Here is a 72,089-nt window from a genome sequence, read left to right as displayed (position 1 = left end):
GAAATTTATTGCTTTCCCATGGAACCACTAGTGTGAGGTGGATATCTGAGGTTGTTAGATGCTCTGCTCCAGTCATTCAGGGCCTCAAGGACTCGGCCTCATCCACATGGTCAAGGCTGGGCAGACACATGGAAGAGGCACATCCAGCGTCTTAGCCAGTAGACCCCGAAGTGGCCCATCTGGTGTTCACTCACATTCCATTGGCAAGAACTTAGTCACGTGACCACATCTACCTGCAGGCAGCCTGGAAATAGAGGGTGGTTGAGTCGTCCCTGCCCAGCTGCCACGTTAATGACCATGGGAGCAGAGAGAAGTGGCCTGGCAAGAGAGAGGCTGACTTGGCTACAGCACTGGAGACTGGAAACGCTTCAGAAATCCAGCTTCACAGGCATCTTAGGAAGTATTATTATTATTTTCACTGGACAGTTGGGGACACGTGAACTCCAAGTGGTAAGTAATTAATTAGTCCGAATAATGATGAAACTAGAACAGGAATGTGAAGCCAGGGCTATGGGATTTTAAAGCTTCTTTTCATTTTTCTTTGTTTTCCCCCCAGCTTTATTGAGGTATAATTAAATAAAACTGTAAGATCTTTAAACCACAAAGCATGCGGAAGGACTCCCTCCCTCAAGGTAATTAACACACCACCCCACATAGCTACCTTTTTTTTTTCTTTTGGTGAGAACATTTAACTTCTCAGCAAATTTCAGTTATACACTAGTCTTACCAACTATAGTCACCATGTTTTACATTCGATCCTCACGCCTTGCTCATCTCACAACTGAAAGTTTGAACCCTTCGACCAACCTTTCCCTGTCTCCCCCAGCCCCCAGCAACCACCTTTCTGTTTCTGAGGTAATTTTAATCTTTCTTTCTCTCTCTCTCTCTTTCTTTCTTTCTTCTTTCTTTCTTTCTTCTTTCTCTTTCTTCCTTTCTTTTCTTTTCTTTTCTTTCTTTCTTTCTTTCTTTTTCTTTTCCTTTCTTTCTTTCTTTCTTTCTTTCTTTCTTTCTTTCTTTCTTTCTTTCTTTCTTTCTTTTTCTTTCCTTCCTTCCTTCCTTCCTTCCTTCCTTCCTTCCTTCCTTCCTTCCTTCCTTCCTTCTTTCCTTCTTTCCTCCTTTCCTCCTTTCTCTCTTTCTCTCTTTCTTTCTTTCTTTCTTCTCCTTTCTCTTTCTTTCTTGGGACCCCACATGTAAGTGATACCATGAGGTATATTTCTCTCTGTGTCTGGCTTATTTCACTTAGCCCTCCAGGTTCATCCATATTGTCCCAAGTTTTAGGATTTCCTTCTTTTTCTTAAATATTTAGTATACTTGGCATTTCTTTCTCTTCTTACTAACATTCTTCAGTTAATATTTCTTGACTCCATTAGTCTGGAGTGAAGTTTTTATTTTACTCTCCCTTTTTTTTCTTAAACCTATAATTTGCAAAATGTGTCTATATTGATTTTTTTTTCCGGCTCACATATGTCTTATTTGGTTTCCCTCATGTTTATTATTCTTGCATTTGGTCATCCTTCTTTCATTATCTAAATTATAATTCAAATATTGTTCAATTCACTATATCATTTTTTTGTTGCTTTTTCTTACCTTATCTTTTTTCTAACAATCTATTCCTGAGGAAATAGGCTAACTCAGACCAAAGATAGTCCTATCTTGATTGCAATCAATCAGTAAAACCCATGAAATGTTACCTTAAGTTTCCAAAATGTTTGTATATTAAATATCAAGCCATTTTATTAAATAAACTGGAATTAGCATCAATTCTTTTAGTTCAATGTACAAAACAAAATGTCCTTTACTGGGGTCATTGAAATCACATAGTGGGTTCCTGGAAACAGGTAAATTCTAAGCAATGACATCATTGTTCTTAAGAAAGAAAGGTAAACGTAAAAGTGTAGGGGACCAACTTGACAAACAGCAAGAACTTGATCTCCTGGTTTTCATTAGGTAGCCTCTCAATATACTTGGGCTTTAGTCTGGGGCAATGCTTATATAAGTTAATCAGATTAATAAAGGGAAAATCAATTGGATTTCTAACTTACTAAATTTCAAGAGAATACTTCACCTGGCAAGAAAAAATTTATCTTCCTTTTACAAGTAGATCTATGCAGACATTGTCCTAAAACTTCAGTAGCTTATGTAGTCGAAAAGAAAGTTGAATACTATTTCATTTCCCCAATATAATAAATACCCTCTTGTGTGTTCTAGTAGTCATAGGATATGGATTATGCTTTTATGTGTAAAAAATAAAGAGAAGTAGTAGGGCATCTGGGTGGCTCAGTGGGTTAAGCGTCTACCTTCTGCTCAGGTCATGATCCCAGGGTTCTGGGATCGAATCTTGCATCAGGCGCTCTGCTCAGCGGGGAGCCTGCTTCTCCCTCTGCCCCTCCCCACCCCACCACACCACTCATGCTGGCGCCTTCTGTCGCTCTCTCTCTGAAATAAATTAATAAAATCTTTTTAAAAATAAAATAAAGAAAAAATAAAGAAAATAACAAGAGTAACAATACCAGATTAATGATACTCCTCTAAGTATCAATTAGGAAGTACGTATGGAGGAGCCCTGGGGCCACAGGCAGGATGAAATCCAGATGTACCCATCAGGGGATGTTAACTACTGTGACAGTCAGTGCTTGGCACAAAAAAGTTTCCACTCATGAAAATGCCATGTTCCTGGCCAGGCAGCCCTATTATGTGACTCTCTTCCAAGCAATTACTCAAGACCCAGGCTCCTTCAACCTTGTGTCTTCGCCATCCCCTGGGGCAGTAGAGTCCTCTGATTCCTAACTTCATAGATGGCAAGACACCAAGAGAGCGGAGGATTGTGCGGGAGGGTAGTTACTGGACCATATCCAAGGGTGCGCCTGGGTAGCATAGCCTGGCTCTGTACCCAAAGGAAAAGGAAGTAGTCTGTGAACACACGGCCGTCACTACCACTAGAGCCTAAATAAATAGCAATTCACTTTCCAAGTGTTCCTATCTACACCTACTTTCACAGGGGAGCAACCTGGAAAAGCAATTGTTGACAAAATACACTAGGGTGTTCGTTAGTGGTCAGTGTTATTTGCACATCAGGAGTTTTAAAAAGTGCCAAATTAAAACCAGCTCTATCAACAAGTCCCAAATTTTCATGCATGAATGCTGGTGTCTGGGAAGAGAAAAACATTTAGCAGAGGTAAACAGAGGCATCCAAGGATAGCTCCTGAGAGGTTAGCTTCCCTTTTTGAGGATACCTATGATGGGCAAAATTTTAAGATCGTCTCCAAGATTGCCACTCCATAAGATATCATTCTTGTGATTAGATCATTTTATATGGCACAGGAAAAGGGACTTTACAGCTGTAACTAAGGTCCCTAATCAGTTGATTCTGAGTTATTCAAACAGGAGATGTCCTGAGTGGGCCTGACCTAACCAGGTGAAGCCATGGAAAAATAAGTCGAGGTCAGAAACCAAAATCAGAGGGATTCAAAGCAGCAAACTCTCCTGTCTGCCTTGAAGAACTAAACTGCCAGTTGTTTTGACAAACTCCAAGCCCATTATAAATGTAGATAATGCCTATACCATTTACAAACAAAAATGTGGTTTTTCAGTTTAACTATTTTATGCAGAGAGATGGATCAACAAGTAATTTTATACTGTACAGGTCACTGCATATATTATCTATATCTGGACATGTGTCCATGTGGGGGCTCCATTGTCCCCTATGGCTTTCTCTAAGAGTTTTCAGACCAACATTGCTACCTAGCAAAAAAATTCCACAATTAGACTTCTGCAGTCTGCCAGTATGGATACCATTCCTTCCACAAAGTATTCCCAAGCATGCAGAAGCCACTTAAGGTCAAACCTTTGGAAATACTGAAACCACAGCAATCTTCTAAATTCGCAAATCTGATCATGTCACTTGCGTGCTTAAAATTACCAGTGACGTACCGTTGTCTACAACATGAAATCCAATCAGTGCTCTGACAGCCTCGCTCACTGTCTCCCTATTTAGCTCCATCTCTGGCCCCTCTCCATGTACAGGCTTTCCAGTCTTCCTGTTCTGAATGCAAGTGCTTATTCCTTGCCTGTATGCCTCAGCCGTTTGGGCCTTTCTCCTTCATCTTTGGGCTAACATCTATTTATCCTTAAGGTTATTTCAACTGCCATCTCCTGTTGCATTTGTTATATGCTTCAGGCTCTTACACAAGGATCACGTCTTCTCCAAAGACTCAGTTTCTGATGTCGAATGGTGAGAGCTTACGCAGCTCCGTTAGGTAACAATGAATATCATATCATCTAACTATATTTCATTCCTGAGTTTCAACTAGCCCGCAGTAAGAGTATGGTCAGTGAAGGCTCTGAGCGGTATGTACAGATAGATTAATACACACACGCGCTCCCCTAACCAGTTTCTGATGTTGGGTAGCAAGAATTTCGAAAGTGAAGGCAACTTGACTACAGTTCTGTTTCATAACTTACTTCTTATGTGCATATGTGGAACATGCGATGCAGTCTATAGGGTTAATGGCATGGGGTCTACAGCGAAACTGCTTGGGTTGAAATCCCAGCTTATCAACTAACTCTCTTCCTCACCTCCATAGCTGTATGACACGGATAATAATAGTGCCAGTATCATTACATTATGGGGATTCAGTGACTTTTGTTTGCTCCAAAAAGGATATAAGGCGCTTGGTGTGTGTGTGCGCGTGTGTGTGCGCACGCTCGTGAGCATGAACGCACTTTTCTCTTCAATTTGCCTGTGTGCTCCCTGGGGACACAGCCGTGCTCTGTATCTGTTTGTGTATTTCTCTAATGTCTAGCAGAGTGCCAACTATATGGTGAGCACTTATTAAATATTAATCACTCCCCCTTTGTCCCAAGAATACACACCATGCCAGTACCTCCATCTATACCCATGATGCTGAGCACTGTGCTTGGCCCAGTGGCAAACATGTGTGGGTCGGTTGGTTGAACTATAATTGATTGCTGCCGGCCGTCTCATCCTACGGAAGTGCCTCCGCCTAGGATGGATAGTCACTGACGCCTAGACAGGGCTTCAACCCTCCTGGTCGCCATCTTGTTTGCTGTTCAGATGAGTAGTGATAATGGGCTCTGACAAGACAGGAAAGACCAGTCTCATAAGAACAACATAAAATCACCCACGCTTCTCAAAGGCAAAAGGCTGGAATTACAGTGAAATACAATGCTTATGAAGAAAACTGTGACTGACCTCCATTTGAAAATGTGTCTTACGTTTAAAAATATGTGAAGAGCAATGAGCCTGAATGAATGCAGTGATTTCAGAATGATCTAAGCAGTCCCTGCTGCCAGAAAAGAGAGAGCTGCTCCGAAAAGACCCTCTGTTCTACCCTTTCTTGAAGTATCTCCCATGGAAGCTTCATGATGAATGAAAGCCTTTTAGCAAGCTGATTAAGGGATTCAGGTATGGGAGGAGGGTTGTTTCAAGCCAGGCAGGATGTGTGGTTGTTCTCCGTGACCTTCACTTGTAACCTCCAAAAGCATGTTATCTACACCATCTCCTGGGTCCACAAGAACTTCTTTGTCCCTCACGGACCGCCCCCCACCCCCCACCCCACAGCCCCAGGAAGCCAGGTCCTGCTGGGAGAAGGATTTTTGCACAAGGGCAAATGTGGTGAGATCACGTAGGTAGGGAAAACTATTTGTCAGGTTGAACTAAAACAAAACAAAACAAAAATCTGCACGAATGCTCATGCATTTAAACGCTAATATAAACTCTACAGCTTTACGGGGCTCTTTGATGTGTCCACCATGCCTTACATACCCAAATTACCTGTTTGCATTTATTTTCCTTTGAAAGAGAAAAACAGTAACTTCAATCCCTCTGCCGCTTCACATCTAGATGGATCTTAAGGTGATGAGATTTTGCTCCTCCCCACAAGTTTGTGGTGGCTCAGGAGGAGAATAAGCATGAAAGGGGAGACAAAGGCAAATAAGGGTATAAAAATAAGTGACCTGCTTTGTACTGTGTCCCCTTTCTTAGTGGAATCTGAAAACTCCTTTGTAGGTCCTTTTATGGCTGCTTCAAAGCTGTCGAAGCTGAGACACAGGTAAAGAGCAGAAAGGGGCTGGGCTGGAAACCACAGCAATTTCCTGGGGAGAGAGTGCCCCTGGGTGGTCCATTGATCTTCATTGTTTCCTACTAGACACATAAGACTTCTCAACCTCAAATAAAACTTAGCGCCACAAAGGTCTGTTTGGGAGGATGCTTTGTATGTATTTCTTTATTCTTTTTCAATATTATCTGCAGTTTTTGAGCATATGGGCCAAGATTTTGCAAACACAGAGAAAGAGCATTCTGGCTCTTCACCCTCAAGGTCCTGGAAGAAAAATCTGAGAAACACAAAACATGTTTGCATATAGCTGAACAGCACAGAGTAGCTAAACTGGTTGAGTTTCTACATACTTTGTAAAGGGCAGCGTTACTAATTTGACTTAAATACTCAGCATGATAAATTTAAACCAAATTCTTTTGCACAGAGTACACTCTCAACAATCAATTAAGCATGGGAAAATTCAGAATTCTTACCTCTGTGACTGCAGCAATACTGCATGGCTAGCAAAAACTAGGACTGTACACAAAGAAATCACAAAGTTGATCATCTAAAAGTCACGGAACAAAAGTGGTCTGGGAGTTCATAGTCTAGCATTGTAGCCCATTCTGTTAGTGAGTTGATTGGTTTGTCCCTACATACCGCTGGACTGATTTATCTCTGGTTCTGTTCTCTGTTGGAAATAACCCCATGGGAAGACACTGCTAGTCCCTGTCTTGAAGTGAGAAATAGCCGATCTGTGGGGCTTGGAGCTAAGCGAGGGTGGGGTTAGCTTCTAGAATCATCCTCGCAGCTTTTGTGACAGGTTCTACCTTCAAGCTGACAAAAAAGTCCTTGGGGGGAAAAATTGTTGGTGAATTTTGACCATTTGATCATTTTAAAATAACACTTTTTTATTAGAAAAGTACTACAGCTTCATTATAGAAAAATTGGAAAATACAAATGAAAATAAAGTAAGAGCTTTTTTTACTTTATTTATTTATGTATTTTTTTATTTGATTAACATATACTGTATTATTTGTTTCAGAGGTACAGGTCTGCGATTCATCAGTCTTATGAGTAAGAGCTTTTTTAATAATCCTATTATCAAAAATCATGCTTCGGGCTCCTGGGTGGTTCAGTCGTTAAGCGTCTGCCTTCGGCTCAGGTCATGATCCCAGGGTCCTGGGATGGAGCCCCGCCTCGGGCTCCCTGCTCCGCGGGAAGCCTGCTTCTCCCTCTCCCACTCCCCCTGCTTGTGTTCCCTCTCTCGCTGTCTCTCTGTCTCTCTCTGTCAAAATAAATAAATAAAATCTTTAAAAAAAAAAATCATGCTGTCAACTTTCTCATATACAAGATATCCATTTAAATCTTTTTTTAAATGTAAATATGCTGACTAGCAAGTGATTCAAGGTTTAACTTTAAGTCAGTTTAAAGGAGGGAAAAACTTGCAAATTATCCCTGAGCTGCCCTCAAATCACTCATAAATTAGAGTGTACACGGTTTTATGTTTACAAGCCTGGAAAATGCTTCTTAGGCATACTGAAGTCAGAGAATGGCTCAGCTAGACTAAAGGAAGAAAGAAAAGCAGTATCTTAAAATAACCTGGAGAGGGGGGTGGAGAATTCTAAAGTTGTCCTTACTGGAAGTTTCTGCTCTGTTTTAATATTAAGCAACTGTAACCTTGATACATATTAATAGATTGGCTATTATATAGATTAAACATGATAATGGAGCCACACCTTCCTGGAGATTAAATTCTAAACTTAGTGCCCAAAATGCACGTATAATGCAACGCCTCCGACTCTCTCTGTATATGAGAAAACTCAGATCATACGTACTGTTTTGGAGCCCACTTCTTCTGTTTAGCAAGATATTTTAAGCATTTTCCCAAGATAAATATTCTAAAACACATTTCCTATTTATAGTTATTGTTCAAGGCTTGTTTTACTATAATTATATTTCTGTTGCTTGTTATGGAGAGGTGTAACCTATCTATTTGAACTTTGCAAATAATTGGCACCAGAAATTATTGGTGTGGGCTTTCTTTGTACCTGGAAATCCAAAGGAACTCTATGCTGCTCTGACAGGGGGCTAAATATCTGAGGTTGAAGGACCTCTGTGTTTCAAGATAGAGCTCTCAGGAGTAAACAAGGGGACATCTCCACACCAGCATTAGGATGAATATTTCTGTTATTAATTTCTTACCACCCCCTAAGACATTCCATCTTCTAGCCATTTATTTATTATGCTATTTCTCCCTGAAAGCAATTTTGCAGTGTTTTAGGTATTGAGCAACAGCTAGATAAACAACAAGCTACAAGAAGGTGGACTAGAAAGAGAAAAACTGAAGGCAGAGAAACAAGGCAGTGATGGAAATTTCCAGAATGGCATGCAAGACATTAGCTTTGACATTAAAGAAGAGACTATGTGAAAGTGGCAAATTTGAAGACCGTAGAGAAGAATAATTAGTAGGAATTGGTGATTAACTAGAGGTTAATGTAACTCAGACGTCAGTCATGAGATCTAATTGTTGGGATTGCCCCGCCCCTTAAATCCGGAGCCTGTGAGGCCCAAAGCTCTTACCGTGATTTCTGCTTATTCTGGAAGTCTGCATTCTCCCGACCTTTCTTGCTTTGTGACCTCTGACTTTCCATGACTGCTTCTGTTCACACCGGATCAATTCCCAGGATGAAACTCATTGCCCTCTTGCATTTCCCAAACTGCTCGCACACAGCCAATCTTTATGAGTTCAATAGAGGAGGCAGATCATGGAGGCTGGCTGACCCAGCACCATGCCTTCCCCCTTGCCTGCCTCTGCTAAAGAGGATATAAAGGCTAATTATTTCCTTTCAACCCTTGAGCTCAGGGAGACCACGTATAAGTTGAAACTTGCTGGGAGGGTTTCCAGGAAAGATTTCACTTTCTTAAAAGAAGAACATGGCCATCACTGGTAGCTTTTCCCTCTTTTTCCTTCTTCCTGCCTTAAATACCAACCCAGTGTGTGAGCCCACAGCAGCTCCATGAGACCATACGTGTTAAGCATGAGCAAAAAGCCAACAGAATAAGGATGATAACATGGGAATATAGAGAGTGCATGGATCCCTGATGGTATCACTGAGCAGCTGAAGCCATGCCAACAACTGTGTATCTATGATTTTAAATGAACTCCCATTTATTTAAGCCACCAGGAGTCTGGTACTCTGCTACTTGGTGCCTCATGTACCCCTAACAAGAGAGAAGATTTTTACTTGGGGGGACTTGGGCGGGTGAAAATTATACAACCTTTTCCGTACTTGCTTATCCCTCTGCCTCTCTCTATTTCTCCCTTCCCCTGTCCTTTTTATTTTACTGTCTCCTCCAAAAGGCAGAGCAGAATCATCTCTTTGTTTCACAGAAAGCATTGGTAAACATGATGTCCCTTTTCACTTAAAATGCAACTTCGACATCTCTTCCTTCATTCCACGTATTCATCAAATGTTTTTTTCTTCCAACAACATCAACTCTCCCTAAAAGGAATTCTGACGCCAAATACTCAGATAAAAATATCCTCCACTTGCATACATAAAACATAATGCATTTCTTAAAAGGATACCAATGCTTACAGCCCTAGAGATTGAGAAGAGAACATTGCCAGTATTGATGAGGTAATTCTGCCTAGCAACGAGAATCGAGCACAGTGTTGACTCCATTTGACTGGAGAGCACCGTCCATCAAAGGCTGAATAATTTGGTTTGCTCTCTCTACACAGGGAAGGTCACTTCCGTGGGGCTTAGTCACCTGAGCATGTTCCCCATATCTTGCACAGTCACTTTATTTTATTTATTTATTACTTTTTAAGGAATCTCTGCGCCCAACGTGGGGCTCGAACTCACGACCCCAAGACCAAGAGTCACATGTTCTACTGACTGAGCCAGCCAGGCACCCCTTGCTCATCCACTTGGAGATGACTTTGTAAACACTGGGGAGAGGCCATCTGCCCCAACCAGCTTCACCTTTGACCCTGCCCTGAGGTTGATAAGTCATGAAATGCTTATCACATAAAAATGTGAGAGTCTGTACCAGACTAGGCCCAGAAGGTTCCTGCACTCAGCCAGCAGAGTTCAGCTGCCAAGAACATGCAAACCTTGGTTTGGAAAGCTCAGGACAGCTGGTGGCTTTTTCCAGAAATAATATTTTGTGTGTTTTCTACCAGAATGAATCAAGATTTCTAGGAATAAATGAGAATATACTTCCTTGAATAAATGTTTTCAACTTTCTTTTTTTCCTTTCTCTCTGAACTAACCTCCTACTCTACCCCCACTTATTTGATACTTTGTTAAACCTATTCAGGACTTCAAAAAAATTTGTTTAAATTAGTGGTTCTCAGGAGGAGTGATTTTTGCCCTCCAGAGGACATTTGGCAAGGTCTGCAGAAATTTTGGGTTGTCATACTGGGGGCTGGGGCGGAACGCTACCATAGGTAAAGGACAGAGATTCTGCTAAGCAGCTACAATGGCACGAGACAGCCTCAAATATCCAGGAATTATCCTGCCCTAAATCTCAATAGCGCTGAGGCTGAGAAACCCCAGTCAAATCCAAGGACTAGTAAAAATTAAAAGAGAGAGAGAGTTGAATTCTTAGATGTATTGATGCATTTTTAATTTTTTTGTTTTGTTATATGCTGTCAATGGCCTCTGGTTATACCTATTGTATCCTAATATATTTTTATAATCTAGTGACATTAACTGGATATTTAGAATCACTTGCCAATATTGATTTTCTTGCCTACCTTCTTTTGTATTATATTTTTGCTTTTTAGTCCTGAAGCAAAACGATCCCTTAACGTCCTTTCTAAAGTGGAATCATTCATCCAGGCTTTTTTCCTTCCATCACGACCTGAGCATTTCACCTAGGGAAGCCTACAGACATGACAACTGGTGCATGCAATTGCTTGGCCTGCAACAGAGGGCCCACCATTTGCTGCCACAAGTAAAGCTGTTCCCATGGGGCTATTTACCAATTCCATGTTTGACAGAGAAATCAAACTGGGGGGAGGGGGGTAAGTAACAATTCCCCAGGATCCTTCCCTCACATCATTTCTCCCCTGACCCTTGTTATTTCAAATTCTACCACTCTCATCTCCTTTTCCTTTCTAGAAGCTTCTCTGAATTGTCTTTAATCAGCTCTCCTTCAGAATTCTAAATGTATATTCTCTCTTCCACTCGAATCGTACTTAACAGATGTTCCTTGTGATGGATGCCATATTTTGGTCTGTAGAGTTATTCAACATTTGTTTTCTCTCCAACTACAGAAGCTTTTTTTGCGGGGGGCGGGGGGGAGCCATGTCTCACTTTTTATTAAATCCCTGAAGTACCAGGCTATTATAGAGCCTGAACAAAAGAACATCCAATAAACAGTGAATTCATGAATAAAATATAGATCACAGATGTATATGGTTACCACAATATGGATATCCTATTTTATGTCCTCAGACTCTTACAAGTTTTGGCCATAATGAGGTGAAAGAAAAGCATCTTGTCTCCCTGAGAACATTTTTCCTACAATAAAAGTCATAGGTAGGGGCACCTGGGTGGCTCAGTCAGTTGAGCATCTGACTTCGGCTCAGGTCATGATCTTGGGGTCCTGGGATGGAGCCCCAAGTTTGCTTCTCCCTCTCCCTCTGCCCCTCCCCTCACTGGTGCATGCTCTCTCTCTCAAATAAATTAATAAAATCTTAAAAAAAAAAAGTCATAGGTAAACTTGGCCAAAGTTCACGTGACTAAGTCATGACCAAAAAGAAACTTGATCTGTGACCTTCAGTGAAATGCTTGAAGTAGAAAATGCAAATGGGCTTAATGATTAGTGATGTTTGTTAAAAATTAAGACTTTAAAAAATCTATTTATCCCAATTTTAAGGCTGCACATAGGTGATTCCCTTCTGACCAAATTTCTGTTTCTCATATGTTTCTTCTAACAGCCTTCAAAGCAAATAGAACAACTTAGCCAATCAGAAAAGCGATAGGAACATATTTTCCATATACCTATTGTCTAATTTCCTTTTAGATGAATCCTTGGTCCTCAGACAAAAGTTTTGTCCCAAAATAACTCGATTTAAAATACCTCATTTCCCGGGGTGCCCGGGTGGCTCAGTCATTAAGCGTCTGCCTTCGGCTCAGGTCATGATCCCAGGATCCTGGGCAAGCCCTGCATCGGGCTCCTTCCTCCCTGGGAAGCCTGCTTCTCCCTCTCCCACTCCCCCTGCTTGTGTTTCCTCTCTCGCTGTGTCTCTCTGTCAAATAAATAAATAAAATCTTTAAGAAAATAATACCTCATTTCCCGAAGCTCCAAAATAAAACTATGTCTACTAGTCATATGGTCTGAGTGTTTATAACTTCCTTAAAAAGTTTCTCTTTTGCCAGTAAATGTATATCCTATTATTATGCACTATTTGTCTCTAAAATATTTTTCTGAACCCAAAATGGAAAAAACAAAACAAAACATCATATGAAACAGTACACCATTAAGGGAAGAAGTACAACAGACTAGAGTACATCCCTGCTGCAGTCAGTGGGAGCCACAGTCCTACCTACATTGAGATGTTCTCCAGTACGTATTGTTCCTCTCTTGTGCCCTCTCTTTTTTTATCCATTGGCTAACAGAACTTGAGCAGCTGATAGTGCTGGACCTGCAGGAAAAGGAAGCCCATCAGACTGAATGTTAAAAATGCAGATTTTAGGGGCACCTGGGTGGCTCAGTCTTTAAGCGTCTGCCTTTGGCTCAGGTCATGGTCCCAGGGTCCTGGGATCGAGCCCCACATCCGGCTCCCTGCTCAGTGGGGAGCTGGCTACTCCCTCTCCCTCTGCCCCTTCCTAATGCCCCCTGCTCCTACTCGCCCTCTCTCTCAAATACATAAATAAAATAAAATCTTTTTTTTTTTAATGCAGATTTTAGTACAGCAAAAGAGCTAACAAGGAAAAGGTCCAGGAAATGTAGGATGAGGAGTAGCCGGCACTTAGGCATTGGCGAATAAGCTCCATAGCCTGGCGAGGCTGACCTATGCCAGAGGACACAGTGGCCACAGGCACGGAGTGACCACAAGACAGGAGAGCAATCACCAACGCATGATGAAGGACAGATCTCAAGGACCGGAACGCCATGGGCTCATGAACAACTGAACGCCCCTTTCTGTTAGAGCCTTCACATCCGGCGGGGTGGTTCATTGTCCCCAAAGCAAATTAAGAATATGAAAGCATGATACATTTTTCTTTAAATTTAAATGTAAGCATCTTTGGGGCACCTGGGTGGCTCAGTCACTTGAGCATCTGACTCTTGATTTTGGCTGGGGTCCCAATCTCAGGGTTGTGAGATCGAGCCCCACATGGGGCTCCGCGCTGGGCGTGGAGTCTGCTTGGGATTCTCTCTCTCCCTCTCCCTCTGCCCCTCCCCTGCCACTTGCATTCTTTCTCTCTCTCTCAAAAAAAAATATTAAATAAATAAATGCAAGCATCTTTGTTCTCCATATTCATGTGTTGAACTAACATCTATTAAGTGTCCTTCACTGAGCACTGAGGATGCAGAGGCAATAAGACAGATTTCTCATAAGAAGCTTACAGTCTTACAGAGGCAGGTACTGACTATTCTCCTTTGCGCCTGGAGAGCCACCCTCCACCCTACCTGGTGTCCCTGCCGGCTGACTTTTATGGACTTTTTTATGACGAGGCTCCTTTGCTCCTGGCTTCTGATAGGCTCGGTTAATGGGAGGCACAGCAGGAGAAGGGTAGGGGAGAGAATAGTGAAGTTTTGTATTGGCCCTGGCTCTGTAGGCCCTACCGTGGCTTGCTGGTGGCCGGATCCCCTCCCAGCCACAGCTAGAGAGGAGCAGGCTTCTCCCAGAGGCACAGCTGGGGCCAGATGCCAGGAACCAGTCCGTCCCGTGGGCTCTTGCAGGCCCAGCGCCGACAGTTGCCTTCCCCTCGATGCAGAGTGGGAGCGTCTCATTACCCTCTTGGGTTCTCCTTGACCTGTAAACATCCTGCCTAAACTCTCTGTCATCTGTTGCCCGTAGGCTGATACAACATGCAAGATGGACAACAAGAAAAATGTCATCAAGCGTCAAACGCGTGGTGAGGGCTCAAAGGAAGAAGTCCTCAGTCCTGACGAGGAGATCAGGTGAGGCTGTGGGTTATAAAATCCTCCTCCTATTTGGTGTTTCAATTGCCCATTGATGTTTCCCCGGGAGGATGGTATCAGCCACATTATTTTCCAGCAGCTGTGGTGGAAAAATGTAATGACAACACCAGGAAAAATGTTCAATGGTCATGTGATTGATTACATAATGAAATTCCATTTATCCAAAGATGGTACTTAATTACATTGGTATGTCTTAAGGTTATGTGAGTTGCCCTATGAGTTACACACCTAGGGCGAGCGAAATTACATTTAAAATCCATTCCATTTTCTAGTTGGCTAATAACAAAAATGGCTAACAGTTATTCTCATTAATTACTATGCTAATTAATATAATGCAGTATAATATAGTAATTACACATGGCATTACATGTATAAATATTACCCATAGTAATTCCTTACCACATAGGGATAGGATTATTATTATGCCCATTTTACAGCAGACGAAACTGAGCGTTAGTGACTCACTCAAAAGTCAGACAGTCTGTAAGCGGCCAAGTGGGATTCCAAGCCCATCTACCTCCATTTTTTTTTTTAAAGATTTTATTCATTCATTTGACAGAAAGCAAGAGACAAAGAGCCTGCCGCGGGGCTCAATTTCAGGACCCCGGGATCACGACCTGAGCCAAAGGCAGAAGGCAGATGCTTAGCCAACTGAGCCACCCAGGCACCCCCATCTACCTCCATTCTTAATCACTATCCTCCCAAATAAAAAATTCTCTTAGGTTATGTATTAGTTAATGTAGCATTGAATGCTATAACAAACTCCCAAATCTCAGTGACTATCCATAAGAGTTTAGCTCTCACTTGTCTCAAATCCAGTTAGCAGAGGTTTGTGTGAGAAGGGTCTGCTCCACATAGTCAGTTAAGGAGGCATGAAAACGGAGACTCTGACATCTTCAATATCGACTCCTAGAGTTGCCCCAAATGTTAAAGTCCAGTCAGCAGAAAGGGGAAGAGAAAGAGAAGGAAGTTTTTCTGGCCAGGCCCGGAAAAGCCAGATATAAATTCCATCCATATTCCATTTGCCAGCAATCCATTGCATGGTTGGGAAATGGAGCCTGGCTGAGCGTCTAGGAGGAAAGAGAAAGGACTTGATGAATGGCTAGGCACCCTGTGCTTCAGGTTATAACTCCCCATTTGAATCCAGTGTTCTCGGGGGAAAGGAAGCTCTGTCTGAGTCTGATGACTTTAGAATTCACCTGAAGATCAAGTGAATTCCACAATATTTCGTTCTCTCTATGAATATCAGATCAGGCAGGATCCTGTCAGAACAGAAAACACTTTAGGGCTTTCAAGCAATGAGAATCTCAAACAATGAATTTGTAAAAAGGACTTGAGAAGCCAAATAGGGACAGTGAGACCACCCAGATATTAGAGATATGGGAAGTCACTCCCACCCCCAGGACAAGAGGGTCAGTAGGATGAAATGGTGTCATCAGAGCACCAAAGCTGCCTTCCAGTGGGAGATGCCCCGAAGGAGAGAGCGGGGCAGGAGGGCGAGAGGTGAAGACACAGCTGCCATCAGAGACTTCAGCAGAGAGAAACATGGTGGCAGGGAGGGAGAGAGGGAGGGAGGGAGAAAGAGAAGGAGGAAGAGAGGGAGAAAGAGAGAAGTGGGGGGGGGGAGGACTGGAGGGAGGGAGGCACAGACGCACAGAGAGAAAGACTCTGGCTTCTCTCCTCTTCCTGGCCCTAAATCTGCCTTTAGTGCCTCCCTTTAGCTGGACTTATCAAGAAGCCAGTTGACAAGGGAGCCTGAGAAATGCAGGTCCCTGTAATAGAGAGCAGCTAGGGGGGAGGCAGAGAATGAATCTAGGAGCAAACAGGCGAGTGATCGGCAATAATATCTAACCCCCACCAAATAGACCCTTTAAACCGGAAAGCAGACAGATGTACTGAAATTGTTTAGCTTTTATCTATACCAATAAAGCAATGTGAGTACCTAGTTAATGAAGCAAAAATCTAATAAGGCTGGGTTTTTTGGTCCTTGTGGCTCTCTTGTATCCTACCTCAAAGTCCTGTAGAAAATCAGATTCAGTCATTATCAGGGCAGATATTAAGCACAACTTTCTGTCTTTTTTTTTTTTAATAAATCAGAAATATAGAAAACTCTGCAGAAGGAAAAAACCTATTCGACATTCATTCACTTACGTATCAAAGCGCTGCGCTGTCTGCTGCGAGCTGGGACAGGTCTACCCCACCGAGCGCCACCTCTGCGCCGTTCCTGGCATTCCACAGTCCGCATTTCCTTCCGGTTGGCTTTGATGTACAACTGCGTGGTATCCGTGCCTGGAAATCTCGTATGCCCCTCCTTTTAATTTTAACCTCTCATGTCCTACTCTCTGACAGTGTCCTATCTTTCCAGCATTCTCATTCCTGACATTCAAAAATCCTCAAAATCTCCGGTCCCACTATCTCCCTTTTCTCCAAATTTTTCAACTACCACCTTTCCCCACATCTTTTCCTCTCATCCCAGAACCAATGGTCCAATACTCAACCACTCTTTTACAACAGTGAATGACAGGGCTGTGTTGTTTCTTTGTTTTCCTGTTCAGTGTCTAAACCCCCTTCCTAATGGGGGGGAAGCCCCACGGTGAGAGTCTGCCAGGGGGTAGAGACTTCTTTTCAGAATGGAAGCTGATGGGGCCAGATACTTCTCCCTTCCTCCTAGAAGTAGAGATTGGACACATGACCAAGTGTTAGCCGGTTGGATCCTCCCACCTGAGGTCAACTCTTGACTACGGAGGACAAATGGCTAGCGTAGTATGTGTTCATGGCTGCAGAATCTGGGCAAGGTGGGTCCAGACGCAGGGGAGGGAGGCCCCAAGGTGCAGCGGGGCCACCTTGGCAACAGTGGTAGCCATCCCAGCAGGGTGCCCTGCTCATTCGTTCCTGTGTGTGCTGGCTCATCTCCCTTGGTTCCACCTGTTCTTTAAGCCTGATTCTCTAACCTTCCCTTTGACTTATGGGCTGTTCTTTATTTACTCAAGTTAATGTTTCACTTCCGTTACTTTCAAGGAAATGACCAAGTATTTACCATATTTACAGATACTTCAACTCACATGTTCCATTGTCATTCTTTTCATTTCTCTGCAAACTCGTAACTTTTGTTTATTGATTCTGTCCGCATCTTTTGCTCCCACGTCCTGACTTTGGATCACGGCCAGGAAACAAAAAATCACTCTTCACACTGCAACAAAGTCATGATCTGTAACTTCAGCCATCATCCTTCCAAGAATGCTGGTTCTTTATCCCATGCCCCAAAGCAGCTACTTCAATTCTTAGGCAGCCTTCTCTGGTTTCCGCCTCCCTCATCTCCTGCCCTCCTCATCCCCAAGTGCTTTCGACCAACAACTCAGTCATCTGATTCACAGAGGAAACAGAGACCATGAGACATAAACTCAACTGAATAATCATCACATGAATGGCTTCAGCTGCACTCAGTATATAATTACTATCTGGCGCTTCTCCTTTTCACCTTAAGATTATTTTCATAAAAACAATTCCAAATACTTACACAGACCACATTAACTTTTGCTGCCTAGAGAATATGGCAATGGATGTATAGTATGTATGTATATTAAGTACACACATACATATATATGTACACACATACATATGCATATACGTGTGTATGCATGTCCCATATTCTTTCCTTCTTTCCCTTTCTATTTACTTTGTACTATAAACGGAGAAGCTATATTTGTGCTTCTACCACTAATGTTTTTTCCTCTAAGTATACTTCCTTCGGATATATTTCCAAAATAAAATTAATGGGTTAAAGGGTATGAATACTTTTTAAAGAGCCTGCTACATATTGGAAACTTATTCCCCAGAAAGATGTAACTCTTCTGCCGTGAGAAAGCACATTTTGTTTCTTCATGGTGACCTAGTAGCCCAGGCTCCATTGAACATTATTATTTTTATTAATTTTTGCGACCTTGATTTGTATTCCTTCTTTCTATTGGCTCGTAGACACTTTTCCATGAGACAATGCACTGTCTCTTGTCCTGGATCACCTTCAGTGCCTACTAGATGAACTCTTGTTGATTTTTGCATGGATGTCCTTGCTGTATTTGAACAATAAAGCTGTTATCAGATGTTTGTTTCCTCTATCCTGTTGGTTTCTTTCAGTATTCATTTCAGGACAGTTAGTGTGCGCACAAATTTTTAGTCTGACTTCCCTTATTTGATCATAGGCATTGCATCGCTGGTCTTAGCCAATACTTCTGAAGCATCAAAGATTTATCTCTCCTCCGCAGCTGGGCTAAATTTTGCATTCCATTTTTCCAAGGACTTTTTTTGTCTTAAATAGATTGGTATTAAATATTGAACTTCTTGGTCCCCCTGAAGTTTACTTCAGTAAATAATATTAAGTACGGATCCAAGTAAATTTTTCTCCCTACTGTTCTGCTTGCCTGACAGCATTTATGAAACAGTGATTTATCCCCCATCATCATTTTTTTAAACTCCTGACAATGATTTTCAATCCAATTATTTTTTTTTAGTGGGTTCCAAGCCAAACGTGGGGCTTGAACTCACCCCTAGATCAACAGTTGCAGGCTCTACCGACCAAGCCAGCCAGGCACCCCTCCATCCAAAATTTTTCATTATGCATTTAGAGGAGTGAATTATTGTAGGAAGCTAATGTAGATCATTCAGACCTGAAAACCCTCTGAGAAGAAGGAATCTGAGGCTTCAAAAGAACCAGCTGGTGAGCACATGGAAAGTTAGGGCTAAAAGGAATTTTTAAACTAGTTGGTTCAATTTCTTCTTCCTCATACAAATAAGGAAACTGAGGCACCAATGAATTAAATATAATGTAAATCACTGATACAGACTGTGGGAAAATAGAGAATTAAAGCACATAACTAGTAATTAAGGAGATGGATTTCAGATGAAAAATGCACATAAGCATTAAAAATACCACTAATAGGGGCACCTGGGTGGCTCAGTTGGTTAAGCAACCGCCTCCGGCTCAGGTCATGATCCTGGAGTCACGGGATCGAGTCCCACCTCGGGCTCCCTGCTCAGCAGGGAGTCTGCTTCTCCCGCTGACCCTCTTCCCTCCTGTGCTCTCTATCTCCCATTCTCTCTCTCTCAAATAAATAATAAAATAAAATCTTAAAAAAAATACCACTAATAAAAAACATACAGCTAATAATAACACACATACATATATAGCTAATAATAAGTACACAGCTAATAAAAACATATAGCTAGTAATAAGGGCAGCTTCTATTAATTGAAGATCTATTGTGTTCCAAGCACTACACATCTTTTAAGCCCCAGGACAACCCTCCAGGGTATATATTATTATTCCCATTTAAACCCCCAGTAATATGCCCATGATCTGCCACCCAGTGGTGAAAGCCTGCTCCCTGCTCTGTCTCTCTGGCCTGGAAGCTCTTTCCCACTATACAACACTGCCTCCCAGCTACCCAGGGATAGAAGACTGGGCGTGCCAAGTGCCCACTAAGTAACATATTCCATTAAGATAAAAACCAATCTGCTACTTACGTCCATTTGAAATTGGTTAAAAGAGTTATCTCAATTACTAAAATTGTGTGATCTGGGACCAATCACATGAACACATTAGAACTCTGTTTACCCAGATGAGGGCAATCGTCCTAGGTGGGTGCAACAGACAAAATAATCTCTCAAATCTATACAATTCTAATTTCTGTTGTCTACTTTTCATTCTTCCATACGTAATAAAAATAGTACACATTTTCAAAACAGTGCAACCCATTTTTTTACTCAGCATGTTTTGCTATAAAACAATTTTACAGCCAATAAAACCCTTCATAGAAATTTGGTTTATGATAGCCATGAAAGAAAGGAAAGATAATAAATTAAGAAATATTTTGCAATGTTTTCAAACTAACATATAATGTTAAAAAAAGGAATTTTTAAAAAAGATCATTTTTCATACAATAATGGTCTAGGATGATCTGGGAGAATAAATACTATGTTTGATTTAAGGTTAAGATGACAATCGTCATAAATAAGTGCTTATTGGTGAGTTAACAAAGGAACAAATATAACTAAATTGTAGTGGCTGGGTCAAAAAACGGATTTATCAGTTCCAAGTAACTAATGCTACAACTTCAACTGTATTTTTAGTAGTTATTAACTAAATGGTAATTTTTGTTCCGATCCTTTTCAGAAACTGTAGTGTAGTGTTATATATTAAATGAAGGCCTACGCTAGATATTTAGGCAAACCAGGGCAGTCCCCACAAGATTTTAGACCTGAATAGGTTTTTCCTCTTTGAATAGAATTCTGAAATACTTGCGGGAATATATAAGCTGCTGCCAACGACAAGAAGCCCCGTCTTTCCCACCTACTGGTGTGATTACAGACCAACGGAGGCATCTCATGCTAAGCAGTTCTGTAGCTGTACCTTAAATCTTCCAAGAAAGGGGTCTGATAAGAAATAGAAATTAGGATATAAAAGAAATGAGGATTTGAAAATCTAAACCAAGTCATATTATTAAGTGAAAATAGGAAAAAATGCTTCCCTAGAAAATTCTAAAAATAAACAACTTCAGACTGGCTAAGAATAGGCATAAAACAACTCACAAAGTACCTCTTAGTCATGTCATTTTATGAGTTCCTGGTATTTTTAAAAGTCTCTAATAAAAGTTTTCTAGGAGAAATCTTTCACAACATTAGACATATCGCCAGAGGAGGGCACCCTTGCCCACAAAACCAAAATTTGTTTGCTACCTCCCTAATACGCAAGCAAATCTGTGGACTAAAGCACTATATTAACTTCAAATTATCAGGAGCGATGCTTTTTTAAAAATTATATTTCTAGTAAAGTATATATATTATTTATATATATATACAGTTTAAAGTGTGAGAAGGAAAGGAACTCCTGTGTGCCCAGCACAAGAATCTAGGAAATAGAAAAATTCCAGTAACTTGGAAGCTCCCGTCTGCTTTTCTCTGCTTCTCCCAACACAGCCTCATCTCTCTTTGTCCCAAGAGAGCCACTTTCTTCAATTATGTGTTAATAATTTCCTTGACTGTCTATATAGTTTAATCACCTATGTATTACTTAATTTTGCCCCCCCTTTCTTTTACCCTTAATGTAACTATCATACTGCATGAATTCTTTTGTGACTTGCTTTCTTGATCAATATTAAGTGTTGGGGATCTATTTATAAGATACATGTAAATGTATTTCATGCATTTGCAGTGCTATGAAGAGTTCCATCCTATGACTATGCCATAAACTAGTGTTCGTTGTCTATGCGTCTTTGGTATACTTTTAATTTTATTGTTATTACAGGGCAATGCTGCTGAAGCCTTCTAGCAAGAGTCTGTCTTATTTTTAAATTGTATTTAAATTCAATTAATTAACATATAATGTATTATTAGTTTCAGAGGTAGAGGTCAGTGATTCATCACTTATATAATACCCAGTGCTCATTACATCATGTGCCCTCCTTAATGTCCACCGTCCAGTTACCCCATCTCCCCACCCCACGCCCCTCCAGCAACCCTCAGTTTGTTTCCTATGATTAAGAGTCTCTTATGCTTGGGGCGCGTGGGCGGCTCAGTTGGTTAAGCACCTATCTGCCTTTGGCTCACGTCATGATCCCAGGGTCCTGGGATCGAGCCCCACATCAGGGAGCCTGCTTCTCCCTCTCCCTCTGCTGCTCCCCCTGCTTGTGCTCTCTCGCTCTCTCTAACAAATAAATAAGATCTTAAAAAAAAAAAAAAAGAGTCTCCTATGGTTTTTCTCCCTCTCTGATTTCGTTTTATTTTTCCCTCTCTCCCTCTATGATCCTCTGTTTTGTTTCTTAAATTCCACATATGAGTGAAATCATATGCTAATTGGCTTTCTCTGGTTGACTTATTTTGCTTAGCATAATCCCCTCTAGTTCCACGCACATCGTTAGCAAGAGCCTCTCACAGCCTGGGTACAACAGTTCCTCTAGGAAAGTCTGCTGCCTGTTTTCATATGGCCCGTTAAGGTGGGAATCGTTTTTACACTTTAAATAGCTGAAAAAAGAAAGAAGGAGGAAAATAATTTGTGACATGTGAAAACTATATGAAAGTCAAATTTCAGTGTCTACAAACAAAGTTTTATTGGAACATAAGCACACCGTTCAGTTCCGTGTTGTCTACAGCTGCTTTCAACTACAAGAGCCGAGCTGGAGAGCTGTGGCAGAGACCTTGTGACCCACAAAGCCCCAGATATTTACTACATGGGTCTTCACAGGAAAAGTCTACAGACCTTTGCTCTAGGTTATATACCTAAGTTGGAAGTGCTGAAGCAGAGAGTACTTACACTTGTTTTCCAAGGTGGCTCTGTCAATATACCAACTTATATTCCCGCTGCCAGTGCATGAGCTTCTCAAGGTTGTCATGGTGGGGGCAGGAAAGCTAGATAGGCTAGACAGGTACAGATGCTCTGTTTCTATGGATATATGAGTTGTGGTAGTCCTTTTAAGACTTCTTATACAATAAACTATTTCAATAAGCTATTAATAATTATTTTGACTGTCTGTTGGCTAACCTTGGATAAATTTTCTTAGTTTAAGTGTGTCAGTAGACAAGATCCTGGAAGGTTGCTATTTTCTAGACCACATCCTAAACTACCATACTTTGACCCAAGACCATGCCCTGGGGTTCCCAGCTCCTTCATCTAGAGGGATTTCATCTAGCTAAGACCATTCGTGGACCTCCTACAAAACCAGGAGGGTACAACATGAATTGAGGGCAGTTGACACAACTGCCATGTGCCTGTGCATATCCTGCAATCTTCTGCTTGTGAGATCTAGAATAAGCTCTAGAGTGCTCAGGACCAGGCAGTCCTCATTATAACTGGTGTGTCTTCACGCAGCAAGTATGTTAACTTGTGGCTACTACGGAGCACTTGAAATGAGTCTAGTCCAAACTGAGACATAATCTAGTGTAATATACTCATCAGATTTCAAGGAGTTCATATAATAAAGAGAATGTAAAATATTTGTTGTTTTTAGCGGCTAAACTTGGATAATTCATTATCCATTGATAGAAAACTAATGCAGTAGAAAAAGAGAAAAATGAGATATTTCAAGATACTCATAAATTATTTTATTAATTTTCCCTTAATATTTGTATTGGTTTTAATTAGCTTGGTCAACACTGATTTGTTTTTTAAGATTCTATTCTATTTATTTATTTATTTGAGAGAAAGAGCGAGAGCAGGGGGGAGGAGCAAGGGGAGGAGAAGGAAGGAGAAAGAATCCCAAGCAGACTCTACACTGAGTGTGGAGCCCAACTTGGGGCTTGATCTGATGACCATGAGATCATGAACTGAGCCAAAACCAAGAGTCAGACACTTAACCACCCGGGCACCCTCCCAACACTGAATTTTTTAATGGATATTAAACATATAAAACAACTATCTTCAGACATTTTTAAATGAGTTGTTTAAGTTCTGGAGATGGATGGTGATCACAGTAGGTGATAATAGGAATGTACTTAATACCAAGGAACCATACACTTAAAGATGGTTAAAATGGCAAATAAAGTTATATATATTTTACCGCAACAAAAAAGAGTTGTTTTTAATAGTTATTTTCACTTTCAGAGAATAGTATTATAAAGTTGTATTATAGAAATAGATAACCATTAATGCAAGAAAAAAAACTTTTTTAAGATTTTATTAATTTGTTTGACAGAGAGACACAGCGAGACAGTGAACACAAGTAGGGGGAGTGGGAGAGGGAGAAGCAGGCTTCCCACCGAGCAGGGAGCCTGATGCAGGGCTCGATCCCAGGACCCGGGTATCATGACCTGAGCCAAAGGCAGACGCTTAACGACTGAGCCACCCAGGCACCCAAAAATTATTTATTTTTACTGTTATAGGAAGTCTTTGTGCCTTAAAAGATGGCTGCAAAGGGGCACCGGGCTAGCTCAGTGGGTAGAGTATGTGACTTTTTAAAAAAATTTTTAAAGATTTATTTATTTATTTATTTATTTGAGAAAGGGAGAGAGCTGGGGGTGAGGGGCAAAGGGAGAGAGAGTCCCAAGCAGATTCCATGCTGAGCGTGGAGCCAAACTGAGCCACCAGGAGCCCCAAGTATGCAACTCTTGATCTCGAGGTCATGAGTTTAAGTCCCACACTCGGAAGAGTTTACTTAAAAAAAAAATAAACAGAGGACTGGTGACTCAGTCAGTTAAGCGACTGACTCTGGTTTCGGCTCAGGTCATGACTTCATGGGTCGTGAGACTGAGCCCTGCATCGTCCTGCTCCATGCTCAGCAGGGAGTCTGCTTGAAGGTTCTCTCCCTCTGCCCTTCCCCCACTCATTTACTCTCTTTCTCTCCCTCTCAAATAAATAAATAAAATTTTTTTAAAGATTTTATTTATTTATTTGACAGAGAGAGACACAGCAAGAGAGGGAACACAAGCAGGGGAAGTGGGAGAGGGAGAAGCAGGCTTCCTGCCGAGCAGGGAGCCCGATGTGGGACTCGATCCCAGGACCCTGGGACCATGACCTGAGCCGAAGGCAGACCCTAACAACTGAGCCACCCAGGTGCCCCAGTAAATAAATCTTTAAAAAAAAAAATATGACTGCAGGATTAATAACTGAGTTATAAACTGCTTTGTTGGGGCGCCTGGGTGGCTCAGTCCTTAAACGTCTGCCTTCCGCTTGTGTACTCATCTCAGGGTCCTGGGATTGAACCCGGTGTCCAGCTCCCTGCTCGATGGGGAGTCTGCTTTTCCCTCTCCCTCTGCCTCTCCCACTGCTCCTGCTTTATTTAAGATTTTATTTATTTGTTTGAGAGAGAGAAACTGTTTTGTTTGCTGTTTACATTGTTCTTTGGAAAAGCTATTGAAAGAGCAGTTTTGCCTCTTGTTCTCAATGCTTAACATTTTTATTAAAAAGAAACAAACTGGGGCGCCTGGGGTCGGTTAAGCTTCTGCCTTCAGCTCAGGTCATGATTCCAGGGTCCTGAGATCGAGCCCATATCGGGCTCCCTGCTCAGCGGGAAGCCTGCTTCTCCCTCTCCCACTCTCCCTGCTTGTGTTCCTTCTCTCGCTTTGTCTCTCTCTGCCAAATAAATAAATAAAATCTTTAAAAAGAAAAAAACAAACTGGAGTGCCCCACTGGCTCAGTTGGTGGAGCATGTGAGTCTTGATCTGGGGGTTTTAAGTTTGGACCCCACCTTGGGTGTAGAGATTACTTAAAAGTAAGATCTGTAAAAAAATAAAAAAATAAATAAAAATAAAAAAAGAAAAGAAACAGTCTTCAATGTCTGAATGACAAGTGCGATTACGCATAAGAATAGACATCACCTATAATGATGTGAAATTCTGGAAGAAAAATCCCTTACAAAGTGCAGTCCGTTGATTTTCTTTAAGGCAAAATGAACATTTTAAAACAGGATACTGAAAAACATACTAGATAAGAAGCCAATATTTAACACAAGCTTCAGATATGTGAATTATTGCTGAGAACAAATACCTGAAGTTTGAGGAGGAGCAGGATTTGTGGGTGTAGCCAATGCCCACTGATCGGCTGTTGTTCTGGATACAGTCTAGCCAGGCCTATGTTCCCCAAGCCTTGCTGACCACCTGAGTCGGAACTCCGACTTCTTGACATGCGCAGTCCTAAGCCCCGCCCCGTAAAACCCAATAGTCTGACTATAGTTGGAGTTTTGAGTGTGTTTGTCTGTTCATGTGTGTGAGTGTAAATGCCTGAGAATGAAGGAGGTTTTTTTTAAGGTTCCCAGGTAATTTTGGTTTGGGAATCACTGAGCTAAGAGGCTAAGTGTTTCTTTCTGTCAGGTGGACATCTCAAGCAAATACCTGCAAATTGTGTATTCCTTATTCCAGGGGTAACTTCTGAACTTTCCTTCTTTCCTCGCAGCTGCATTTCAGCGTTTCCCCACCTGAAACTCTTCCCTCGCTCACCTTCATGGATGCCACGCGCCCTGGTGTTCCAGCTGCATCTTCTGAGGATTGGGGAGCCCAGAGCTTACTCCTCAAAAGAAAACCAAGGGGGCCAAATTCACACACGGCCTATTTGGTTTCACCTTAAAGCCTCTTCTTTGATGCGGATTTTTTGGTTTATTTAATATTTTTAATTTATTTTTTTAAGTAGGCTCCATGCCTCACGACCCTGAGATCAAGAGTTGCATGCTCTGCCAGGTGCCCCCAGTATATTTTTTAAAGATTTATTTATTTATTTATTTATTTAATTTATTTATTTAGGGAGCTGGAGGAGGAGGGAGGGGCAGAGGGAGAGGGAGAGAATCCTCAAGCAGACTCTCTGCTAAGCACAGAGCTCAATCCCAGGACCCTGAGATCACAACCTGAGCCGAGATCAAGAGTGAGACACCCAACAGCTTGAACTACCCAGGCACCTTCATGCCCCCAGTATTTTTTATCAACGTTACATAGACCTATAGTTTAAAGACTTGTCCATAATTCTAAAAGGCTTGTTAGGAAAAACAGCAGTCTCTACAACCACCACCATTTCCAAAATGCAACTGTATCTAACTCTTTAACCAGTTGTTTTGTATTTTCCTCCATAATTCTATATAATGCACTAATCTAAATACACCTTGGTGTTTTGTGTGTGTGTGTGTGTTTTTTTTTTTTTTTTTACTTTAAACATTACTTACTGATTTTTCCACACAGGAGATGAAGATTTTGCATTTTCTGCCACACACATGCACACTGCTCTCAGTATCTCATCCTCCCAATGTGTTGTTAAGTTTGGTTAAATAAATGTCAGTTTCCATTTTATGGCCGTGTAAAATGTAAACGCTGTTTACAGCTAATTCATGTTATTAATTTTTCTTTCCTGCCCAACTTATCTCTTGAGAGTTTTAAGTGCTTTTTAACATTTGTTTAAATTTCTAATACTGCTAATTTATCCCTAATCACTCCTCCCATTGAGTAAATCTCCCGGCACTTCCAAATATATCAGGTACTTTATCACTTCCCTTTTTTTTTTTTTACTTTAGTTTTTTAGAGCAGTTTTAGGTTTTAGGTTTACAACAACATGGGGGGGGCAGTACACGGATTTCCCATATACCCCTGGCCCCATATATTTTCAACCTTTGGAAGCCATCTCTCTTGCCGCATTCTGACCTGCTCTAGATTGTATGGATTGACATCTAGACCAGCTGCACAGAGGACATTCAGACAGTTCCCTTCAATATCACCTCAGAGACACCTTTCATCTTATTCTGATAGTTACCTTTTTCTCAGATCTCATGTCTTCCTTTCATTTTGGTTCACTCCCCGATTTGGACAGTGTTCTGAAATTTCACTATCTTGTGTCTCAATGTGGGTCTTTCTAGATGTACTTTATCAGGTACTCAGTGGGCCCTTCAGTCTGGAACCTCATGTTTGGGAAATTTTCTTGAGTTATTTCTTTGATGATTTCCTTCCCTCCATTTTCTCTACTCTCCTTTTATGGAATTCCTAAAATACTCTAATTTCTTTCTTTACATTTTTCCCCTTCCCTTTGTTCTACCTTTTGGAAGATTTCCTTAACTTTTTCTTCCAACATTTTTGGGGATTTCTACTATTATGTTTTTAATTTCCATATCTGTTTTCTAGTCCCTAAATCCTTTTATTTTTAATCATTCTGTTATTACTTAATCATTCTGCTATCTCCTCATTCTTAAAAGTAGAGCACAGCGGCACCTGGCTGGCTTAGTCAGTGGGGTGTGCAACTCTTGATCTTGGGGTTGTGAATTCAAGCACGATGTTGGCTACGGAGATTACTTAAAAATAAAATCTTAAAAAATAAAATAATAATAATATTTTTTAAAGAGTAGAACACAAAAGTATTGATTAGAAGTCTGATGTGCTATATGGCTTCAGTGTAATGTAACTTACCTGCCCATTCCATTGGGCTTCTTTCTTCTTGGGCTGGGTATACTCTCTAGACAAGGCTCTACCCCATTCTGGGAAGATAGATAGGCAAGAAGCCTGGGGTGGTATCAATATTCAGCATATAAAGTTTTACTTATTCCTCCTATCATCACTTGGGTAACCTTATCTTAACCCATATCTGGGGTTCCTCCGTCATGACTCCCTCATTTTAAACACCAGAATATAAACCTGCAGTCCCCTGCTGGTGTGTTCAGCTAAGGAGCAATCGTCATTGGCCTGAGGGCAACAAGTCTAGAGATCTGTCTTTTTTTTTTTTTTTTTAAGTAGTCCTCAGACCCAGCCCAATGCGGGGCTTGAACTCATGACCCTGAGATCAAGACCTAAGCTGAAATAAAGTATCAGACTTTTAACTGAACCACTCAGTGTCCCAATCTAACTACTTTTTTTTTTAAGATTTTATTTATTTATTTGACACAGAGAGAGAGCACAAGCAGGAGCAGCCGCAGGCAGAGGGAAAAGCAGGCTCCTGGCTGAGCAGGGAGCCCGATGCGAGGCTGGATCCCAGGACCCTGGGATCATGACATGAGCCAAAGACAGATGCTTAACTAACTGAACCACCCAGGCGCCCTTCTAACTGCTTCTTAAACAGACTTTCGACCAATCTTTCTCATCTTACTTTTACTTCCGGAAGTACCTGGGTCTACCAGTTCCTGAGTTTTGGGTTCTGCCTTTGAACTGCATTGTTCCTGGTTTTCTCTGCCTGTTTAGTATTCAGTGCTCTCAAGGCTGCTATGTCAGTTACATTCTTCCAGTTGTTTCCCAGCCTCCAAAACTTGGCTGCTGTGTCCCACCTCTTTCCATTCTCTTTGTTCACGTGGTTTTATGTCTTCCAAAAATGTCCCTTCATTTCGCTCCACTAAATCCTAGTGTGGTTTTAGAGGAAGTGAAAGCAAATATATGTGGCCAACCTGCTATTTTTGGTGTAAAGTCTCAATGCAGATCTTGCCATTAATAAAACTGATATTTTAATGTGTTTTGAGGTTGTTTATTTACCACTGTGAGCCTTTTTTTAATCTGTTTTTCTTGTTCACCATGATAGCTCCTACATCTCGCCTAGATATAAGTCATCAATGTCACATAAAAATCAAACCATTCAATTTTTTAGCACATTCTTGTGAAAAATAGTAACATTTTTAAATGTAATTTTAAAGTTGAGCATGGAACTTTTCCTCCATTACTAAAACAAAATATACACACATACATACATACATAAAATGTAATGACTATTAAGAAATGAAGCTAAGCAATGGGCCTTTGACATTCAGAAAAGATAAAATTCACTGAAAACCTTTAACTATTTAGATGTCCAAGTATATAATTATCTAAGCCTTTAATTTGAGAAGGAACCTGTCTAGAGCAAATTACAGTTGTCAAACCACACTTTAATAAGATTTCATCAAGTCAAACTATGCCACAGTATTTTTCAGAATGTGATAATTACCAAAGAACTGTGGAAAATTTTCATTTGTGCTTTTTGCAGAAGTCTCTCTGTATGCTAGTCAGAGGCCATTTGGAAAAGCAAAACATGAAAAATTTAATAGTAAAAACTTTTCAATTATTTAAGGTACATGGTGCCTGGAGTTGGTTGAGAAACAATTGGGTTTTTTGGGTTTTGTTTTTTTTATGATTGGGTTTTTTGTTTGTTTGTTTTTGCCATTGAGAGGAGGCTGAAATCCCTGACTGTCCCTCATTAAGCAGGTGACCCAGAGGGAAAGGTCAAATATGATCTGGAAACTTGTACTGAATTCTTTTATCTTCATATGCTATGGGAAAACTTAGAAGGGCTGACTTTTAAAATCCAACATTCCTTTATTCTATCAGGTAAAGGCCATTCCAGGATAGGTCAATCAGGTTTGCTGCAATCACGAACGATCCCATAAACCCTAGCATTTTATAATAGCAAATATGTCTCTCTTGACCCCATTACATGGCTGTGGCTCTGGGTCGGAGGCAGACAACTCACTGCTTGTGACTTCTCATGCCCAGATGGAAGCTGAAGGAGAAGCACCATCTGGGACGTGTTGCTTGGTGACAGAGGGAAGAAGCGCCTGAAAATGTGCCTCTTCAAATTTTTGTTCACATGTGACCCTTGTCTCATGTCCTCACATTCCACTGAGCAAAGCAGGTCACACAGCCAAGGCCAGCATTGATGGGGAGGGGAAGTTTCTCCTCCAACAGGAAATCCCTGCATGGTAGAGGGTAGATGTATAATCCTCTAATAAGGAAGGGGATGATGCATGAGTCATCGCAAATGATAATATAATCTCTACAGGTAGAAAGGGCAAAGGGGGGGGGCTTAAATCATTTAAGAAAGAAAATGGGGGGGCGCCTGGGTGGCTCAGATGGTTAAGCGTCTGCCTTCAGCTCAGGTCATGATCCCAGGGTCCTGGGATTGAGCCCCACATCGGGCTCCTGGCTCAGCGGGAAGCCTGCTTCTCCCTCTCCCTCTGCCTCTCCCCCTGTTCCTGCTCTCTCTCTCTCTGTATCTCTGTGTCTCAAATGAATAAATAAAATCTTTAGAAAAAAAAAAGAAAGAAAGAAAATGGGATTTGAGAAAAGTTGAATAGTGATGAGTATAGGAAAGTTTACAGGGTTTAAAATGTTTTTTCTTGAGTTAAACACAATGGCACTTTAAAGAATTTAAGCCTGGATTATCCATCTTAAATAATGATTTGTCAATTATCCTTGCAATGTAATTTTATTGGAGACCAGTATTTCTTTTAGCAATATGCTTTTGGACTCCTTTCTAATACTGTTCGCCTCAAGAAGTACCAGCTAAATTCCACTTTAATGCAGGTAGGCTTAACAGACTGAGTTGAGAAGATAGTAGATCAGAATAGTTTGGATGAAAATGCAAAATGCAGCCAGTTTCACCTGGAGCATAATCATTTACCTAGTGGCTACCCAAACAAGAAACTGTAGGTCCTCTGGGTTCTGCCTTAAAAAGTAAGACTCATTATTCATTTGACAAAACAGTGATGTCTCAGAAACACCAAGAATTATGTGGTGCTCAGGAAAAAAAGAAAAAAGAAAGAAAAAAAGGAAAAAAAAAATTCCCTTCCTACTAAGTTTCTTAAATTCAACACTTTGTAGGAATGCATTTTTTAGTATAAGGCCTAGTCCTCAGTTGAGATGAGTATACTAACACTTTAGTGTTCATGTTTAAAGGGTGTTGAGTTTTCAAACATGAACCTCCTAGAGAGTATTACCCTCACATACTCTGACAGTTGATCAGGGCATATCTTTATCTGACCGAAGCAGAAACCAAGATGCACAGCAGTTCAGAGAATGAATGACTCTTTCCCTGAGATCTATCTAGTTGTGATAGGTTGGGGTGATGGGTAGGGGAAGGTGTGCTAGACTGGGCACCATGAGAAGGAAAAAGAGATGTGGAAATTTTTAAAGCAGGAGCCCGGGTAAGGGACCACAAACCAGGCCTGGTGTTAAATTTCTAATGATCAGAAGGCCTAGTAGGAATTCAAACTCAAAGAATTATTAAAATAAGAAATGAGAGAAAACTAAGCAATTTCATGAATTTACTTAATGAAAATAGGCATAAATAATAGATATTTAAATCTTTTCACAGAGAAAGACCATCAAACTCCAGCCGGTCTGCAGAAACGATTGCTGTTGGTGTAGTTTGGGTTTATGGCCAGTAATGAATATACTGATAAAGTCTACTGACACTTTTTTTAAGATTTTATTTGACAGAGAGCAAGAGAACACAAGCAGGGGAACAGCAGAGGGAGAGGGAGAAACAGGTTTCCTGCTGAGCAGGAAGCCGGATGCAGGGCTGGATCCCAGGACCCTGGGATCATGACCTGAGCTGAAGGCAGATGCTTAATGGACTGAGCCATCCAGGCACCCCCACTGATACATTATTATTCATTCTTTCATCAGCCGTGAAGTTGGGGCATTAGAGAATAGTGACAAGCATTTCATTTTTCTTGGTTAAATTCAGAAGTACTAGCTTATTTTAGAGAAAAGGTTTGTATAGGTGGATCTTATTATATTCCACCTTTCTTTTTTCTTCATGAATATAAAGGGACCCAATGATTCATTTTTCAACAAATACTTATTGGACATCTATTATGAACCAAGCACTGTTCTAGGTGCTGTGGACTCAGACAAAAAAGGATTTACATTATAGCAGGGTAGACAGACAATATTAAAATCCAATTTATAATATCATGGCAGGTATCGATAAACACTTTGAAGAAAAATAAAGTAGGGTAAGAGGGTGGTGGTGAAGTTCCCATTTAAGGAGAGGCAATGGTGTATTGGTGACAGCTCATACCACTTTCATCAGAGCTGACCACTACATTTTTAGGAATTTTGCTAGTCAGATATTAAACAACCATTATTATAAATTAAATTATATAACCTAATGAGTAAACATTATAATAAAAGCAAAGGTAATAAATATGCGAAACATGTCACCATTTATATTTATTTTTCTACTTGTTACTACCATCTCTGCTTTTTATTTACATCTATTATATCTGCATGTTGGAAATTTCACGTAACGGTGTACTGCGCATGTCTTCCCGACTCCGTGTTGAATGAGGTCACATTGATAGCTTGCAAACGGCCATGGTGGTTGTATTTACACCATAGAAATTGGCAAATAATGCAAACCAGGTTTTTGTTTTTGTTTTTGTTTTATTTTATTCCAGAGAGCTCATTAAACATTTACCAGCACTTTCTAGAGAAGAGCCTTTCCGATGAGGAGATACTTGAGCAGAGGCCCGAGGTAGATGTGGGCATTGTCATCAGGATATCTGGGGGAGAACAATACAAACACAGGCCTCAGACCAGCCCCTGCTTGACATGGTTGAGGATCAGCCCAGAGAACAGAATGGCTGTTGATTGCAGTCAGTGAAACGCCGCAGGAAATCAGGGCCAGGGACAGATTCAATAGAACTTTGAAGCCCGTGGTAAAAGACATTTTTTTTATAAGTACCTTGTGAAGCCACGGAAGGATTGAAAACAGGAGAGGGTCATGATCTGATCTCTATCACAAAGCATCACTCTATTGCACGGAGGAAAATAGATTGTTCCATCAAGTGATTTGTTCTAAATTTCAACTGAGTGGTATCTAAGAATTACCCCTTGCTTGTTGGAAATGTACCAGAAACGCTGACATGTGCGATCATCCTGACAGTGAATCACAGGCAACACAGGGTTGCCTATCCACTTCTCTTCTCCTTCCTGGGCACGTGGGTGGTCTACACTTCCCAACATTCCTGCAATTATGTGGGTTCATGTGATGAGTTTTAGCTAATGAAATGTGAGTGGGAGTGACATGGGCCACGACCAGGCAGAGGCATTTAAAAGCCACTGGGGGACCTCTATACTTTCCTCTTGTCTTCCATGGCGACTGCAGAGGCCACATATTAAGATGGAAGAACCACAGATGAAAGCCTCCTGGTCCCCGAGTGACTGTGTGGAGTATACCAGCCACATACTTACCCTGGACATGTAACATGAGCAAGGAAAAAAAAAAAACACAAAAAACTTCGTTTCACTAAGTCCTGAGATTCAGGATTAATTTCTTACTTCAGCTTGACCTAGCCTATCGTGACTAATGCAGAATTTCAAGCTAGCAGTATTTTCATAACAATAGCTAACATTTATTGAGTGCTTTTCCTAGGCTGGACCCTAAACCAAGCATTTTACACATATTTCCTCATTTAAGACCCACATCACCCCAGTGAGGTGGACACTATTATTGCTTCATTTTAGAAATGAGGAACGAGGCCAAGAGGGGTTAAGTGGCTTCTCCAGGGTCCCCCACAGAACAAAGGGTAAAGCAAGATCCAGTCCTGACTCTAGTACCTTCCCTCTTCCTAATCAAGAAAGAACACACAGCCTCCTGACTTCATTCATTCCTTCACCTGTTTATCAGGCACTTACAGTGGTAGGCTCTTGGTAGGCAAAGATAAATAAAACACCTCAAGGAGCTCACACAGTCAGGTGAGGGAGAGATTGTGGAGAGTTGATTATAATGAAATGAATTTATAGGAAATACAGCAGACAGAGGAACTGGACAGAGACTCGGGTCAGCAAAAGCCAGATTGTAGGAAATCCAACAGAACAGATAACCTGGTTTCTTCAACAAATAAATTGCAAGGAAGTTGAGGCAGAACCTACAGATTAAGAGAGATACAAAAGACTTATCAACCAATGGTAAGATATTCTGGCTCCTGGTTCAAGCAAACTGTGAACAAACAAACAAACAAAAAATGAAGACTCTTACTAGATATTTGAAAATTTGAACACTAAGTGGACATTTAATGATATTAAGAAATTTTTAACTTTAAAAAAGTTTGGATGAGATAATGGTTTTGAAGTTATTTTGAATGTGTCCTTACCTTTCAGAGATATATGCTAAAATATTTATAGATGAAAGGACATGATGTCTGGAAACTTCTTCAACGTATACAGGAGGCAGAAGTGGATAGACGGAACAAGACCGGCCAAGGATGATCATCGTTGGCCTGGGTGATAGTTCCATGGGGATCAATTTTAGTAAATATTCAGAACTTCCCAAAATAAAAAGTTTTAGAATAACTATTCCTGGGCTGGAAACAAAGAAACTGGTAGAATCGCTGACAAGGTGTTTGGGGAAGTTGGGAAACCTTCCAAGGAAAATGGGACCTCCATGTGAGAAACAGTTCTTAAGCAGCAAAGGAGCACGCACAAACAAATGAAATTATTTTGAGCATCACCCAACATTTTCGACATCAGAGATGGTTAATATTTGTTTTTCAACCACAGCTGGCTGCTATCACATGGAAACAGGTTACCAGAATTCATGAAGTTTCCTTCTGTGGGCATGCATAGAAATGGGCTGAGAGAAAAGGAGACTGAACATTGGATTAGAAAGTCAGGAGACCAGGCAGGAGAAGCCTGGCTCTGTCACTGACCAGCTGCTTGTCTTGGAGAAGGACTCTTACATTTTGTGTCGCCCCGTTCCCTCGTCTGCAAAACAAAGAACCCTTCCTGCTCCCATTATTCTACAAAGGCTTCCACAGACATGAGATGTGATTTGGGGTCATGTGTGGGAATTAGCAGCTTCAGGTCACTATAGCATCATTATCAGAACCAGAGAGACACCCAGGCACGCATCTTTGTTACAAGAGACCCTGGGAAAGTTCCCCGCACAAAGAGACACCCCACCCCCCATGCAACCTTGGACTGTTTTCTACTTCACATGGGAAGCAGATGGGAGTATTGCCGTGAGAGTCTTGTTCGTTGTCTTCAGCACAGTACCCCAGACCTTGGTGCCCTTTGCAGGTGAAGGGAGGAGAATTTACTTACAATTTGGCAACTTCCTTGTTAAAAACTCCTCTCAGCTTAAAAATCCTATTGCTTTCTTTCTTTGAATGTTGAATATTGAGAAAACTGCCCCCTTGGTGTCCCAAATAGAGGTTAAAATAGCACTGACTGAATCATACGATGGACCCGTAATTCTGTGCTGAGGAAAATAATAAGTGTCAATGAATCCCCTGACCACCCCGCTCCCCGCACCTTCTGAACTGCAACAGAAACTCACCTGCAGTCATTATCATGGAGGAAGTGATAGGACCTGGGGTCCAGAACCCCGCCACCTTCCCATCCCATCCACCCCTACCTGGCAGGAGCTGGAAGCCACACAGACTGGTCTGGAAGAGTTCTAGCATGTGAGAGGGAAACAAAGGGCAAGTGAGACCTGCCTGGTCTCTGACTTTCTGGGTCCTGCAATTTCTGTCCTAGTATGATTGCAAAGAAAGTTGGTCTGGTTGACAGAACGAGACAGCCCCAAGTGGGGCTGATCTGCAGACAACCTGACAGAACAATTCCCTCACTCCCAAAATTCCCTTGAATCCTTTGTAATCAGAACAGCTCCCTCACCCCCCAAACTCCCTTGAATCCTTTGGAATCAATCCCTCTCCCCATCCCCAGGTCTTGGGACCCACTGATCTGTTGTCTTTCCCTATAGTTTTACCTATTGTAGAATGTCATATATATGGAATGGTCCAATATTTGGGGTGTAGGGGGGTGGGGGGAAAGTCTAGCTTCTTTCACTCAATCTAATGTTTGTAAGATTTATCAGTGATGTATGAAACAATCATTTTCATTGCTATATGAATATACCATAATTTATTTACATCATTGTATGAACATACCACAGTATTAGCCATTGTATTGTTGATGGACATAAAGTTGTTTCCAATTGGGGCTATTATAGACGATGCTGCTAGAAATATTCTTGCACACACCCTTTTATGCTCACCGCATGCATTTTCTTTATGGTTTAGCGATCCCAAGGTCATGAAGACATACTCCTACCTTAGTTCCTAGAATTTTCATTCTATCTTTCACACTTGATCTACAATTGACCTGGAATGCTTATTAGTATGTGATATGAGGTGGGGGCTCAGGTTTCTTTTCCCTTTTTGCTACTTGGATATCCAGTTGACCCACCACCATTAATCCAAAAAAAAGTCCTTTCACCCTGCTCTACAGTGTCTCCTCTGAAATAAGCTGTCCATACACCTATAATTGTTTCCAGGATCTCTATTCTATTCTACCGTCTATTTATCTTAATCCTCCCATTTTGTTCTTTTTCAAGATTTTTCTTATTCATGACCCTCAGGATTTCTACATAGAGTGGCTGGGTGGCTCAGTTGTTAAGCTTCTGCCTTGGGCTCAGGTCATGATCCCAGGGTCCTGGGATCGAGCCCCGCATCGGGCTCCCTGCTCAGCGGGAAGCCTGCTTCTCCCTCTCCCATTCCCCCTGCTTGTGTTCCCTCTCTTGCAGTGTCGCTCTGTCAAATAAACAAATAAAATTTAAAAAATAATTTCTACATAATTTTCAGGCTTCTACTTGAGTTTACTCATCATTGGCCCCAGCACTGACAAGGTGCCTGGCACAATGAATAGCTGTTGTGTGGGTAGATGTGACCTGGGACCTTTCAGAGATGATGGAAAGGACTTTCTCAGCAACAGCCTCCCCACCTCCACTACACCGGCCCGCCTCTCGCCCCCCCCCCCCCGCTCCCCTGCCCCAGCCCCTTCCTCCACCCCCTCCACTGACCCAGGCCTCCGTCCCCCTAGAGGCACTCGGGTAAACTGCAAGGAGGCGGAGCTCGTCGCTTTCCTCCGGGACGCGGCCTTCCGCGTGGCCGGTTCTCCCCGCCCCCGCCTCTCCATGCCCCGCCCCCGCCTCTCCATGCCCCGCCCCCGCCTCTCCCTTCCCGGCCGGAAGGGCAGTCCCCGGGCCTCCCCAGCTTGGCTCCCGGCAGCGCGGGGATGGCAGCGGCGGCGACCGCGGCTCCGGGAGCCCCAGGCATGGACACCCGGCTGGACCAGGAGACGGCGCGGTGGCTGCGATGGGACAGGGTGAGGGGCACCAGGGGATGGGAGCGTCCGGGGGAGGCGTGGGATCTTCTGCACCCCGCAGGCGCCCCCCTGCCTTTCCTGCGGGGAGTGCGGATGCCTGCGCTTCTTTCCCTCCCGCCGCTCGCACCCGGCTGCTGTAAAGTACTTACGAATATGCAGATTACGAGCTGCTGGACGGGGAAACGCGAGCCGCCCCCGCGAGGCCATAGCTCGTCCCCTTAGCAGCCGGCTCCCGCTGTGGGGAAGTGGGACCCACCCGGGCAATTTGATGCCAGGCGCGGTTTCCGCGCATCCACACAGAGGAAGTAGAGTCACAAGCTGTATTACGGATCCAAGAGTGGGGAGTGGGTGCAGAGAGCCGGGGCAAGGTCAGCCCTCCGTCCCTGGTCACCGGGGAGCCGCAGAGAGAGCCGGGTAGCAAGCACCCGGTGTAAGGTGGTTGGGGGGCGGTCGCTAACTTTTTCTCCGGGCTGAACTCTAAGTGGTTATTTAAAAGGTGCCCCGGGGAAAGCAAAGCGAGAGCTTAGGGCGGGAATCCCTCTGGATGTGAGCAGGGTTGTAAGGTTGTAAAGTGGCTCGGGAGCAACTCAGAAAAACAAAGTTGTTTTTCTCATCAAACTCGGTAAGGCGGCGGCGGAGGGAGCAGGGGTGGCCAGTCCTCCTTGCTTTTGGCCCTGCCTGTGGCAGATCCGAAGTTTGACCGGGAAAAGGTGTCCCGGGACAAAACCAGCATCTGGCCGTCTGGGGCTGCAAGTTGGGGGAGTGGGAGAGCGAGCCGGAGCTGATCTCGACTTGGCCGGGCCCAAGGGTCATGTCCAGTTGGGGCGTGCGCGCGTTCGTGTCACTCAGACCGCTGGCTCAGCCCTCCTTCCGCAACGCGCGGTGCGTCCTCAGAGACCCAGAATCCTTCCGTCCATTCTATGCCTTTTGCTCCTGGGAACTTTGCAGAGCAGTATTCCCATCCACCTCTCCCAGGTGCTCGGTTGTGAACACGGGTCCTCCTGATGGGGCCCGCCTGACTTCAGGCATCTTCCTCCCGTCTCTGGCTTTGCTGGAAAGATAGAAGGGGACTCCTTCAACACAGCACCGCTAGCTTTTCCCCTCTTCACTCTCTTAGGTGCCAGAGCAGAGAGAATCAGGGACCCAACTCCAGACAGCACCCCCTCTCTTGTCTGACTCTCCTGCTTGCTCTTTGGGCATGCACTTTGTTTTCCCAGAATGTTCCTTGGCTCCTCTGCTGAACTTGTTTCTCGTGCTGTCATTCCTGTTTTGGGTCTGAACTTAAATGTGTTTTCTGTAGACAGGCCTTCCCTGACAACCAGTGGTAAATTATGTCTCCCTAATACTATCTCTAGATTGGTCAAAAAACAAAACAGAACAGAACAGAACAGAACAAAACCTTGTTTGTAGGTGTATTTGTTTAATGTCTGGCCCCAGGGCTGACTTGAAAGGCAGGACTCCTGTTGGTAGCACAGCTCCTGCTCCAGGAGGGCCCAGCACTTGGTTTAATCCTTGGCTGTCCTGTCTTGAAATTCTTAAAACTTGTCAAACAAGGAGTCCCACGCTGTCATTTTGCCCTGGGCCCCGACAAGTTAAAACAGCAGTTCCTCTCCACTTGCTCATTAATTTCCATGGTCACTAGGGCCTGACATGGTGCATGGCTCATACTTGCAGTGTGAAGGGAAGGGAGTTGCAAGCTCTCTTGGCTGGGGCCAGGTCTTCCTGTTCACTTCTGGCCCCTGAATGAGAAATGAGAGCACATCCCCCACAGGATGCTATTGGCAACTTCTTGGGTGGTTTTTCTTTTCATGGAAAGACAGTCTTGTAATTCTTTAGAGATGGAAAATGTTTCCATTTCTGATAATTTAGTAACTTGAGGTGGGTAGAATCCTTTTTTTTTTTTTTTAGAGGGGAGGGGCAGAGGGAGAGGGAGAGAGAATCTTAAGCCAGCTCCACGCTCAACATGGAGCCCAGTGTGGGGCTCGACCTCACAACCCTGAGATCCTGACCTGAGCTGAAATCAAGAGTCAGGCGCTTAACCGACTGAGCCACACAGGGGCCCCTAGAATCCTTTTAAAGTCATAATTGATAATGTGTTTTTCAATGAGACTTTCCCTTTGAAGAAATAAAAACCTAATTTCCACAAAATGTTGTATCTGCATATGGAGAGAGAGTACCTCCCTGGGTAGAGATGAAAGGATATTATCCTTTTTATTTATTTTTTTAAAGATTTTATTTATTTTTAGAGAGAGATAGAGAGCACAAGCTGGGGGAGAGACAGAATCCCAAGCAGATTCCGCACTGAACACAGAGCCTGTTGCAGTACCCAATCCCAGGACCCCGAGAGATCATGAACCCAGTGGAAATCAAGTGAGACATTCAACTGACTGAACCACCCAGGCACCCCTCCTTTGTATTGTTAATTTCTACCACTTCTCTTGTTCTTTCCTATCTTTCTTCCTCAGTTTGAGACAGGCGCCAAGTGGGGAACATCCTGCCAACCAAAAGCATTGCGGTGGTCTGGTCTGATTTCCCCCAGGGCCGCAAGGCAGGTGCCTTCTGCATTCCCACTCTGCCTTAGCCCCACCTTTTCATCCCTGGTGTCTCTGCTGTCCGCTTTGGTTACTCTCCTGGCTGATTCTGATCTCTGCCGCCGTCCTGACTTTGCAGTTCTAATCTCTCTGTCTCCTTTGGTTTCTCTCAGGCTATTTGGTCTTTAATGGCAATCAAAGGCCAGTTGGCATTTTTCCACATCTACCCCGTGTACAGGAAACTCACTAGATATTGGGTGTGGCCTTGAAGTCTGTGTTTCCTCTTTCACTCAGCAAATATTTATTAAACCTCTTTTGTGTTCCAGATCTAAAGCCTTCCTTGAAGGCACCTGCTCTGTGATCAGTGGTTATTGCTTTTAACCCAAAAGGTGGGGTTTTACCTGACCCCAAGGTGGGACAATCTGGAAATGTGGGATTACTTCCAGAAAGCCAATGTTTTATTGCAATAGCATTTCAAAGTTTAATTACGTGGCATATCTTGGCTGCATGTTCTGTAGTTGGATGATGACTATAAGAAAAAGTGCTTACTCTCTGGTTCCTCTGAACTCTTAATTTAAAAGCCTGATGTGGCATTAATGTGATTGTCATTTTCCTCCATTCTTAACATTTTCTGCAACTCTTGTACAAAGAAAATCAGGCAATGTAAAATGAACTTAAATGATTCATAGGAGTGGCTATTTGAAACAGCTAATGTAATAGAGAAAGCACTAGATTAATGTTTAAGCAAGTCACTTAATTTCTGAGGCTTCTGCTCTGTAAATTGGGGTTTTTGTTATTTGTCTGCTTCTTGTGGTCATTGCAAGTTTCACATTTGACCAGGTATGTGAAAGAATTGTACAAATTAGAAGACACTACAACAGTAAGGTTTTGATTTAAACTGTATAATCTCATAACTCTGTGGGAAAATTTGAAGATACTAGGGAAGAAAATGAACATTTGATTACAACTAAGTGCCAGGCAGAGAAAGGTGTTTTACATTAATTTAATGCAAACCACCTCAGAACCACCTTGTAAAGGAGGTTCTAGACTGTTCCCAATTTACAGATGAAGAAACTGAGAATTCAAGAAGCAAAATAGCCGGGGCCCCTGGGTGGCTCAGTCGTTAAGTGTCTGCCTTCAGCTCAGGTCACCGTCCCAGGGTCCTGGGATCGAGCCCCGCATCACGCTCCCTGCTCAATGGAAAGCCTGCTTCTCCCTCTCCCACTCCTCCTGCTCGTGTTCCCTCTCTCACTGTGTCTCCCTCTGTCAAATAAACAAATAAAATCTTAAAAAAAAAAAAAAAGAAGCAAAATAATCTACCCAAGTGCATCTAGTCGTTAGGTGACGGTGTGGCTGGCATTCTATTCTGGATGTTAGACCCCAGAACCTAGGTGTTCATTCCATTTCTCCAAAAGCACTTGCCTTGGTGGGAAAGAAAATAACACATTATAAAGGAGAAAACTACTTCCTTCTAGTCACAACACTTCTGACACCAAATGTACAGGTTTTCCACACCGAGTTATTTTCTATGGATACTGACTGGGCATCCCACAATTTCACTCAATTCTGACACTCACCACCTGGACCCAGCACAGATCCCACCCTCAGCTTAGGGGCTCAGCCCCACAAAACTACCCCCACCTCAGATGCCAGTCAAAAGCCCCATGTTGTCACCTGTGCTTCTGACCAGCCAGTGATACATCAGGGGTACCCTTGGCGCCCTTCTCAGGCTTGATAATTTGCTAGTACAGTTCACTGAGCTCAGGGAAGCATTTTACTTATGATTACCAGTTTTCTTGGAAAGGATACAGCTCAGGAACAGCCAAATGAAAGAGCTGCATAGGGCAAGGTGTGTGGGAAGGGGTGCTGAGCTTCCATGCTCTCCCAGCACCCCAAGTGTTCACCAGCTCCGAAGGTCTCTGACACCAGTTGTTGAGGGTTTTGGGAGGAGGTTCTGTTACCCTGGGCAGGATTGAGTCTTTGGCCACTGGTGAGGGAACCCAGCCTCCAGCCCTCTAATCACTAGTTGGTTTCCCTGGCAACCAGGCCACTCCCTGGGCATAAACTCGGGTTTGGCGAAAGGGGTTTATTATGAATAATAATAACAAGTTGTTCTTACCCCTACCACCCTGGAAATTACAACGGTTTTAGTTAGAAGCTCTATTCCAGGAACCAGGAACAAAAACAAAATATATATTTCATATTGTATCACAATATCACAGATTATAATTAAAAAAATTGAATCACCTGAAACTAATGTAATGTGCAATTAAAAAAAACCTTACCTCATATTTCAGATTTCAACGTCATCGGAAACTGAGAAGCCATATGTATAGGGCTTTTCAAATATATACATTTTCCCCCTACGGGTTAAGTTATTGTGAGTTTTTTTTTTATTTCAGATGTTTTATTCTGTCATTCAGCTGGCTGTATTGTTGTATATGTTTCTGTTCCACAGAATCCTTTAACTTTGGAGTCAGCGAAACAACTAATTGCGGATGGTAATAAAGAAGAACTACAGAAATGTTTTGGGGCTCGAATGGAGTTTGGGACAGCCGGCCTTCGAGCTGCTATGGGAACGGGAATTTCTTATATGAATGACTTGACTATCATCCAGACCACACAGGTACCACGTTTTTATATTTCTTGGTTATTCTTAACATGTTCCCAGCGGTAAAGGATAAACTCAGGCATGTTAACAATTTTAAGCAAAAACCCATTTGAATCGGGCCATACCAAACTGGAAGTCATTATGAGCACCCCCTGGCAGGAGCTAGGAGAAAGACTTACAGAGAAGAAGCAGAAGCAGAGCGAGGAAATTAATAGATTGGCTATAGGTCATGCGGTTGCATTTTTTGGGAAAGTCTCTCTGGCTGTTAGTAATTGGCTGCTCTTAGGTTTTAATTTCTTAACCTTCAGGCATTTACAGGCTTGGGTTCGGGTTTGCTTCTCTAGGCAACCAAGACATTAAAGCCTCCTCAGTCTAATGGCCTCCTTGTCTAATTAATATAACCCCGGGCTCCTTTTATATTTGAGGGACCTCTGTTGTTTTAATTATGGCCAGGTCTTATGGGTTTGCCAAGGCCCAGGGAGTCACACATTTACTCCGTACAGTAAGGCTTATGCAATTGGTTAAAGGGTACTTGTTTAAAAATTCATACAGCCTGCTTTTCTTTCTTTCTGTTTTTCTTTCTTCCTCCCTCCCTCCCTCCGTTTCTTCCTTTCTTTCTACAGAAATTTATTGAATGCCTACCAAGTGCCAGGCTTTGAAGATACAACAATGACTAAAACAGACAGATTCCCTCATGGAACTTTATTCCAGTGCAAATCCACCACCTAAGCTGATGACTTTTATGGTCTTGTACTTTTGCAATGGTGGTAGTGATGCACGCATTGAGAAATTTCTCTAATGGCCAGAATAACCAGAAGTTGATTCTATTTCATGTTAATTGATAGTGTAGGTGGAAATTATTGCTGAGTTCCTTTGCCTTCATTTGTAAATTTTACTGTCAGAGTCTACACCCAACTTTTAGGAATAGAGATGAAACCTTTCTGCCATGGAGTATCTGGAGTTTTGTTTATAAAGGAAATGAAGAATAGATCATTCAGTTTCTTCAGCTACTTAGACTTTTTAAAAATGAAGGCGACTTTAATTCTGAGGGGAAAAAAATGTCTAGAAAATTTGACTAATGATGATTATGCGTACCTTGCATGTAGCTCCCAGCAGAAAAGGCAGACTTGGGCATGTTCTAGTGAAACCCTAATAAGAAGTCTTGCATAAGGATATGGGGTTGCCATGGAAACCCTGGCTCCAGATTCCTGTTCAGCAATAGGGCTCCCTGAGATCTTTTTGGAGGGAAGGCTCAGAGTGGAGTGAGCCTGGGAATCCTGTTCTAGTTTATGGATAGCATGGAATTGTGCCACTGGGTAAGGTCACCCGCTGCTCTAGGTGCTGGAGCTATATAACATATCACCCAAAACATAGTGGTTTTAAACAACCACGTTTGCTTTGTTCACAAATCTATAGGTGGAGTTCAGTGGAGACAGCTCCCCTCTGCAGAACTTGGCACCACCTGAGCCAGCTTAGAAGCTGGAATCACTGAAAGCTTGTTCCCACTCATGTCTGCAGTTATTGCTGACTTTTGGCTGAGGTCTTAGCTGGGGCTGGAGGCCTCCGTGTGGCCTGGGCTTCGTACAGCGTGGCTTGGAGAGCTGCCGGTGAGAGTATCCAGAGAGACTGTGCTCAGGTGGCAGCTATGTTGATTTTTATGACCTAGCCTGGAAAGTCACACAAATTCACTTACTTCCATCATATTCTGTTTGTTAGTAGCAACTCAAGGAGGTTGTTCGTGTTCAAGGACAGGGCACATAGACACTCACCTCTCAGTGGAGGAATGTCGGTCCCATTAGAGGGGCACAGGAAATGGGATATATGTGTATGGCTAACACTGGAAAGTCTAGTTGGTTCCATCTCCTATTAGGCTTAATTGTTAGGGGATTCTAAGGGATTCTAGATGAACCCAGAGCCTTTTCTCCTGTACTCATCTACATCTAATTTGTAAGTATGATGAAATCTACCCACAGAAAGGTCTTAGGCCCTATCTCATACATCTTCTCCCCTAGGGGAATTGGCCTCTTCTGGGAGTAGACCTTGTGATAGGTAAGAATCCTACAGAACTAAAATGAGTAGATCCTTTAAAGGTCAGCTGATTAGGGCGCCTGGGTGGCTCAGTTGGTTAAGCGACTGCCTTCAGCTCAGGTCATGATCCTGGAGTCCCGGGATCGAGTCCTGCATCGGGCTCCCTGCTCAGCAGGGAGTCTGCTTCTCCCTCTGACCCTCTTCCCTCTCGTGCTCTCTGTCTCTCATTCTCTCTCTCTCAAATAAATAAATAAAATCTTAAAAAAAAATAAAGGTCAGCTGATTCAACCAGCCACTCCTTGTGACAATTTCCTCTATAGCCCCCACCACTTTCAAGTGATTATCCAGCCTACACTGGACCACTTACAGTAGGAGACAAGGATGTTCAGAGTTATGACAGTTTTATGAGATCGGCAGGTACATTTTTAAAGTCTTAGGAGTGGCAAATAATCAGCAAAAGAGGTTCCCAGAACAAACCACCCAGGCTTCCATCCCCAGCCTGGGATGGTGTTACCTGGCAGAATGCGCTGGCTTTCTCTGTGGTCTAGGCAGTCTTGCTGCTGGTCTCCAGTGTGGACTCCTACCCTATGATGCCCCGAAATTCATCTGGGTGGATTTAAGAAGCAGATGTATGTGAGCCATAAACATCCCAATGGGAAACAGGGTAGAGAGTAGAGGGAAAGTTTTATACTGTTTGCCTCATTGATAGAGGTTGTAATTTCCTCTAAGGTTACTTCACCAGGCCACTTCACATTGACGATGGAGTACTCACTGTCTTCTGGAATAGCCAGTCTGTCTTTGGGTTGTTCTCATTAAAGAATGGTTTCGGGGCGCCTGGATAGCTCAGTTGGTTAAGCGACTGACTCTTGATTTCTACTCAGGTCATGATCTTAGGGTTGTGAGATCGAGCCTCACACTGGGCTTTGCGCTGGGTGTGCAACCTGCTTAAGATTCTCTCTCTCCCTCTGTACCTCCCCCCTGCTCTAAACAAAAAGACAAAAAAAAAATGGTTTTGTGATTTTGAGCTCAAATGTGTCTTCAGCTTTTACATATTGGTCATAGTTTGAGCTTTTGAAGCCATACAAAGTTCATTTTATGTCTCCTGTAATAACATTTCAATTCCATAAACTTCCCTCAGCGCACACTGAGTCTTTTCTCTAGAATAAACATCCCCTCTTCTCTTAGCCATTTTCTCAGCCTCTTAGTCTTAGCTGGCCCCAGAGTTTTTTAGAGCAGTTTGGTGGTGTGAGGATTCTGGGCTAAGACTGAGTGCTTTTTGTGCCTTCGAACACTGGGGCCACAGCACGGGGATCGACTGGGGCTGGGGAGAGGGTGCTGTTGCTGGTGTAAGCCTTAGAGACATCTGGGTACCTTCTGGAAAACCCACAAAACCAGTGCACAAATGTCCTTCTTTGTATCACTCGACCTCAGAAGGTCTGCCCAATGCAATATTTTTTTTTTAAGATTTTATTTATTTATTTGACAGAGAGAGAGAGACTGCGAGAGAGGGAACATAAGCAAGGGGCGTGGGAGAGGGAGAAGCAGGCTTCCTGCGGAGCAGGGAGCCCGATGCGGGGCTCCATCCCAGGACCCCGGAATCATGACCTGAGCTGAAGGCAGATGCTTCATAACTGAGCCACCCAGGCGCCCTCCAACGCAATATTTTTGTCTAAGAAAAATGAAAGGCATTCTCAGTTGGCACTGCTTTGGCAACAAAGCTGTGAAGGATCTCCCCTACCAAAAATAAAGAGTTATTATTTATTTTTTAAAAGACTTCCTTTAGGGGCGGGGACAAAAAAAAAACTTTCTTCAGTCAAAGTGAAATAAGTAATATTAGTCAGCCCGCATTCTCTTTGTTCAAAATAAAAACCTATTTTGTCCGGTGATATAAACCTGTTGAATTCAAAGTTTACTGTTTTTCTAATCTTCCATATTTCCGATTGATGTGAGGTTATTTACTGCATCCGCTGAGATTCAGGAATTGTGTGTTCCATCAGCAGGGGGCAATAGCCCAAATTCTGCACAATTTTTATATGTATAATTGGCTGAGCCATGTAAGTGGACTGATAAGACCTCCATAAAAGCTCGCCTGCTAGAAAACAAGACCACAAGTCGAACAGGTTCAGATCAGATAATTGTGAAAAACTTACAAAATATACTAAGTTTCTTTGACCTACTGATGTTACGGAGCAGGCAGAAATGTCTGAAACACCTCCTTGTCCTCAGACATTTTAGAACTCGTATGAAGGGAGGAATATAGACCTTGAAGGAAAGTGATAAAAATAATGCTCATAACAGCAAACAAATAGTGCTTAGTGGGTGTTGGATTGTCAGCACTCGCAGGTTTTAATTAATTTAACCCTAAAAACAGCCCTTTGAGGTAGGTACTGTTGTTTTGATGTTTTACAGAACAGGAAACTGAGCCACCAAATGATTAAGGGATTTGTCATTTGCTCTCATAGGTGGCAGAATGGAGTATGAGCCCACAGATTCTGTGTGCTTTTAACCCTTGCCCTGTACCACCTCTAACTGGACCCAGGCAGAAATCCAGGCTCTGCTCTTCATGTGTCTGGGCAAGCCCCTCTGAGCCTTAGCTCTTCCATCTATACAATGGAATTCCTTAGCAAACTTGATCTGGGGGGTTACCAATAATAGATACTTAAGTGTCTAGCACAGTGCCTCATACATATAGCTAGACAATAAATAAAACTGTTATTTTCTTTATTGTTCAGTTTGTTTAATTATCCATGGGATATTTTTTAGGGATTTTGCAGATACCTGGAAAAGCAATTCAGTGACCTGAAGAAAAGAGGTGTTGTGATTAGCTTTGATGCTCGAGCTCATCCACCAAGTGGAGGCAACAGCAAAAGGTATTGAAAGATACATAAGAAACCATTTTTTGTAGTGTATTTTGTGGTTTTATTTTTAATCACTTCGCATACATTTGTCAGCCACATTGCTTACCTATAGAAATAATGAGTACATTCCGTTTGCAGCGTTTCCGAATTCTGGTTTTACGTTTGGGTTTAAAAGAATGAAAATATTCATACAAAAGAGAATTTAAGATCTGTCTAAAAGACAGACATTTTTTAAAGGGGCAACATTATTTCTCCCTCTCGCCTTCTTTCATTTGTCATTTTTTTTCTTCCCCCACTATTCATAAGCCGCCTGAGCTCCTTCCCATTTCTTGAGCACCTGTTTTCAGCTGCTTTCTTGTATCATTCCCAAACCACTGGGACTCATGTAGCCACAGGCAGGTGGTGATGCAGATGCAGATGACAATGATGTTGATGATGATGATCCTAATAGCCGCAATTACTTGAGTGCTGGATGTGAATGAGGCCCTTAGGTATTTACTCATTCAATTCTCACAACAACCTATAAAGTGCGTACTTTTATCTCCATGCTCTAAGATCATGAAGCAGGAGAAGGAGCCACAATTTCAGCATCAAGAAGCTGACACCTGTAGTAAACATCTTACACGTTATGAGCTGTACAGTCTGTCACAACTACTCAACTCTGGCACAGAGCGTGAGCGCAGCCATATAGGTCATACATACGGAACGAGCGTGGTGGTGTTCCAATAAAGCTTTATTTACAAATGGGTTGTAGGTTGCCACCGCCCACTCTTAATCTTTTTCACCTGAACATGTCCCCTATTATGATGAATTTTTTGTCACTCGAGAGTGTATGTATTAGTAGTTTCTTAGGTTGGAAGAACATACAAATATTTAATATTAATGAGAAGTCTCATTACCTTTACAGTGCAGAATGAGTTCATAGAGTCCTTTTTTTTTCAAGATTTTTATTTATTTGACAGAGACATAGAGAGCGAGCACAGATAGGCAGAGCGGCAGGCAGAGGGAGAGGGAGAAGCAGGCTCACCGCGAAGCAGGGAGCCCAACACAGGGCTCGATCCCAGGACCCTGGGATCATAACCTGAGCCGAAGGCAGCCATTTAACTGACTGAGCCACCCAGGTGCCCCTCCTTTTTTTTTTTTAAGATTTTATTTATTTACTTGAGAGAGTGTGAGAGACAGAGCATGAGCAAGGGGAAGCGGCAGAGGCAGAGGGAGAAGCAGGCTCCCCACTGAGCAGGGAGCCCAATGTGGAGCTCAATCCCAGGACCCTGGGATCATGACCCAAGCCCAAGGCGTCTAGACACCCAACCAACTGAGCCACCCAGGTGCCCCGAGTTCATAGAGTCCTAATCTTTGCCCATGAAGAGCTCCTAATCTAAGAGAGAAGCACTGATGGGAACAAATGTGCAGCTCTGAGGAAGGGAGTATGGCCAGGGCATAAGATTAGATGCTGTCAGCTCCTAGACTGAACTCAGAATGATCTAAGATTTTTGCCTTTTTTTTTAAGATTTTATTTATTTGTTTATTTATTTATTTATTTACTGAGAAAATGCAAGTGGGGGGAGAAGGACAGAAAGGGAGAGAGAGAACCTCAAGCAGACTCTGTGCTGAGCCTGGAGCTCCAGAAGGGGCTCGATCTCAGGACCCTAAGATCATGATCTGAGCCCAAATCAAGATTTGGATGCTCAACCACCCCAGCCATCCAGGCGCCCTGTTAAGAATTTTGCTCTTAAGCTGCAGGCTCAAAAATGTTGTTTTTGTCAACAAAGCAAGAGAGAAGCCATAGCTCTATGTTTACGAGAGAGACATAGTATAAGCCAGAATATCAGTTTGTCAGTTTTTAGTTAGTGAGCTTACAGTTAGAATTAGGTCATATGCGGGGTGCCTGGGTGGCTCAGTCAGTTAAGCATCTGCCTTCGGCTCAGGTCATGATCCCGGGGTCCTGGGATCGAGTCCTGCATGGTGCTCCCTGCTCAGTGGGGAGTCTGCTTCTCCCTCTCCCTCTGCTGCTCCCCCTGCTGTGCTCTCTCGCTCTCTGTCAAATAAGTAAATAAAATCTTAAAAAAAAAAAAGAAAATTAAGTCATAAGCATGCTTTCCTGGCCCCAGGGTTGGGTCACTTCCTCCAGCCAGAGCACGCACAGTGCACATACGTGGCTAATTGTGGAGCTTCTGAAGTTGCTTCTTTTTAGGCTGACTCTCCTGCTTCTGGTTGATACATCCTTCAGATGTGTCCACATTGTTGATTAAGGTATGGATATTTCTTACTCTGGCCTCGGAGCTGTATCATTTCTGGAAAGTGACTGCTCTGTGAGTTTATGGCTCCAGTCTCCGGGTTTGATGGGATGGAGTGGAGCTCAGGGTCACTCTCTATCATCTACAACATGCAAGACATTCAGAGATAGTAGCATAAATATTAAACCAGTACATGGTCAAACATTCATGGTAAGCAAATGGAATCTTATTAAAGAGACAGAAATGATTGCAGGCACAGAATTTTATGTAGGAACTGTTTATTAGTCCTTTAATCTTCCAATTTTAAATATCTGGTGGGGAACATAAACACATAAACAGTAACTGTCAAGCATATGCAGAGAGCACATTAATTGAATCTTTCCTGTGCATATTTGTAACTTAGTTTGTATATATAATGTATACCTTGAGTGTCTCCCTTGCTTCTTTCAAGAAAGCAACTTTAAAGTCAGCCAGAACACAAGAGAAACATTTCATGAGGGTGAAAGTGACATCAGTTTGAAGTCACTTCGGTTCAAATGAATACAGTTTAGACCTACTTCAGATTTTTATTAAAATTGTTTTTGCTGAATTTTATTATTTTTATGAGTTTCCCTTATGTGGAGGCTTTTTTTTCACTGTCAAAATCATGTTTGTATTACTGTGGATCCTAGGAATTTTAACACTCAAGTTGTGAAAACACAGAGATCTCTTTATGCCCAGCCAGCTCCCAGAAAGTGTTGGCTAAAGCTGGTGCTCAAGAAATATTTGGGAAGAGAATGAATACATATCTGTTTGTTTAATCCTGTAATGGTATAATGTGGTTCATTGGAAGTAAACTGCTCAGTTTTTGTGATAAAATATTTTACCCCAAGGCTGAAGAAAGATTTGATGCCCAGTTCTGTGTCCTGTCCTAAGAAAAATATCAGTGTCAAAGATTTAAGTCTTGTTTTAAAGGGCCGAATGGAGCCAAGATGTGTCTATGCCCTATGTATATATCACATGCACACTCACATACATATGCCAGTATACCTCATATTTCATGAGACAACATCGCACCAGATGCTAGTCTGTGTGGCTTATATTGGGTTGTGAGAACTTTAGATGAGCATTTCTCAGCCTCTGCCCTGTTGACATGTGACATCATACTGGGCTGGATAATTCTTTGTTGGGGTCTGCTGTGTGCATTGTAGGATGTTCGGCAGCATCCCTGGCCTCTAGCCTGCTAGTGGCACTCTACCCTACTCCCCAGTGACAATCAAAAACATCTTGGACATTTCAGATGTCCCACAGGGGCAGAATTGTCCTTGGCTGAGAACCACCGAGATGGAATTGAAAACCTTGGGTGCGGGCCTTGCTCAGCTGCTATGTGACTAATTGACATGGGGCAACTTGTCTGGCTTTTCTTGGCTTTAGTCCCATTTCTGTAAAACAAAGGGGTAGAGCAAGATGACTTCTAAGATTCCTCCAACTTGAGTGTCCTATGCCAATGAAACTATAATGAATGAACCTGAAGAAGGGGTCGAGCATTCATTTCCTTCACCGTCATCCACAGTCCTGACACCCTCCTCTCCTTTCTCCCCCATCACGCTGCATTTCCAGATTTGCCCGACTAGCTGCAACCACATTTATCACTCAAGGGATTCCTGTGTACCTCTTTTCTGGTATAACCCCAACCCCCTTTGTGGTAAGTAACCCTTTCTGTTTATAATTTTCTGTCACGGGATCAGGGATGGGATATGGCTGCATTTTATGGTCTTTAAGCTTTTAGGATTTGGGTATTTATATGACGGAAGAGCCCTTTAGCATTTATCAGGCATTCTCTCACCTCTCTGGGTATGTTCTCCCCACATCCTAATAATATTTCTCTGGTGTTCAACTGGTGATGCATCAGAGTTTATTTTTTTCTCAGTGCTATTTTCCTTTTTAACATTCAAAGGATATTTTAACTAGTTAGCGAAATGTCTTTTGTTTGTTGTCTCTGTTTTCATTTGGTTTGTATTTCTTTTTCTCACTGGCACAATTAGGGAACTTCTTGGGTCTAAATCTGAATTCACCTCAAACCATGCCTCACCCTGAATATTTTTGACAGGTCGACGCACCAGCTTTTTATACAGATGTTTTGTTCTAAGTACTATTCATGACTGGAACATGAAGAATGCTTGGCATATTTTAGTAAGATTTTTTCAGTCAAATTCTTCACATAGCAAAACCTAAAGAAGAAGACAATAGGGACTATGACAGCTGTTGTTTTTAAGCACGGGGCCAGATGCTGAGAATATATGTTTTTAAGAAATTAAGCCAAAAACATGAGTAGAGAGCAGTTCCTTCCATCAGGTGGAGAGAGTGAGTCAATACAGAAGTCGGCTCTGCAGTTTGACGTTTACTGGTTCTGGTACACTAACAGGTAGATGCAGCATCTCCCAGACTGTAAATAACCCAGTAGACATGCAATGTCACGTCCAAATGTAGCTCGGATTTCATTGTTTGATGGAAAAGCTGCAATGTGTTTAAGCATCCTTGGTCTTCTGTACAATGTCACTGTTGATTGCTATTATTTTTCTATCAGACATGAATTATATGAGTGTTGCATGACCATTTTCCCATGTTGTGGAGTGGTCCTCCCCTTTTCTTTGCTTGGGGGATATAAAATAACTCCTAAAGGGACAAATGACCACAGAGATTCTTGGTGGGAGGCTGAAGGGGGGCAGATGGCTAGAACCTCAGGCTCCCTGTGTGTAGTAACTCTCACATGCAGCCGTAGGGAGGAGAAGCCAGCCCCTCTCCCCATCTGGGGAAGTAAAGTCTTGTAAAGATGAGAGCTGAGTATTTACAAGAAAGGGATTTCTAACCTTGGAGCGGGAGATGAGTGAGGAGGCTGTAGGAGCACTCCATCATTTCTTCAACATTACCCTGCCCCGTTCCCTAAAAGCAAATGGGAAAGAAGAGAAAGCAGTTGGAGGGAAGAAACAGAATCCATAAGCTTCTGTCCCAAGCAGAAGGCTGAAAAGAGTGTGAGATGAAGGATTAGACCTTCTTTTTGTTTGAACAGATTGCTGGTTCTACCAAGTAGAAGACAGAATGAGAAGAAAGTACCTGGGGGGGGGGTGCCTCGGTGGCTCAGTTGTTGAGAGTCTGCCTTCGGCTCAGGTCATGATCCCAGGATCCTGGGATCGAGCCGCACAGCAGGCTCCCGGCTCAGCGGGAAGCCTGCTTCTCCCTCTCCCACTCCCCCTGCTTGTGTTCCTTCTCTTGCGGTGTCTCTCTCTGTCAAATAAATAAATAAAATCTTAAAAAAAAAAAGGTGCCTAGGAAAATACTCAGCTGTCTTATTGGGGTGTATGTCCCACACATTTGAGCAGTCACCTAAGGATCATACAGATATACTCGAGTGTGGCACAAAAATATGGAATGATACCTTTTTATGATGTTTCTCTATTTGTGTATTAAAAGAGAACAAGTTAATACAAACAGTATACAATACCCAGACTAAGGATATCTGATTTTTTGCTTAAAACTTGTTGTTTCTTGTCTTTACAGCCCTACACGGTATTGCATTTGAAACTTTGTGCTGGAATCATGATAACTGCCTCCCACAATCCAAAGCAGGATAATGGGTACAAGGTATTCTGCTTTTTCGCTCCATACCTACGTCTTTCTGTATGCATCCTGTACCTTTATGGTGTAGGTATGGAGGCTTTATTTCCATTAACCCTAAGCCGTCTGGATATGTGCCTGCCTTCTCCAGGTCTACTGGGACAACGGAGCTCAGATCACTTCTCCTCATGATAAAGGGATTTCTCAAGCTATTGAAGAAAATCTGGAGCCATGGCCTCAAGCTTGGGATGATTCTTTAATTAATGGCAGTCCACTGCTTCATGACCCGAGTGCTTCCATTAACAAGAGCTACTTTGAAGACCTTAAAAAATACTGTTTTCACAGGTAAATGGATTGTAAACTCATCTCACGTGAGCTAAAATAATGTGATTCAGCCAAAGCCTATCAGTTTTCATTCAATTTTTCTCTCCAATTGGTACATATACTGTAGCTGCATCTGATTTTAGAGGCCGTAGGTCAGGGGTCAGCAGTTTTTCTTGAAAGGACAGATAATACATAGTTTTGGCTTTGTGAGCCACTATATTACAACTGTCCAACTCCACTGCGGTGGGAGGAAGGCAGCTGTGGGAGGTACATAAATGAATGAACACATAGAGAGATTCGAAAAAAATTTTATTTACAAAAGCAGGTGGCTGGCATATCGGCCATAGTTTGATGACCTTGGTTATAGAATCACACAAACACACACGTATGTGAGTGTGTGTTTGCATATATGTATATTTAAAAAAGCTTTGCTGAGAGGTGGCAAAAGGAAACACTGATGTTTTTTCTCTATCCAAATATTTTTTGTGCATATGCTAGCATATTCTATGTGTAATATGTTTCAAGACCATAGATAGGAATATAACATGCATGGAGTTTGTTCCGTGCCTTTTCCCCCCAGTTAATTTGTCATGGGCACCTTTTGCGTTAGCCCCTATTAGTCCTGACTCTTTCCTTGTAATGGCTGATGTACCCATTTATGTAACCCAGGGACACAGACTCAGGACGGACATTTAGGTAAGTAGCAGGGACCGTGTATGTAACCGAGGGACACAGACTCAGGACGTACAGTTAGGTAAGTGGCAGGGACTGCGTATGTAACCGAGGGACGCAGACTCCGGACGTGCAGTTAGGTAAGTGGCAGTGACCGCGTATGTAACCGAGGGACGCAGACTCAGGACGTGCAGTTAGGTAAGTGGCAGGGACCGCGTATGTAACCGAGGGACGCAGACTCAGGACGTGCATTTAGGTAAGTGGCAGTGACCGCGTATGAAACCCAGGGACGCGGACTCAGGACGTACAGTTAGGTAAGTGGCAGTGACCGCGTATGTAACCGAGGGACGCAGACTCAGGACGTGCATTTAGGTAAGTGGCAGTGACCGCGTATGTAACCGAGGGACGCAGACTCAGGACGTGCATTTAGGTAAGTGGCAGGGACCGCGTATGAAACCCAGGGACGCAGACTCGGGGCGTACATTTAGGTAAGTGGCAGTGACCGCATATGTAACCCAGGGACGCAGACTCGGGACGTACAGTTAGGTAAGTGACTGACCGCGTATGTAACCCAGGGACGCAGACTCAGGATGTACATTTAGGTAAGTGGCAGTGACCGCGTATGTAACCCAGGGACGCAGACTCGGGACGTACAGTTAGGTAAGTGGCAGTGACCGCGTATGTAACCCAGGGACGCAGACTCAGGATGTACAGTTAGGTAAGAAGCAGACCAGCCTAGTAACAGTGTTGTTCTGCTGTACCATGCTGTGGGGTCCACCACTCTTGATTGTCCCTCCAGGAAGAAACCACTGATTTTAAAGAGGCACAATTTCTCGGTTGTCTCTAATATTGTATTTGTGGGACCATGGGGAACGGAGGCTCCCTGGTAGAGCGTGGACCCCAGTTGCCTCTGGAGGGAGTGGCCGTCCTTGCTGGGTGTTACCACGTGCCAATGGAGGTCCAGAGTTGCCAGAGGGTCTGATTTTTTCTTCCTGAGAGAATTGAGAAACCTACATTTTCTATGTGAAATCTCCTCATTTTTAAATATCGGGCCCATTTTGTAAACGGTGTACACACCAAACAAAACACATCTGTGCACCTTCCTTCCGTCCCTCTGATTGGATTTCACGGAGGCAAGGGTTTGGACTTGCTCGCTCCTCCATGGAGCACTGGTGGCAACACGATCGCTGCATGAGTACTTGTGTGTGTGTGCGTGCGTAAGTACTAGGCTGCAGTTCTGGTAGCAGCATCGTGCATGCATTGACAGAGTTGGCCATGACTAATAAATTGCTCTCCAAACACGTTATACCGGTTGACGCTCCCACCAACAGAATCACAACCATATCAAACACAATGATGTCATATCTCAAGTGTATCATAACAATATGTGATCCACACATCTTACCCCTACTGAGGATTATCAAATTTCTTATTTTGCCAGATGAAAGTAATATCTTACTTTATTTGGACTCTTTAAGTATGAATAAACTATTTTTTCATATTTATTTTACCTATATTTTTCTATGTATGTATTCATTTTTTGCATTTGTGAAACCTCTTTGCTCGTATAGAAAACTAGTCTTCATTTAGTTCAAATACTGTTTTCCCTTCTGTTGTTATTACCTTTGGACTTTTGTTGAAACTTTTTGATGAACTCATAAAAATTAGATAATGTCTATCAGTCTTTTAATTTATGAGCTCTGAGTTTTGTGTCGTACTAAGACTTTCTGTACACTAAGATTATTTTTTTAAAAAGTCCCGACTGTTTTTTTCTAGCACTTGCGTACTTAACATTTTATAATGCTTAAATCTTTTCAGTCATTAGTGATTTTTAATTCTGTGTGAGACATGAAATAGGAAAGCAGATTGGTTTGGGTTTTTTTTTTTTTTTAAGTTTTGCAGTTACACCAACACATTAAATTGGAGAATCTACCTTTTTTGACTAATTGGAAATATCACTTTATCAAATAATTCCCAACACAGATTGAGTGCTTATATAGATAGCTTCTATAGGCCTTTACTTTTACTGATTAATTTAATCTCATTTTAATCCTCACAGTAATGCTGAGGGCAGGTTCTGGTGTATTACCATTTTATAGATGAGAAAGTTGTGACACAGAGAGGTTGAGTAAATAACCAACAGTCACACAGCTTGTAAGTGGCAGAACTCCAGGATTTAAATTCAGGGTCTGTCTTCAAAGCATGTTAACCATGAAGCCATTACTGCTTTTCACATATATTTCCCATTTCAAACTTGATCAACTTCTCTCTATTCTGTTCCTTTAATTGCCTTTTTAATCTAGTCCTAAACCATTCTAATTATGATAGCTTTATACTTCACTTTAATATCTGAGCAATTTTTTTCCAGATTTGCTCTCCCTTAGTCTTGCATATTTATTTTTCCAGATGCACGTTATTTCCTATTTTAAGAGAAGACCTTGTGCATTTATTCACTAACCCAGAAATGGGTTAGGTTAGGACAATAACCTAAGATTCTAGCAGTTAGAACTCTGGAATTTTTCTTTTTTTTAAAGATTTTATTTATTTGAGGGAGAGAGAGTGAGAGAGGCAGAGACCACAAGCAGAGGGGAAGGATAGAGGGAGAAGCAGACGCCACACTGAGCAGGGAGCCCGATGTGGGGCTCGATCCCAAGACTCTGGGATCATGACCTGAGCTAAAGGCAGATGCTTAACCAACTGAGCCTCCTAGGCATCCCTGGAAATTTTCTAAGTCTTATTTTTACCTTTCTATAACTTTTACTTTGGATATTTATTGTTATTCTGTTTTAATTCCCTGACCCCGGGTAATTTGACAAACAGGATTGTTACCTGACAAAGAAAAAAATTTTATACATCTGTGTTTAAGGTGTTCCATCCCATTTTGTAAAAAGAGACATTTTGAAAATCATTCTGAAGCTAGTAGAGAGTATTAGGAGCCGGGGTGCTGGCGTTGCCATGGGCCAGCACCCTCGGGCAGCTGTGAGTCTCTTCTGGAACCTGAGCCCCAAATTCTTTCTTGAGTCCCACTCTAGGTGTGAAAGCTGTCTCATGAAACAAACTCTAAAAGTCATCAGATTTACTGAAAATAACTAGAGAGTAAAATTTAAAACTTCAATATGTTGGGGGTAGAGTATATATTTGGGAAAGAGTGGGTAAGTTTTCTTCTTTTTTTAAATGGAATTAGAAAGACAGTCGGTTGTCTTGTACCTTCTTAATACATTGATCTCTTACTTTCTTAGGAATCTGGTTCCTTGATAAAAGAGCTTATAGTTTTGCAAGCCATACTAGCATCTTTCATCTATATTTTACCCTTTTCCATGGCATGTTTAATCCCAGGAGTGTGAACAGGGAGACGAAGTTGAAGTTTGTGCACACCTCTGTCCATGGCGTGGGTCATGAGTTTGTGCAGTCGGCTTTCAAGGCTTTTGGCTTTGCTCCTCCTGAGGCAGTTCCCGAACAGAAAGATCCCGATCCTGAGTTCCCAACAGTGAAATACCCGAATCCTGAGGAGGGTAAAGGTGTCTTGGTAACCTAATCTTTTTTTTTTTTTTTTTAAATATTTTTTTATTTATTTATTTGACATAGAGAGAGAGAGACAGAGTGAGCACAAGCAGGGGGAGTGGCAGGCAGAGGCAGAGGGAGAGGCAGGATCCCCACAGAGAAGGGGGAGCCCGATGCGGGACTCGATCCCAGGGCTCCGGGATCATGACCTGAGCCGAAAGCAATCGCTTAACCAACTGAGCCACCCAGGCGCCCCTAATCTTTTTTGTTCTGAAACTTACCTGTTATATCCAAAATTCTTACTGTCAAGTAAAATAACTTTTTATGTGTTTTCATTGTGCTGAACAAAAAAACCCAGCTTCATCATGAGAAATATTTATATGTGTTAGTCATCCATTTCTGACAGGAACCTTCAAAATACATATCTTAGCATCAGGATGTAAGAGCTGAAATCAACATCATATTTTAAATTGAATTGAATTAAATTTAAATTGGAGTTTACTGTGCTTTCTAAATGTGAAAAGGGGACAGTAATAGAATATTCATCACATGATTTTTATTCCTTAATTTTTTTATTCCTTAATTTTTATTCCCTAATTTTTCTAATATGAAGTAATGCCATTTAAATTATAGTTCCTTCAACCTTTTTAAAGGTTAGGGTAGCAACCATATTCAGAGAGTCCATTTATTTTGGTTTGTTTTTGAGGTTGATCACTTGGCAAGGCCTAGAAATACCGGTCCAGCCACATACACGCTATCAGATGTGGGGTGAATCCCATGGGCAGGTGTGGGTCATGTGTTGATGTTCCCATTACCTGACCTCTGGCTTAGGAAGTAATAGGTGACCAGCCAAGACCAGCTCCAGAAATAAAATTCTGCCTTCATTTGGGGAAAGTTATTTTAGTTCTTAAAGAACTGAATGTTTTTAAAGACTGCAATGTACCCGGTTCTTGATTGAAGTAATCTTATATTTTCCTACTCTTTTTCAGACTTTATCTTTTGCCTTGGCTGACAAAACCAAGGCCAAAATTGTTTTAGCAAATGATCCGGATGCTGATAGACTTGCTGTGGCAGAAAAGCAAGACAGGTACAATTGATTTTGATTACCTGTCTAATAGAAAACATAACAGGGTGACATCTTCAGCAGTAAAATGTTCTTGGGGAGACTGGACCTATTTGGAACTGTTTACCATTTATTATACAAATTGTCACTGAACCTCTAACATACAGCAAAATGCTGTTCTGGGGCCAGCATCATGCCGAGTAAACCAGCCCAGGATGTACTTGGAATTGAAAGTACTATTTATCTTCGTTCATTTCATCATTGATTTTATTATAATTAATGATTCAGTTCCTAATGCCAGCAAGTCCTTTGTTTGGAGTTGGCTTTACAGTGTAGTATTTGCTAAAGGGTTTGGCAAAGGAGCTGGACCTTCAAGGAAATGTTGAATTTAGGTTGAGCAGACCAGAGAGGTACCAACCCCAGTTGGGTACCCAGTGTTTAAGACAAGTTTGACCATAGAGTTTGTCCAGAATTAAAGACATAAGTGGAGAGAAAAGATGAAAGGCAGGCAGGGTCCAAGCAGTTTTGGGTGTCAAGCAGCACATGTGATGTTTGGGGAGTAGTGGGGTGCTGCCAAAGGGTTGGGGGTTTAATTTATTTATTTAAACTTTTTTTGAATGAGGGAGAGGTCATGATCTGAGCCTAAATCAAGAGTCGAAAGCTTAACCTACTGAGTCACCCAGGCGCCCCTAAGGATTAGGGTTTCAGACTATGATCAAACAGATTCAATTCTAATCACTTTCTAGAAAGTTCAGCCAGGATGATACCTGTTGAAACACGAAATGTACTTCTAGCTACGTGGACTATGGAAAAGAGAATAAGTCCCACATCTGTTTTCTGGTGTCCTGATCATTTTAGTATGAACTTGCTCTTGAGGCATGCTAGACTGTTGCCCTCCCAGAATCCTCAATACTGATCAGACCGAAAATTGAGATACACAGACTATTATCCTGAGGTGGGATCTTGCCAGCATATTTCTATCATCTTTAAAACCAAAGCTTTTGCCAAAGACAAATAAAAGCGTTGTGTATCCTCGCTCTTCAGAGTTGGGAGGTTTGAGCAAACCAGTTGAGACAGAGTAGCTGCTTAGATGTTTGTGAAGTGACAGTCACGTTTCCAACCAGTTCTTTAAACAAGAAAGACAAGAGCACTTGCAGAAACCACTCTGAGCCTGTTTGGCTTAATTGTCCTGTCCCAGTGACTTCTGGCATCTCTCTTAAGATCACAGCAATGCCCTGGTTGTTTTTTCTTTCAGTGGTGAATGGAGAGTGTTTTCAGGCAACGAGTTGGGGGCCCTCTTGGGCTGGTGGCTTTTTACTTCTTGGAAAGAAAAGAACCAAGATCACAGTGCCCTCAAAGACTTATACATGTTGTCGAGCACCGTCTCCTCCAAAATCTTGCGAGCCATTGCCTTAAAGGAGGGCTTTCACTTTGAGGTAATGTGTTTCTGGGACTTCCTCTCAAATTTCTTTGGCTCTGTACAAGTTCTAAGGCATTTCTTTCTCTTCTGGGTTACCCCTTTAGGAAACACTTACTGGCTTTAAGTGGATGGGAAACCGAGCCAAACAGCTAATAGACCAGGGGAAGAATGTCTTATTTGCCTTCGAAGAAGCTATTGGTAAGAAGTGATAATGGTGATTGTAGCATTAGCTAATATATAGAGTACAAATAAATGGAATTTGGATTGCGGTTCAGAAAAGTAACAGAAGACCAGGAGTACACCGGCGCTCAAAGAGTGTTGGACCGTCCTACCCTAAAATTGGCCTCTCAGATTTTCTTTCAGCTAAAAAGAATATCTCACAAATAACCAAGCCATTAATGTAAGAAAGTGAGTCCTTTCCCTGGATGAAAACAGTTATGTTCTGCACTTGGGTGGTTGGAGCTCAGGACCCCAAGTATTTTGGGGAGTGATGGTATTCCCTCAACTGCAGCGTTGATCTCCGCGTCTGATATGGTTCACTCCTCTTCCGAAAGTGCTTGGCAGAAGTCTGTCCAGAGGAAAGGAGAGGACTTGGTTGTGGGGCTTTCATCAAAGTGACTGTCACCTGAAAGGACAGCCCCAAGTCCAGCCAGAATGACTGAGAAACATTTGTTTTAAATTGTCAGCATAGGTGAGGAGAAAGGGGAGCTAGGTAGAAAAACTTGAAATTCAGATGTTTGTGTGGGGGATTTTTTAAGCTGTTTGGTTTTGTAAAAGCCATTGTATGTTATATAAGAAGACTCATCTGGGGGTGCCTGGGTGGCTCAGCAGTTAAGTGTCTGACTCTTGGTTTCAGTTCAGGTCATGAGCTCAGGGTCCTGGGATCGAGCCCCGAGTTGGGCTTCCTGCTCAGTGGGGAGTCTGCTTGAGATTCTTTCCCTCTGCCCCTCCCCCCACTCTGTCTCTCCCTCTCTCAAATAAATAAATTTTTTTATTTTATTTTTTTTAAAGATTTTATTTATTTATTTGACAGAGACACAGCGAGAGAGGGAACACAAGCTGGGGGAGTGGGAGAGGGAGAAGTGGGCTCTGCAGGGCTCGATCCCAGGACCCGGGGACCATGACCTGAGCCAAAGGCAGACGCTTAACGACTGAGCCACCCAGGCGCCCTAAACAAATCTTTTTTTTAAAAAAAGATTCATCTGTATTTCCCGCAGCACAGATGCTCCCGCATATCATTTAACTAATTAATCAAAGGAAGTGTGTAATAGCTCAGCTTTTTCCTTTTCGTTACAATTGGCAGTCTTATCTTTTTATAGCTTTTTGTTAAAATTTTTTCCTTACATTTGTTTATCAACTATTTATTGCATATCAATCACATAGTGACTCTGAGAGAAACAGATGACACTGACCTTAGCCTAGAGCAGTTTGCGTAGATCCTGTTAGTAACCACACAGAAGAGTATGGGCTAGTGTCAAGGTGAAGGACGGACTCACCTGAACTGTTGGAATTCAGAGAAGACAGAATAAGCATTGATGAGAACATCTGGAAACCATTCTGTGTGAGCGGGAGGGGTCTTGGCCGGACGTAGGGAATGAACGGTTTGTCTAGGAGGGACAGTCTCCTTATAGGTTATTCAACTAGGACATCTTGAAGGCCCGCCTTGCGCTTAGGCATTGAGCTGGATTCTTGAATATAAAGGTGGTAAATGAGAAGCATTCACATATTCATACTGTACAGCCTCTTAGGCGATGGGCAAGTTGCGTGGAGATAATGTGCGTGTGTAGTGTAAAGGAGCCCAGTCCTAAGGGTGTACACATGACACATGTTTCTGCAGGATACATGTGCTGCCCTTTTGTCCTGGACAAGGACGGAGTCAGCGCCGCGGTCATCAGCGCAGAGTTGGCTAGCTTTCTAGCAACCAAGAATCTGTCTTTGTCTCAGCAGCTAAAGGCCATCTATGTTGAGTAAGTTTCTATTAACTCTGTTTAATTGAAGTAATAGTTTTCAATGTTTTATTATGTTTTTATGTGTCAGACACTAGTATTCTTTCTAACGCTCTTTGGTTGTGGATTCTTTCTTCTGAAAACTAAGGAAAGGATCCCTTTTTCTTTTGATGCCTAGCTGTTTGATACTAATTATCATTCATGACTGCGTTAATCCCTAACAAATGAGAACATCAGTTGCAGAAATAGCTATTTGAAGAAGGTGATTTTAAGTGTCTGATGTAGGAAAAGATCAAAGATGTTCATGAGCCATCTGTTGAGTTTTTAGAGGCATTAGTCAAGACCGCCTTTATAGTGAGAACCAACCATGGGCAGTATGTACGGGAATGGGTGGGGTGTGGCTGCCGTGCAATGGAACTTTTACCCCCAGATACAGGCCGAAGGCCGGGCAGCAGTTTGGCATTCCCTGGGGTCAATCGTTGTACCTCTTTTTTATGCTAAATTATTCATTTGTAGCTAGTCATCGTTACTTTTGTTTCATTTAGTTTAAAACTGGTTGATACATGTTCTGTGTATGTTCTGTGTCCATCCCATGGGATTATTTGTTCCTTATTTTGCATATTTGTATTTTTTCTACTGAGATGTAACTGACATTAGTTTTAGGTATTCAACGCAATGATTCGATATTTGTATATATTACAAATCGATCATCGCAGTAAGTCAAGTTAACATCCATACCACACATAATTACAAATATTTCTTCTTGTGATGAGAACTTTTAAGATCTATGCACTTAGCAACTTGCAAATATATAGTACAATATTAATTACAAAATCCCCATGCTGTATATTACTTATTTAATTATTTATATTTGTTTTGATAGATATGGTTACCATATTACCAAAGCTTCATATTTTATCTGCCATGATCAAGGCACCATTAAGAAATTATTTGAAAACCTTAGAAACTATGATGGGAAGAATAATTATCCAAAAACTTGTGGCAGATTTGAAATTTCTGGCATTAGGGATCTTACAACTGGCTATGATGATAGCCAACCTGATAAAAAAGCTGTAAGTAATACTATCTTTTATCAACTAAACTCTTCTGTATTTACCTTCTATTGTACTTTGAATAGCTTAACTTATTTAATCATGGAATTAATTGAAGCTGATTTTAGGCATTCCGGCATTACTATAAATACGCTATCGAAATAAACAGAAAGTTAAAAATCATGGGCTAGAACTACAAGGATCGTCACTAGTCATCTAAACCAATGTCACCATGTAACACACAGGAAATCAACGCTCAGAAGTGTAGGACCTGCCTGTGGTTGCGCAGCTAGTTGGTGATGGTTGTGGTCACCTCTGGGTCTTCTGCCTCCAGATCCGGGTTTTCTTCTGTCTGGGCACCTGCTCAATACATCAAGTATGGCAGCCTGCCATGGGGTTTCTGAATGAGTAGATCTGGGGTGGGGGCCAAAATCTGCATTTGTATCAAGATCCCTGCTGATGCTGATGTTACTGGTACACACTTTGAGAAACACTGTTTGCTTCCTAGTTCGTTTTACTCTATTCCCTGAATGTCCAGGCACTGTTAGCTGTAAAGCGTGAGTTTGCATTCTTCACATCACGTGGATCCTCCACTGGAGTCAAAAGAAGGCTCAAATAGGGCAGAAGAGTATTGCTAACTAATGGCAGGGCGTTGGGGAAGAAGAGTGAGACTATTCTTATGAGATATTAGACATCCTTGATATTTCCTTTTTATTTTTTTTTGTAAAATTTTGTCTGCACACAATATATTTTTAAAGAGAAATATTTTTGAAAGCGTCACAATGGAATATGGCAGCCCAACCCCCACCATCTCTTTGCCATGTCAAGACAACCCCCTTCCCTCTGAGTCGTCTCGCCTGGCATTTTACCCACCAAATTGCAAATAACCTGCTCATGTGGTGTTGCTTGGGCTTCTCAGTGTTGGCCTTTGTTACTTTTTTATTATGAAGATAAGGGTTGAAATCTGACATTTCTTCTGTTCACTATTCCCCCTTCTCCTCCTGTCTTCACAAACACCTCTGCCACAATGCTTGGTGAATTTAGATCCTGTGTTTGCATTATTAGGACTAGTAACTATTGTTTCCCGCTTAGCTAAGTAGTGTACTTTGATTAGGTTCCCCCAAATTGTATAATTATCTTTTCTATAATTAATGGTTGTTCTGTTCTTTCATTTTCTTGGATTTTTATGTAACGATCTCCAGTCTTCCCACCTTCCTTCGGATGCCTCTCAGTAGGGTTTTCCACATGGTCCAGTGCAATTTTATCTGTTCTCTTTTGTTTCCACTGGCCTCCCTTCTGGTCCCCCATCTAGGCAGGGCCAGCTCCTCTCTGTGTTGGGTGCACACATGTCATCCTGGGAACGCCCTTCACCACTTATGGGGTGCATCCCTGGCTCCTGGACCCCATGACTTCCTCTTACTATATTTACTTTCCTAAATCACCTCCTCTAGTAGCTTCCTTAAAAAAAGTGAATAGGAGGTCGATTTTTGGAGGCATTTAAGTCTGAAAATATCTCACTCTACACTCACGCTTGATTGACTCGCACTTTTGAAAGCAATGCTCCATTATTGCTTAGTTTCCAGGACTGCTGTTGAGGGTCTGATATTTCATTCTGTCAGGAACTAGCTGAGGCCTACTGTGTGGCACTTAAAGGGATGTTGATGCCACTTATTCAGTCCTTTCCATGCAGCTTGTTTTTTTCTCTATGGGAAGATTTCAGGAATTTTTTGCTAAACTTTTCTTCTAAAATTTTAGTGATGTGCTTTGATATGGGTCTTTTTCAGGTTCTCCCAACTAGCAAAAGCAGCCAAATGATCACCTTTACCTTTGCTAACGGGGGCGTGGCCACCATGCGGACCAGTGGGACCGAGCCCAAAATCAAGTACTATTCAGAACTGTGTGCCCCCCCTGGAAATAGGTATGATACAGATGGCAGCACCTATGATGATTATTCCCTAAAATTCCTAATCGGTTCTGTGCAAATGTCAAGTATAACATTTTGTCTTTCCAGTATGTACTTTAATTAGGAATGTTATTTCAGAACCTGCAGCAATTTTGTGACATTAACAGCTGTTTGAAGCATCCAGGGACAGGAGAGCTGATTTCTACGTACTTCTTTCTGTCCCACCTCTCTTTGTAGGGAAAAATTTCATTCTGAATTTCAGTAATAGTAACACAGTTTCCTTTTTCTAGTACCTTTATTTGAGACTAGCACCAATGAGTTCTCCTTTCTAGAGTCACCTGTCTCTGATACAATAAATTAAAATCCATTGCACATGCACCGAACAGATATCTTCGAGCACCTATTGTGCATAGGTCTGTGCTGGGTTCTGGAGAGGAGAAAGTGCCGTAGCAGTGAGGGTCCTTGCCACCAAAGAGCTGATGGTTTGGTAGCTTCAGGGTCGTGTTGTTGTGACCTTGGTAAAGGGTTTGAGTTCACTTTGCAGTACTATAACATCTTAAACTTTATTTTTTTTATATATTTTAAAGATTTTATTTATTCATTTGAGAGAGAGACAGAGCACAAGCATGGGGAGAGGCAGAGGGAGGGAGAGGGAGATGCAGACTCCCCGCTGAGCTGGGAGCCCAACATGGGGCTCCATCACAGGACCCTGAGATCATGACCCGAGCCAAAGGCAGACACTTAAATGACTGAGCCACCCAGGCATCCTGTCAGTTGACTATGTTTCGGTAGGGTTTCTGGTCAACAGAAGGATATTAATAGCTAACTTTTTGGGAGTCAAGAGTTACACATAGATTTTTGACTGCATGAGGGGTTGCTAACTCCCGAACCCCCATGCTGTCGAAAGGACAAATGTATTACCATTTCATAAAATTTACAGTTGAAAAAGTAGATTTTGATACCCAAATTGTTGAAACATACTTAAATTTTCCAATAACAGTGAAATGTAAGTTCTTAATTTTGAATTTCAATTAATTAAGCTTAAATGACATTAACAGCTCAGTTCCTGGGCCCAGTCGCACTAACCACATTTCCAGCATTCAATACTGTAGTGGGCAAGATGGGTCTAAGCAGTTGTTAGGACATTTACACATCAAAGCTTTGCGTTGAAGAGTAGTTTTGGTCTTGGGAATCAAATTTGCATTATGTGGAAATAAAAGAGGAAATTTTCTGAGCATCTTCAATTGGCCAGCCAGTAGCATATTAAATGTAGCAAATTAGAGAGGCTGGGACAGAATTGTGAGGGTTAGACATTCCTTGGGCAGGAAGAAAGGACTGCTGATAGCAAGGGAAAAAATACTAAAAACAAAACTAGGAAACATGGACACAGGAACTCAGAATGTTCACTGCTTTATCGTAAGGGAGATAGAGTACCACATCCACATGGGCCCTGATACTTCTTCTGAATAAGAGCTCCAATCCAACAGTAAAAGTCATGTTTATGGCTTTTAAATATCACAACAGTCAAATGTATCTAAGAAGCCATAGACTGTGTCCTATATTTTGCTACAGAGTCCCATTCAAAATCTTTTTGTGCTGCAAGGGCAAAAACTCAGCTGGTAAGCAACTTGAACAAACACATAAAACAGCTCATTTTCTAAGCATTCTGGATTACCAAGATTTTATTGTAATATTTGCAAGTATCAGTGTTTCTATGTGTGTAACATATTAAGCTATTTGCTACTCTTGAGAATGGGGTTTTCCATAGACGTTTCTTTGTAAGTCATTCTCACTTAATGTTTTCATATATCCCTCTTTCTTTGGAAAACAAAGGAGCGGGGCGCCTGCATGGCTCAGTCATTAAGCATCTGCCTTCGGCTCAGGTCATGATCCCAGGGTCCTGGGATCAAGCCCCGCATTGGGCTCCCTGCTCCGCTGGAAGCCTGCTTCTCCCTCTCCCACTCTCCCGCTTGTGTTCCTGCTCTGGCTAACTCTCTCTCTCTGTCAAATAAATAAATAAAATCTTTAAAAAAAAAAAAAAGAAAACAAAGGAACAGTAGTCCAACTTAAAGATCCATTTTCTCTCTATATTTGTCCCTTCCTTGTCATTACTCTGTGAAAATATAATAATTCAGAAACTTTATAATAACAATACTATTTAATGTTTGAGGATCTGGTATTTTATAGTAGTCACATGGATTATTGGGTGGCTTTAACTTCAAATATTAGTTTACAAATTCCTGAAAATATTTTGAAAAATTGTCCTTTTATTATATTCATCAAAATGCTGCTCCAATTTATTAATTGGGACATTGGGCACTAGGCCAGTCCACAGATATGCTGTCAGGTCACCAGCATACCTAACATAAAACAGCAATAAAGCCACGGCTAAGTTTCCTTATTTTCTGATCACTTTAATATTTTGTATATTTTATATCATCAATTTCATTTTTTCATAGAATTCCATGACCCACTTATCCTTTAGAACAGAAAATCCTTTTCAAATTTAAGTCCTGCTTTTATTTTTTTTTAAGATTTTATTTATTTATTTGAGGGAGAGAGAGAGAGAGAGAGAGAGCACATGAGAGGGGGGAGGGTCAGAGGGAGAAGCAGACTCCCTGCTGAGCAGGGAGCCCGATGCGGGACTCGATCCAGGGACTCCAGGATCATGACCTGAGCCGAAGGCAGCCGCTTAACCAACTGAGCCACCCAGGCGCCCTAAGTCCTGCTTTTAAAAAGATGGGAATCAAATCAGTAGATGTCTTTTGTCCAACTTTGTATTTTAGAAAATTTCAGTGAATACCCACATACCTTTCACTTAGACCAAGGGTTGGCGAACTTTTTTTTTTTTTAAAGATTTTATTTATTTATTTGACAGAACTTTTTGTGTAAAGAGCCAGATAGTAAACATTTTAGAATTTGCAAGCCATATGGTCACACTACTCCCCTCTGCTGTTGCTCAAAAGCAGAAAGAAGTCTTATACATAAAGGAATAGGTGTGACTATATTCCAGTAAATCTTTATTTACAAAAATGGGCTGTCAGCAAGCTGCCAGCCATAGTTAGCCCACTTTAACCTAGACTCAGCAATTGCTAACATTTGCAATATTTGCTCACCATGTATTGTATATGCAGGTTTGATTTTGTTTTTTTCCCTGAGCCACCTGAAAATAAGTTGCAAACCTCAATACACAATTCCCAAGAACAAGGACACTCTGTTACTATCTCAGGGTTTAGATACCAATTATTATCAAGCAAGGTTCTAACAAACAAAACCAGTAGGAGATATATATGTTTATATGTTTATATTTGTATATTCACTTTAGGCATATTGTTAAAAAAAAACAAACAGCAAGTATTAGGTATGTGCCTTCCTGAGAAGTATTGTCTTCAAAACACATTTATGGAAAAGGAAATAACGACCCATGTGATTCATATGTATTTATGAAGCATACTTTATATGTCACCAGTGGGGGTAAACATAATTTTAATGATAGCTACATTTATTGAGGTTTTGGGGCCACGTTCTGTGCTAATTGCTTTATATAATTTATCTCAATCTACACAGCAACTCTCTTGAGAAAATAAAGTCTTTATCCCAATTTTACAAATGAGAAATCTGGGCCTTGGAGAGGCGAAGCCACTTACCCGAGGGCATAGGGCTGGTAGAAGAGCCAGAATTAATGCCTGCAATAAAATGGATTGTTTTAGTTGTACTGGGGAGCGATTACAATGTAAAAATGATCTTAACTCATTACAAGAATTTCGTTTTTCATTAAAGTTACATATATTGAAGACAGTCAATATGAAGTCATGCAAGTTGGAACTGAAGGATTTAGCTTTTTAAATTCAGCTTTTTGGTTTCAAGTACTTAAGAGTAAACACCCAGCGCTAGTAACCTGACGCTAACATGAACTGCTAGAAGCCTGTCTAAACACAAATTCGATTTATCTTTTCCTACCTTCCAGTTGTTTGCATTTAAATGAATGTTTTTCATATGCTTGAAAATTTGATTTCCTTAGAGGAAACTAGCTCCCTAGATTGTTGTGTATACTTAAGTCATGACCCTTTTGTTCTGGAGTTAGAATAAAAAAGATAAAAAAATGGGGTTGGGGGGACTCAGTTCCTGGTGTGTGATTAGCAGGCCCACTAGGAGGCTCCCATTCTCTGTACCTTCTAGGAAGGCCTTGCAGACCTGCTGCTGTTTAGCTTCCAGTAGTTTGGGATCGGGAACATTCCTGTCCTGGGAGATCAAGAACTTAACAGAGATGTCATTTGTAGAAGTTTAGCAGGATCGAATGACAACTGAAGTCATCCAAGTTTTCTTTGCTCTTTTAGGTACAAACATTGCAGATCTTTTAGGGGATGCTAGAGCAAAAAACTGTTTCTTAAAAATTCTTATCTGTTGGGCGCCTGGGTGGCTCAGTTGGTTAAGCGACTGCCTTCGGCTCAGGTCATGATCCTGGAGTCCCGGGATCCAGTCCCACATCGGGCTCCCTGCTCGGCAGGGAGTCTGCTTCTCCCTCTGACCCTCTTCCCTCTCGTGCTATCTCTCATTCTCTCTCAAATAAATAAATAAAATCCTTAAAAAAAAATTCTTATTTGTTTAGCTCGGCATCAGGGAAATCCAAATCAAAACCTCAATGAGATACCCCCTCACACCAGTCAGAATGGCTAAAATTAACAAGTCAGGAAACGACAGATGTTGGCGGGGATGTGGAGAAAGGGGAACCCTCCTACACTGTTGGTGGGAATGCAAGCTGGTGCAACCACTCTGGAAAACAGTATGGAGGTTCCTCAAAAAGTTGAAAATAGAGCTACCATATGATCCAGCAATTGCACTACTGGGTATTTACCCCAAAGATACAAATGTAGGGATCCAAAGGGGCACATGCACCCCAATGTTTATAGCAGCAATGTCCACAATAGCCAAACTGTGGAAAGAGCCAAGATGTCCATCGACAGATGAATGGATAAAGAAGATGTGGTATATATATACAATGGAATATTATGCAGCCATCAAAAGGAATGAGATCTTGCCATTTTCAACGGCGTGGATGGAACTGGAGGGTGTTATGCTGAGCGAAATAAGTCAATCAGAGAAAGACACGTATCATATGACCTCACTGATATGAGGAATTCTTAATCTCAGGAAACAAACAGGGTTGCTGGAGTGGTGGGGGTGGGACGGATGGGGTGGCTGGGTGATAGACATTGGGGAGGGTATGTGCTATGGGGAGGGCTGTGAATTGTATAAGACTGAGGAACCACAGACCTGTACCTCTGAAACAAATAATACATTATATTTAAAAAAAAAGAAGAAGATAGCAGGAGGGGAAGAATGAAGGGGGGGGAGTCGGAGGGGGAGACAAACCATGAGAGACTATGGACTCTGAGAAACAAACTGAGGGTTCTAGAGGGGAGGGGGGTGGAGGGATGGGTTAGCCTGGTGATGGGTATTAAGGAGGGCACATTCTGCATGGAGCACTGGGTGTTATACACAAACAATGAATCATGGAACACTACATCAAAAACTAATGATGTAATGTATGGTGATTAACATAACATAATAATAAAAAAATTCTTATTTGTTTATAGTAGAGACCCTAGTAAAACCTTGGGCGAAAGAATGGATATTGTCTCATGGGGTTTTTTTTGTCCAAGTCAACAGATGTGTTCCCATGCTTCAGTCACTGAGGTTCTGTTTTGTCTGATTTAACCCTCCTCTTAAGGGTACATTTCAATGTTATTTGACCAATGTGGGGAGAACTTCAAATATGCTTTGGAATAATCCACTGATCTGGAATTTTCCCCCTTATTTTTCAGTGATCCCGAGCAGCTGAAGAAGGAACTAAATGAACTAGTCAGTGCTATTGAAGAACATTTTTTCCAGCCACAAAAGTACAACCTGCAACCAAAGGCAGAGTAAAATATTCCAGCCTTGGGCATAATTACAATTAAGCAGTGTTTTTGAGGACCAAATGACTTAAACAATCGCTACAAGTATTTATATATTTTTTAATAGACCTACATTTCTTATGGTTCTATTTTTGACCTTTAAGATGAATAAAGAAAAGATGGCCAAAGCTAACAAACCAACATTCCTATTAAATGGTGGAGCCTGGGCATTATCTGAATTCAAAAATGAAAATTTTAAAAATAGCTAACTTTCTTTACAATAACATATTGTAATTAATATGCTTTAATTAGAATAAATAACAAATGTGTCTCCTCTATGATTCTTTTTATGCATAATTGAAATCGCCAGAAAGCCTATACAGTTCCTAAATTCTGGGCTGTCATGTTATATAGGATAGCCACTTTTTAGGTATATGTATGTTTACATTCTATCAGTTGTTTTAAGGTAAAATATATAAACAAATCAAATGCCGTGTTCATGTTTAGGGAACCTAAAGTGGAGGAATTTACAAGAATCTATAAAGTGGCCCAAAAGATACTTTAAAAAGATACATTTTTTGACCTAAAACTTTTTAGTTCTAATAATACATCATTATATATTGTATATATGCTAGGAAAAAACAGCCTAACCATCTTTGTTCAGTGCATTAACATTTATCTTTTTAAAGCTTGAATTAAAAAATTGACTATTTGAAACTGCAAAGTACTTTATTGTACAGTTGTTTGCTTTGGTAACAAGTTCATGTAATTTTTGGAACAGAGGCAGCAAGGACTATAAACATTAACTATATACCTGATTTGGGTTTTTTGCCTTGTTCATATGTGATTATAATCTAAAACCATTAGGTTGGGATGCCTGGGTCGCTCAGTTGTTTGGGCGTCTGCCTTCGGCTCAGGTC

General features: G+C 41.9%; 1 protein-coding gene across 1 annotated transcript; it reads left to right on the top strand.

Moving 5' to 3' along the window:
• The first annotated feature begins 37,387 nt into the window (after positions 1 to 37,387).
• On the top strand, positions 37,388 to 71,507 carry PGM2 (phosphoglucomutase 2). The gene is made up of 14 exons (XM_028088154.2): positions 37,388 to 37,532; positions 42,522 to 42,689; positions 47,466 to 47,572; positions 51,397 to 51,481; positions 53,335 to 53,418; positions 53,543 to 53,736; positions 57,724 to 57,913; positions 58,878 to 58,975; positions 60,207 to 60,387; positions 60,476 to 60,569; positions 62,209 to 62,338; positions 63,201 to 63,390; positions 65,154 to 65,287; positions 71,098 to 71,507. Exons 1-14 carry the CDS (start codon positions 37,443 to 37,445, stop codon positions 71,198 to 71,200), a joined length of 1,848 nt encoding a protein of 615 aa, XP_027943955.2. The 5' UTR covers positions 37,388 to 37,442; the 3' UTR covers positions 71,201 to 71,507.
• The last annotated feature ends 582 nt before the right edge of the window (positions 71,508 to 72,089 follow it).

The sequence above is a fragment of the Eumetopias jubatus genome, unplaced genomic scaffold (assembly GCF_037043125.1).
Source record: "Eumetopias jubatus isolate StellerSeaLion01/CBP00866 unplaced genomic scaffold, mEumJub1_p1.0 scaffold_2, whole genome shotgun sequence".
Taxonomy (NCBI): Eukaryota; Metazoa; Chordata; class Mammalia; order Carnivora; family Otariidae; genus Eumetopias; species Eumetopias jubatus.
The sequence above is the reverse complement of the archived record's forward strand: the minus strand, read 5'-3'. Positions and strand labels throughout refer to the sequence as shown.

Coding starts and splice junctions, on each gene's coding strand:
- PGM2 (XM_028088154.2), top strand. CDS start 37,443: ATGGCAGCGGCGGCGACCGCGGCTCCGGGAGCCCCAGGCATGGACACC. Junction 42,690..47,465: donor CTATCATCCAGACCACACAG/GTACCACGTTTT, acceptor GATATTTTTTAG/GGATTTTGCAGATACCTGGA. Junction 65,288..71,097: donor TGTGCCCCCCCTGGAAATAG/GTATGATACAGA, acceptor CTTATTTTTCAG/TGATCCCGAGCAGCTGAAGA.